Genomic DNA, 63,858 nt, shown 5'->3' with positions numbered 1-63,858 from the left:
CTCAGATCCCAAAATTCCAGGTTCCCGCAATTCCAGGGTTCTGAATTCCGTGCCCCACAATTCCCGGATGCCGCAGTTCCCATGGCCCTCAATTCCCGGTTCCTGCAGCCCCCGTGTCCCGCAATTTCCAGATCCCTCAATTCCCGGGGCCCGCAATTTTCAGATCCTGAAATTCCAGGGTCCTGAATTCCCGTGCCCCGCAATTCCCGGATGGTGCAGTTCCCATGGCCCGAAATTTCCAGATCCCGTAATTCCAGGGTCCCACAGTTCCCAGATCCCCCAGTTCCCGGATCCCTCAATTCCCAGATCCCTCAATTCCCAAACCCTGCAATTCCCGAACCCCGCAATTCCCAGATCCCTCAATTCCCATGTCCCTCTGTCCCCGGATCCCGCAATTCCCGTGCCCCGCAATTCCCGGATGGCGCAGTTCCCATGGCCGGCAATTTCCAGATCCCAAAATTCCCAGATCCCGCAATTACCGTGCCCCACAATTCCCAGATCCCAAAATTCCCGGATCCCGCAATTCCCGGATCCCGCAATTCCCAGATCCCTCCATTCCTGGATCCCACAATTCCCGAACCCCACAATTCCCGTGCCCCGCAATTCCCGTGTCCCGCATTCCCGGACCCGCAGTGGCATCGCTGGCAGTGGCGATGTGGCCGCGTCCCGCAGATCCCACGGGCTCACCTGGCTCCTCTCCTGCCCTGCAGATTTCCATAATTAATTCTCCTGATTAATTAAATGCTCCAAAGTCACCCCAACTCCGAGCTCAGCCCCCGTCCCGCTTTGGAATTTCGGCTGCAGAGAGGGAGGGGAAAAGCAGAGAGAACATGGATGGAGAGGAATTAATTCTGTCTGACCCTAAAGCTTTAGTAACAAATGTTGTGGGACCCTGAACTCAGGGGTTTTGGGGAAAGCCCACCCGAGCCGGGAGGTTCTGCAGCTCCACTGCCACCTGGTGGCAAAAAATCCAGGAATTGAGGAAAATGCCTTGAACTGTCAGAATGAACAACTATTTTTGTCTCAATGAAAAATCAAATATTAAAATACATCTGGTAATTAATAAAGAGGAGACTGAGATCAGAGTGAAGGTGCAGCCAATAAACCAGGAGCATATTCCAGTTTAATTTAGGATTGGGGACACCAAAGTTGCTCCATGTGTGACCAGCAGGGACAACTGGTGGCCACTGCAGCTCCATGTTCCTGCTGCAAGGAATGAGGGAAAGGGCCATGGGAGGAGAAAAACAGGAGAAAAAAGTGTTTTCTACTAGCAGTTATTTTAGTGGGGAAGGAAGGACAAGAAATGTGAAAATTTTCAGACTTTACCCACTATTTCATTTTTGTTTTTTGGTTATTTCTTGCTGGAAATCTGGAATAATCTTGGACTGTGTAGAATTTTTTTCACTAGAAAAAGCTCATTTGACTTTTTTTGAAGGAAGAATTCTCCCTAACCTCAATCTTCCCTGGCAGTCTCCTCTCTTCTGTTAAATGTGAAATTTTCGATTATAAACCCTTTACTTCTTTCTTCTGAAGGTTTTGGGTTTGGTCAGAATTCAGGGGAATTTGAAGTGAATTTGGAGGAGTCACCCAGCAGGTCCCAGCCCCTCAAGGATGGACAGAGCAGGAGAGCCCATTTTGGGAGGGCCAAATCCTTGGAATGGCACCTGGGAATAAGACACCCCATCAGGTCAAAGACCATGGGTTAATTAACCTGAATTTAACGTTTTGTTAATCATTTAACAGTTGCAAACCCATTGCAACCAACCCCCCCAAGGCCTTCCTTCCCATAATAGTAATAAATGGCTCACTGTGATCTGAACTATAAACAGATTTCATGAATTCTGCCAGAAATTGAATATTGAATTATTTCTTTATGCCCACATGTCTTTCCTGGTTTGCTTAATTCTGCCAAATATTTAGCTCAGCCTTCTCTTCTCTCAGCAACCCACACTCTCCTGGCTACATCATCCCATTTTTGGACCATTATTTAGAATTTCAGGCTTTTTACAGAGCCTGGCCAAGGAATCCAAATTAAACTGTGAAGGTGCTCAGCTCCTGTGTGGGGATCAGACCGTGGGGTCCCCACCAAACACTTGCCCAGCCAAGCAGCAGGGTTTGGACACAGTGATGCTGGCACAGGCTGCCTGGTTTAGCCTTTTAGGGGAAAATCCCACTGAAATGTGTGTTTTGCTTAATCTGGGCCATGGGAAGAGGATGGACACATTTCTGCATGTTCTACAACAACACTTCAGAAATAGATGATTTTCTGAGTTTCTGTTCTTTAAAATATTAATTAATGTAATTTTTTTCATACCAAACCCCGGAGTGTGTGGCTGAAAATGCCATTTCATGCTGCCATGGGGGGCTGTGAGCTGCTGTGATCTGTGTCCTCTGCAAGAACCAGGACCCACAATTTCACAGTAAGTGCTGCTGATGGCCTGAAAACAGGTAGAAATTATTGACAAAACGTCAGCAATTAGCAGCAAAACCCTTTTAATTTGTGCAAACATTCCCAGATAAGGACTCCTATCACCTCTGCAGATGGTTTGCAATTGGTTTTGCCCTCTGTAATTCAGCTGAAGGAGCTGAGATAAGAGCTGACCCATTCAGTGCCCTGCCCTGGGGGAGCAGGAGCAGCTGGGGCTCCCAGAGCCGTTCCCTGCCGTGCTCCCAGCCCAGGGACAGGTTTGGGGACAGGTTTGGGGACAGGGATGGGGACAGGGACGGGTGGCAGCAGCAGCTGCTCGCTGCTCCCACGCCAGAGCCATGTGTTGATTCACTCTGTAATTGATTTGGGCAACTCGAGGCAATCGGTTTCCAAGATACCACATCCTTCAGATATTTCAAACCCCTCTCCCTGGCAGTGCATTATATTTAAATGTCGATGGATGATCCGGGTGTGTATTTATAGCTCGGATGGGCTCTGGGAATGGGCTGTGGATGGCTGGGCAGGGAGTGTGAGTGCCTGGAATTCCGAGGGGGTTGGGGCACTGGGGGCCCCTCTGAGTCACCCCAAAATCAATATCAGTGCAGCTGAGGTTCTGTGGGCTCCACCACGCTGGGGTTCAGTGCAGCTCCAATTAACAGCCAGGCCATGAGCAGTAATTAGAACTGATTGCAGATTTTACCCCACAACACTGATTCCAAATTTCCCACCCAGGCAGTGACCGGTCCAGCCAGGTGAGGGACATTTTATTTGCTGTTCTGTAATCCATCACCTCCACACCACTGCATGGCTCACACAGGGATCACTCCCTTTTAGCAGTGAATGTTGGCTTCCTGGAAAAAGGAAATTTCCAAAGAAGTGAGAGGAAACTGCTTTGATCTCACTCTAGATGTCCAGGAAAAAAAAAAAAAAAAAAAAAAAAGTGGAAATACTGTTTAAATCAGTGGAGTATTATGAGACCTGGAGCTGCACACATGTCTTGTGAGCTCAAGGGTTTCAATGTGTGGAAAGAAAACTTGTGCACAGAGAAGAGGGGCCAGCTCAGCAGGCAGGAGAGGCAGAGATAAGCTGGGAGGTGGATGGGGACAGGGACACACAGGTCACCCCATCTCAGAGTGGCTGTGCAGAGCAGGAATCACAGGAGGGCCCCAAACTCCTGCTTTGGGCTTCTCCAGCAAGAGAAGCACTCACCCAAATCCTGAGGCCTGCCATGAGCCCAGCTTGGGCAATGAAGAGCTTTCATTGTTTTAGCCAAAAACGAGCTGTAAAATACACTAAGAATGGGGATAAAACAAAGGCTTGGATTTGTTTGGATACCACCTTTGCCACCATCATGATCTGGGCTTAAAGGGATCCATGATCCAGGATCACACATCAGCCAAAGGCTGGACTCGATGAGCTCAGAGCTCTTTTCCAACCTAGAGGATTCTATGAAATCTTCCTTTCATCCATCCCTTGGGTGTGTATATCCAGCAGGAAGAGAACAGCACCAATCCAGCTTGGAAGTGCAGGAAACAAAGGTTAAACTGAGACATGATGGAGACATGGAAACTGTAAAACAAGAAAAGGGGGAATGCTCAGAGTTCCAGCCATGGACACCTGGGTCCTGGGGGGGAGAGGAGGAGCAGCAGGGGATGGGAGCAGAACAACAAAGCACTGGGGGGTGAGGGCTGGTCCTGGCTAAGCCTTCAGGAGGCTCAGAGCAGTCACATGAAGAGAACAGTGTCACCTAAAGGGTATGGTGTCACCTGAAGAGGATGGTGTCACCTGAACAGGACAGTGTCACCTGAAGAGGATGATATCCCCTGAAGAGTACAGTGTCATCTGAATAGGACAGTGTCACCTGAAGAGGATGGTGTCACTTGGATAAGATGGTACAGTGTCACCTGAACAGGACGCTGTCACCCGGTGTCACCTGAAAAGGACAGTGTCACCTGGCTAGGACAGTGTCACCTGGCTAGGACGGTGTCACCTGAACAGGACAGTGTCACCCGGCTAGGACGGTGTCACCTGGCTAGGACAGTGTCACCTGAAGAGGACGGTGTCACCTGAACAGGACAGTGTCACCCGGCTAGGACGATGTCACCTGGCTAGGACAGTGTCACCTGAAGAGGACGGTGTCACCTGAACAGGACAGTGTCACCCGGCTAGGACGGTGTCACCTGAAAAGGACAGTGTCACCTGGCTAGGACAGTGTCACCTGAAGAGAACAGTGTCACCCAGCTAGGACAGTGTCACCCAGCTAGGACAGTGTCACCGGAACAGGACAGTGTCACCTGAACAGGACAGTGTCACCCGGCCTGGACGGTGTCACCTGAAGAGGACAGTGTCGCCTGAAGAGGATGGTGTCACTCGGCTAGGACAGTGTCACCTGAACAGGACAGTGTCACCTGAACAGGACAGTGTCACCCGGCCAGGACGGTGTCAGCTGAACAGGACGGTGTCACCCAGCCAGGACGGTGTGACCTGGTGTGACCCAGGGCCGTGGCGGTGTGACCCGGTGTGACCCAGGGCCGTGGCGGTGTCCCCTGGTGTGACCCAGGGCCGTGGCGGTGTCCCCTGGTGTGACCCAGGGCCGTGGCGGTGTCACCCGGTGTGACCCGGTGTGACCCAGGGCCGTGGCGGTGTGACCCAGGGCCGTGGCGGTGTCACCCGGTGTGACCCAGGGCCGTGGCGGTCTCTGGCCCCGGCTCAGCGAGCGGCTGCGGGAGCGGCGCGGGGCGGGATGTGCGAGCGCTGACGGCGCTGCCCGTGGGAGTTGCTGTGGGCTGGCATGACGGGGGATTTTTGGCTCGATAAGGAAAAAATAAAACCCAGCCTTTTTTATTTTTTTGTTTGCTTCACTATGAGCTCCATACTGTGGACTTTTCACTGGAATGTTTTAGGACTGGAATACATGCAAGGAAAGGAAAATCTGTGTACGAAATAATGGTTTGTATTAAAAGCAATGTAGTAATAAACAAAAATTGAAATACAATCCATTAGAAAATCCCCTGCTTTAGAGGTTTTAAAAGCTGTTTTTACATTTATCTACTAATAATGTTGGGTTATTTATATTTTTTCGTATCCTAAAGGTTTTACAATGACAAGTATTATTGCTGGAAGCATTTCTTAGTTCAATGTATGAGAGCTTGAACAGATCCCACTCATGCTCTGGATAAACTGAGTCATTCCAGCTTTCTCATGCCAAGATCTGACCTTTGATAGCTTTAATTTACTCTTTTTGGGTGACTCCTTGAACTGCTTTGCCATTTACAGTGTAACCATCGAGGCTTATAAATGTGTTTAGGGCTGCTCAGGCTGGTCACTGAGGGGTTAAGGACACCTGTAAAAGTTCAGACCATGATTTCCACCAAAAACGTCTTGAGGGAGGAGGGAATTGGGTTCTTGGGAGGTGCCAATAGGATATAGATTGGGTTGGGGTTGAAGGAACCTTAAAACCCATCCAGTGCCACCCCTGCCATGGCAGGGACATCTCCCACTGTCCCAGGCTGCTCCAAGCCCTGTCCAGCCTGGCCTTGGACACTGCCAGGGATCCAGGGGCACCCACAGCTGCTCTGGGCACCCTGTGCCAGGGCCTCACCACCTTCACAGGAAATAATTTTTTGCTGCTACCCCATGGAACCCGACTCTCTGGCAGTTTGAAGCCATTGGAAATCGTCTCTCTCCGCCTTCCCTGTGGTTCCCTTCAGGCATGAAAAGCCACAATGAGATCTCTTCTCCAGGCTGGACAATCTCAACTCTCCCAGCCTTTCCAGAACTGATCATCCTGGTGCCTCCTCTGCAATATTTCAGTCCTGTTGAGCTGCAGTGCCACCACAGTGCTTCTGGCAGGTGCTTTTCCCAACGAGCCCCCAGCCTGTGTGAATTCCTCACTGTTCCATGGGCAGGGATGGGAGCAGCAGCCGAGGTGTCTGCAGGGGAGCTCTCCCTGTTTTGCAGCTGCACGGAGCAGAATGAAGCAGAGGTGTCACAGTGACAAGCCAAAAGCACTCCCAGAGTCTCCAAGCCAATGTGGAGGAAGGCAGAACGGCGGGGTTGGAGTTAAACAAACAAGCAGACAAACAGGGAATGACAATTCTGGGCTCCCCTGAGCTCCCCGCAGCTCTCGGCGGGCTCAGCAGATCCATCAGTGACACGAGGGGAGTCACAGGGAAATGCTGAGCAATCACAGTGCCATTCTATGGAGGAAAAATCCTTTGTGGAGAAAATATTTATGGCAAAAGGTTCTGTACAGAAAACTGATACCATGTGTTTATCCCATTAAAATCGTATCAAAGGGGTCTTGGGGGCTCCTGCTGGTTCTGTGCTCAGGTAATCATCTCTCTCACTCAAAAAATGCCATTAATTGAGTCCATTGGGTGCAAAAAAATGCCATTAATTGGATCCACTGGGTCCACTGGGTCCAAAAAATGCCAATAATTGATATAAAATATGTTCATAGTTTTATTTGTAGCACTCATACAGATGGAATCATCTCTGAGTGAAAACATCTTCCACCTAGAGTGCTAAATAGCCAATATTAATAGCTAGGTGCAACATAAAATACTTTATAAGTGTCTTATTAAAATGCATGAAGCAATGAGGACTTTGTCATAACGGAAGAAATACATTACTTCTGTTGCTGCAAGCTTAATGATTGTTCTTAATCACCCATTGTTTGGTGATTGAAAATTTGGAAAGGTGTTCTAATTTAAATTTTGAAGCGTTCTCAGAGTTCATGTGCTGCTGAAAGGCGTTGTCGGGAGGCAGCTGTGGCACTCACAAAGGCACAATTTCACACTAAATCCAAGTTGCTGCTCGCCCAGCCAAACACTGCCTCAAGCCCTCGCTGCTGAGCTCAGGGACAATTTTAGATATCATTTAACAAGGCTGCCTTCTTTCTTTGAGTTAATTTGAACTCCAGCCCTTGATCATCTGCCTCTGTTTATGCGCAGTTATCCACCCTTGAAAATTTTCAAATTAATACTTCGCTGGGAATATTGGAAGTATTTTAATTCTGACTATCTCTTTCAATGGTTCCTGTAATTACAAGGTATGTCATTCATTTGAGATTTAAATCTGCTTCCTTCCCACACAAACCCAGCATTATTTCTTTTTTCCTCAAGATGACTGTTAGCAGATTTTAAAAGTGAGGCTTATTAATTTTTTGTATTAAAAAAGCAGATCCTCCTCTTTGGAAGAGTCCTGCTCTGGTGCTTTTTGCTGGCCTTCCAGAGGTGGAACCAGAAACATCAGTACAACACTGTATTTGTGTGTAGGAAGAAAAACCAAAGGTTGTTCCTCCTCCTTTTGAGAGATAAATATTAACGCTCAGAATTACATTTTTAAACTTGCTTCAAAACATCAAAACTGGTGAAACGTAAACTGAACCTAGGCTGAGCTGAGGTTTTGTATCTTTGCTAGGGAGGTTGAGGTACCTCACCAGAATTGTTCTTGCTGTTCACAGGTGATTTATTGCTGTGGCTCTGCTGCTGGGCTGGGCTGAGGGTGAGAGCCATTCTTTGCAAGTCTGACCTCATCCTGTGAGATGTTTCCTCCATTGAGTGCTCCTGTGAAGCCAATTCACAACATCTGCTAAAAATCCCTCCCATGAGGGGCGGTGAGAATCCGCCTCTCGCGTGGCTGGACTGGATTTTTTCCTTTTCACTGGGAGTCTGCTCCTCTGTCAATTTGTTGGCACTTTCAGCTGTTCTGCCACAGCTCCATCGATGCCTGTGACAGCTCCTCCGTGAGAGGACAAGGAGCTCTTCCAATGTCAGAGTCAACTTGTTGAAGACTCTTCACAATTGCTTGTCCCTGTAGATTTACAGCAAAGGAGGGAATGTGACAAAGAGCTTGGAGTGGTGCTGAGCCCTCTCCTTACTCAGCACTGCCTGCCCCGTGGCTGCTGCTGGTTATTAACAACAAGGTAATGACTTGCAAAGTGTTTTGTGGCATTTCTCTGTAGGAAAGACGCTGATTAAAGATCCACTGCCTGGCAATTGCTGCTTCAGGTTTTTCCTGGAAAAGCACAATGTGACAGGGACAGGGATGACTTTGCTGCTGTGCTGGTGGGTGGTGTTGGAGGATGGGCAGTGAACTCCGGTAGGGAAACGCAGGATCCTGAATCCCTGAGGCTGGGAAAGACCTCTGGGACCACTGGGAGTCCAGCCTGGGACCGATCCCCACCTTGTCACCAGCACTGAGTGCCACCTCCAGTCCTTCCTTGGATACCCTCAGGGATGGGGAGTCCGAACCTCCCTGGGCATCCCTTCCCAATTCCTGACCTCCCTTTCCATGGGGAAATTCCTGCTGATATCCATCCTGAACCATCCCAGCCCTGCCTGGGGCCGTTCCCTCTCCTCCTGATTGTTGTGCAGAGCCACAGGGTACCCCCTGATCCCCCTTTTCTCCAGGCTGAGCCCCTTCCCAGCTCCCTCAGCCCCTCCTGGTGCTCCAGCTCCATTCCCAGCTCTGTTCCCTTCCCTGGGCTCTCTCCAGCCCCTCAGTGTGTTTCTGGCAGTGAAATCAGGAGCAGGTTGGAGCTCTGGCACGTTGGCATTCTCTATTTTATACACCTGTGTAAGCCCAGCTGAGGGAAACATGAGTTAGAGGCAACTTGCATCGTTCCTTGTCTTTTTAACACTCTGTTGGGGCTCGGGAGGCTTCTCAGCCTAGGAAAGAGTTTCAAGTAAGTTCTAGTCACTTCCCTGCTCATCTCCATATAATACTGTTATTTGTCTAATTGTTTCTATTCTTGTATGTTTGCTATGTAAAAATGCAGCAAAGCCATTATGCAGGAAAAGAAAAGTGGTTGGGATGATTATTCTGTTATCAGTCATGACTAAGATGAAGAGAGATACACTAGCAAGACATTGTTCCTAAAATAGATATCTTGCAAACAAGAAATGTCAGTCAAATGAGGTTTAAATTAAATTTCTGATAGCAATTACTTACAGAATTATCATGCTCCCGTTGAAATTATTATGAATATTGTCACCAGAGTTAATGGGAAAAGAAGTTGGGCTTAAGAGACTGGTTCTGAAATGTTTTCCAGAATGTGCTCAGCTTGTGTCCTGCTGAACCCAAAGTCACAGGGCTACAAAGAGCATCCTTGGCTGAAGAGTGGCTCCAGGCTCAGGGCAGTGGGAAAAGGTGAAACTCAGAGCTGGGCACTTGCAGGAAGTATTGAATGGCCACAAATGGGTGACCTCAGTGGGAGCAGAACTGATGAAGTGCAGAAATGTGATGTGTGTTCCAAATAAAGAACTGATGAGTCAAGTTGTGCCCCAATTGGAACAGGAGCAAAGTCAAGATGTCTGGAAAATAACCTTGATTGTGGTGGAGAAGAAACAGCAGAGGAGCTGTGGTGACCCCCCAGGGCAGAGGGGGCTGGGAGGGTTTGGGTCTCTGTCCCTCCAGCACTCAGGACTCTCAGCACTCACTGCAGCAATTATCTGAAGACCCAAACTGATGTCCCTGAAGTGGCATTCACGACCTCCTCTCTGCTCCTTATGCAGCTATTACTCATCCAGTCGAGTCCTTTTGTTACACAATATAAAGAAAACAACTTCTAAATATGTAGTTTTAAATCAGTATCTTTGTACTGCAAGACACAAACAGCTAGTGCTGAATTATTTCTGACAGATACTAAGTTCCTATTTAATCTTTCAGGTTGAGGCATTTTTCTAAGCATGGCTCAGTAGGAAGTTAATTATAATCTTCCAAAATGGGAAGAATTTTCACCTGGGATGATTAGGATATGGTTTGAGGCATGGTATGTGGGCTCCTAGCTAAAGTTAGGAACTGGCAACATCTTTGGCTCTCTCTCAGTGCAGAAGTAACACCTTCTGCTGTCACAAGAACTACCCTGAAGATGGAGATCACGATGATTTTGGATGCAATCAATCCCTTAAGTATTCAACATTGTTGATACATTTGCATGTTGGAACATCTTGGTGGTTTATTCTGCGCTCTGAGGCAAAATTCGCTCTGAATTCCAGTTGGATTTTTTAGGCTTGGTTTCAGCTTCAAGGATAAATCAGGTTTGAAGAACTATAACGAGGCAAGTTCTGGAACAAGACAAAAGTGTGTGAGATTCAGGTTTCTTTAAAAAAAGGATCAATTGCTTGTGGTAGATTTGCCATCTGTTGGTGTGTGCACACTGCTGCAGTGACTTATTTCAGTATTTAATTACGTTTTCTGACTGCACTTGGCTCAGCTAACCTTGGGAGTTTCTATCAGAAATACAGTTGGGCATGTTTTCATCACTAGCTTTTGGAAAGAGACGAATTACCAAAGAAATTCTTGTTGATGAGTCCTTAGGAGGAGCTTGGACACAGCTGGGCCTTGAGGTTTTCACAGAGTCATTACGTGGAGGCTGCAGGATCCCTGTGGTCTGTTCTGAGCTTTCCTGAGCTCAGACTCCAGAAGTGGCCACAAATCCTGAGTGTCCATCCCTGCAGTGTCACCCAGGGGTGTAAAACCAGCCCCTCCTCACTCCATCCCTGCTGTGCCCTCGTGGTGACTCTGATGGGCTCTGAGTCCCCTGTCACTTCCCACAGCACTTGGGGAGCTGGTTTTACACCCATTACACTCATTACCTTCCTTCTCTTTGTAATTTGTGCACATTATTGACAACTATTTTATGTTTATTCCAAATCAGCAGTGAAAATATGTGCAGAAAAACAGGAATGTCCCCACTCTTCAGCCCTGAGTGACCAGCCCAGGAATCCACAGTGCTCTGTGGGGTGGTGGAGGTGGGATTTACACTGTGAAAATGAGCAGAGGAGAATCAATCCCTCTCCCTTGCAATAAAAAGCCAGGGAACACCAGATCCAACTCAGCAGCAGGCTCAGAGTGAGGTGCTTTGGTAATAAGGGTGGAATTTGTGGTGTTACCATCACTGTAAATGTAGATATTCCAGAAAATTGGACAAACTGATGGAAGAAATATCCCACAAGACTGTTCTGTTCACCCTTGTTTTATGAAACCTGAATTGCTTGAGCCTGAACACAAATCTGGAGCTGTATTTTTAGCTATTGCTAACCCTGTTGTAGGTTCTGCTTTCCTGCCCAGTGTGGAGACAGGATACTGCATCTTTAATTTGTATTTTTTTTTGAGGCTGGAGAAGAACTGAGATGTGTCAGTTGGCTGGTTTGTAGCATTCACTCAGTTTTAGGGGGAAAATATAAACTATAGGATGTTTGATTTCAAAATACATTTCAAAATGAAGGAAAACGAAAAGATTTTAAGTGAAAACAAGTACACACAAGCCTTGTAGGATCTTCATTCACTGTGCCAATCTGCAGTTTTCATCCCCTACTGTCAAAGCACTGTGATCAGCAGAGATAAATTCATTGTATTTTCCATATGGCTGAGATATTTCTTGAGCTCATTTTGGACAAATTTGGCAAAATTTGCTACTAAGTCTGTCCTGTGGTTCCAAAATATCCCCCCCAAATATGTTTGCTTTGACGGTGAGAATGAAATAGTAGATCTTCCTTAAGGTGTTGATCTGGGAGCATCATCTCCCAATTGGCTTCCTTTTTTTATCCCTAAGTGAGCTTCTAAAACCTTGCTATTGGAGCACAAAGATGAGATGGGGAAATAGAATGAAGCTGAGATGGGGATTCACCACTTTGTACTCTGACACAACCACAGCAGAGTGAAGAGAGGTTCTGGCTGTTCCCTCCTGTGAGTGGCTCCTCTTGCCTTCACAGAGCGGGGCAAAGCACACAATAAACTCTTTAACAAGTTCACACTGCTTGCATTTGGTACCAGATCTCTGTGAATGCACAGATGAGCTTGGCTAAGGTGAATATTTTAAATGTCAGGGTGGGATATGGACTCCCCCACTTCTGTTCCACTTTCACACCAACATAGCATTGACCAAAGACTTTGTCATGATGCTGTTCCATAATTTAATCTGTGTACAGATGTTTGGTATTGGGATATCAAATTTTGCTGTATTTACCTCCCTAGAACCTGTGTGTGCAGAGGATTTCCACATTTTGATGGCCACAGCTGTCCCACTGAGCCCATGTGGGAGCTCCCCAGGCTCTGTGTGAAGCAGTCCCTCCTCTGGAGCAGCCCTGGCAGGGACCCAAGGGTCCAAGGACACATTTTGTTGCGTCAGGACAGTTGTTTTTCCTCCTTGTAGGAGAGCGAGTGGCACGAACAGGACGTGCTTTGTACCCACGAGCATTCATCCACACAACAGGGAAGGGCTGTGCTGCTCTGACTCTGAAAATGGGCTGCAATCGTATTGTACAACAGAGCAGGGCTGAAATGATGATGAACTTGAATAAACTCACCCTGAGGAATTAACTGTATCCCCCCCAACCAGCTTCACAAGCAGTCCTGGAGTTCAGCTTGCCTTGAGCTGAATCCCCAAAGTCAAATTTGTGCCTGTTTCCTTATCAGAGCTGTAAAAGGAGAATGAAACAAGGGCAGCTTCCTCAAAATTTGCTTTTTGCAGTTCCCTGAGCTCTTGCTAAAGGAGGCACCATCCAGATATTCCTCTGTTCCCACTGCTTGGCTTTCCAGGGCAAAGCACTGCTGTCCTTGCCATGGTTTGGGCTCAGTGTCACTAAGCTGGGGAAGGAGGGGGTCACAAGACACCAGCCTGATGATAATATTCTTATTTTTCTTTTCCTGGAAAACTTGCTGTTTATATATAAGAAAGTTGTATAAAATAAATAAAGTAAGATAACTTTTCAGCCACTGCCACCCACACCCGAAGCCACGGACAAAGGCCTTGATTAGCATCTCAACAAACCGAGCTCAACGATCCTGAGACAACCAGAGGGACAGATCGTCGGTAATGAGCTGTCAAGTACCGATATCAGAGCCCATCACCTCCACCCATGAGCGAGAAACCAGCACTGCCAAGGAAATCACACATGAATAGGGAGCACACACAGCCCTCATCACACGCAAGAAGGACTTTTGTCCCGGGTACCACCAAGAAAAGGTTTAATCTGATATGAGAATGCTCAGCAGAAACAAAGGGAATTCTCGCCTCAGGCCAGAAAAATCTGTATAAAAGCTGGGCTGCCCGGGATGGCAGTGAGAACACAGGGTGATCTGATGCCAGCGTGTGTGACCAGCCCGCACCGAATTCCCTACCTGTTTAGTTTGAGGCTTCCCAAGACCGTATTTTTGGTTGCTGTTTACTATTTAATTCGGCTTGATTTGGTTATTATCTATAACAGTAGTTTGGTTTTAGTTTTGTTGTTTTTTTGTTTTTTTGGTTTTTTTTTTTAAGAAATAAGACAGAAAAAGAACAAACCCCAGGAAAACCCCGGAGAAACCGAAAAAGATTTTTAAAAAAAGGTAAGTTGCCCGAAATAACAAGGGACAGCCCGCTGGGTTAAATGATAGAACACGGGGAGGGGAGTCTCGATAAGAGAAATATCTAAAGAAAAATTAATCCATTATTGTATAGAGATTTGGAGAAGAGGGTTGGACAGCTGCGGGTCCTCTGTGTCCTTCCAGAGCGGGGAGGGGCGGGCAGTAAAGGAAATTTATTTAATTCGGCTTGATTTGGTTATTATCTGTAACAGCTAATGAATGAGAAAGTAAAAGCTAGATTTTTTTTTCAGTTTTTTTTTTGTGTGTGTGTGTTAGCCTATATAGTTGAGAGAGTTTATTGTAGGATGCTAGAGGATATTATATTATAATATCCTTCAAGTACACTTTATTATTTTATATAATCAGGTATATGCCGAAGGTAATGTATTTTAATTGTATATATACATTTAGTTTTAGTTCCAGTAAAGTATAGATGGTGACTGTGCTCTTTAATAAATAGTGGTATTTATATTTGGTTTTAATTCAGTATTTTTATTTTTTGGTGGTATATAGTGTGTTGTTTTATTTTTTGGTGTTATTGACTATGTGCAATTTTGGATTTGAATGAGGTCACTTTATGGATGGCTTTGTATTTGAGGTAGGATGAATTGAAGTAGGTTTTTTAAATAGACTTTTGATATGTATTATTGGGATTTTGGGTAGGACTGGCTCTGCTGGTGGAGTTTTGGCTGTGAATTTATTAGACCGCTTTTGTTAGATGCAGTTTTTAATATTTGAAAGTTTTTTTAATGTAGTGCTTTTAAGATGGTTTTCCATAATATAATGTATAGTTTTGTTTTGTTTATACATGATGTATGGTAAGGTCTTAGTTTTGGTGTCGATAAGGTTTTCTTTGAATTGTGTTTTACTGTTGGGTTTTTTTTGGTGGGGTGTTGTTTTTAAAGGATGTGTTTATAAGGTTTACGATGGTGTTATGGGCTGTAGCATAAGGTGGAGGATGGGTTTTTAATTATTTTGTGACAGCTTTTATTATTGTGAGTATGTAGCGGTTGTTTTGGTGGGTTTGAGGTCATGCAATAGCTGATTTATTAGGCTTTTTTTAATAATATAATTGGAACATTATGTATGGGATGTTACTGTATGTTTATGTTGGTTATTATTATATCATAGGGGTTTTATTTATTTGGTTTGTTTGATTGTAATATATGTTTTATAGTTCTGGATAATTTGGGAGATACTCTTTATGGTTAAATTTATCTTTTGATTTTGTGTTTATTTATCAGTGGTATTTTTGTTTTGATGGTTTGAGGGGTAACGAGTTCATTGAGTTAGGAATAATTTTAGTTTTGTGTTGTTAAGTTTATTTGGGCTATTTTTATTTTTGTAGTTTGATTGATTGGCTGTTTCGGTGTCTTATCAGTTTTATTTTAGGGAACATGGATACTTATAGGGTGGATTTTTAAAGTAGGGTTTTGGTTTGTTTTTTGGTCTTGTTTTTTTTTTTCCGTGGTAGTGTTTTTTTTTTTTTTAATTTTCTAGTACTTTTAGATTCTTTTAATGATGTAAATTATTTCATTTATTATATGAGGGGCATGTGATTTATGACTTTTTCCACGGGGGACATGTGATATTTCACTTATTACATAGGGGGGCGTGTTTTATATCACCTAGTATATATAGCGTGAGCCGTATATCACTTTTTATATTTATTCTGTCCATGTGTGTTGTTTCTGAGTATCTGAGTGTTCATGAGTGTCTCTGAGCGTTTCTGAGCGTGCACTGTCCGGCTGTGTCCGTGTGTGCCGAGGTGTTCCCGAGTGTGTGTGAGAACACAGCTGCAGAACACAGCACTGCCAGCACAGTACATTGATTTTTACCATAATGGGAAATACACCTTTGTGTCTGGGCTGTGAAGAGGTTCCTATGTTACCTGAATAATTGATTTTATAACAAACCTTGAACAGAAGCTCCTGCTCATATTCCACAGACTTATTTCTGCAACTGCTTATTAGCCTGAATCTGAAAACTTTCAGTCCTTTAAAAAGGCTGCAAAAAGCAATCACTGCCACGGCCATATTTTAATGTTCTACAGGCTGCTTTAAGAAGCTGTACCACACGGCTGCTAAAGGCTTGGTTCAGTTCTCTTGAAGCTACAAGGTATTTTCATACTGTGTTAGAAACTCTCAGCTGTAAAGTGCCTGTAGGATAAAAGACGTTGCATTTTTGCTCGTTTATAGTTATGGATATAACTCAATTCTTTTGCTTAAAGCTGATTTTAATTGTCAGAAAATCTGATTTTCAGGTGATGAATCTGGGGATGCTTTTATAACTACTCTGCCTCAGCCTGGATGGGTGTGAGGATATCCAGCTGTTCCTTAGAGCCTGGAGCAGGGCAGGGTGCAGAGCTCACGGTAAGGCTTGTTTAAACACTTTAATATCAAAATAAGTTCAAACAGACTTTGCAGTAATAACATACAAAAGTCCATTGCAAGCCTAGATACAAGCTGTCCTTATTAAAGATCCACAGTGATGGATGTTTTGTCTAACTACTCTAAAGACAGAATGTGTCCAAAGCTTTGTTAACCCCTTGTCTTCTGCTTGGTAGGGACAGCGTCTTAGCCCAGGTCTGTGTGCTGGAGCAGGGAACCCCCGTGAGCACGAGCCAGAGATGGGGGCATCGAACCAGGTAAGGATCTGTTTCTATTTAGTCACTGCCTTTGGTGGCTTTAATGTCACAGCTGCAGCGTTCCTTCAGACACTGTGTCCTGCGAGAGCAGTTCCAGCTCCTGAGCTGGGCAGGGTACGGTACAGAGCCTTTAGGAAATACATCCAAAAAAGAGACTCTGCTTTTGCTGTAGTTTTCCTTCCTGTTTTCACCTGGGCTGGAAGGACGGGCATCGCCTGTATTTATCACATGAAAGTGATGTCCCTAAATTTCTCCAGAAGTTCTGATTAATATTATTACTCATTTTCTGGCAGAAAACACGGTCACTTTGCCTTTCCCAAGTTGTTTTCTGGTGCTGCCCTGGTTTTGGGGGTTGGGGGGCTTTGTTCCCCCCTGCTCTTTCTCGCTGTCTCATTTCTTCCCTTTATCATGGTAAAGAAAGCTCCTCGGGCCGCACCCAGCTCGTAATGGGCCATGGACAAGGGTAATGGCCCAAGGACAAGGGGAATGGCCCAGGGACAAAGGGAATGGCTCAAGGACAAGGGGAATGGGCCAAGGACAAGGGGAATGGCCCATGGAAAAAGGTAATGGGCCATGGACAAGGGGAATGGTCCAGGGACAATGGAGGTGGCCGGGTGGGGCTCGCTCTGTGTCCCCCGTGTCTGTGGGGGTCGAGGGGAAGGCGACGATCCGGGAGTTTGGGAGAACAAGTTTAGATCCATTCAAGTTTCAGCCATGCCACATCACCTCCTCTCTTCTTAAGCCAGGCCTACCCTGCTAGGACAGTGCCAGCTCTGAGTGCAGCTGATGTGCCCTGAGGCTCCGGGCATTCTTGGGAGATGGTGAGTGGTGAAATTACCAGGGTTTGGCTTGGATGCTACTGAGAGAATGCACTGATGCCTGGTTTTCTTTATTGTAGCTGACTGAGACAACGACCCAGTGATGGCAGGGGTTTCCCAGATAATGGAACAGCTCTTCTCACCTGATCTGGATTCTAATCCCTTGATGTCTGACAGATAAGTGCAGGGGTTCAACCCACAGTGAGGATGGGAATGAGTCTCTGGGTCTGGAATTGTCAGGGGGGATTTTGGGAGTGCGGGGGATTGGTTGGGATCTCTGTGTGGTGATTGCTGGGCAGGCGGGGTCTCTGTGAGGGCCCCTCTGAGACCCCTCCTCAAATTCCCCATTGTCTCTCCCCAGCATCCGTGGGACGCTGCACTCGGTGGATCAGGTGAGTGGGGGGTCCCGGGGGGGTCCATGGGGGTTTTCAGACCCCTCTGACCCCCCCCTTGCTCTCTCCCCAGGACCTGAACATCAAACTGATGGACATCAGCGCCATGGACCCCGAGAATACCCGCACATGGAGCAGGGTGGGGGGCTCAGGGGGGTTTTGGGGGTCTCAGGGGGTTTCAGTGAGTTTTTGGGGGGGCTGTTCGGGGGTCTCAGTGTGTTTTTGGGAGTCCCACCTGGTTTTTTAGGGGTCTCAATGGGTTTTTTGGGGGCCGTTCAGGGGTCCCACCGGGATTTTAAGGATCCCAGCGGGTTTTGGGGGCCTCATTGAGTTTTTGGGGGCTGCTCGGGGGTCTCAGTTTGTTTTTGGGTATCTCAGTGGAGTTTTAGGGGTCTCAGCAGATTTTTGGGGGGTTCCACCTGGATTTTTGGGGTCTCGCCAGGTTTTTTGGGGGTCGCTTCAGGTCTCAGTGAGTTTATGGGGTCTTTCTGGGGTCTCAGAGGTTTTTGGGCTCTCACCGAATTTCAGGGCCTGCTCGGGGGTCTCACTGAGTTTTTGGGGGCCCTTTGGGGGTCTCAGTGGGATTTTGGGGGTCTCAGGGCGGTTTTTGGAGGGCCTCACCGAATTTTGGGGGCCCCTTGGGGAGTCTCAGTGGGATTTTGGGGGGAATTTGGGGATCTCAGTGTGTTTTTGGGGGTCCCACCTGTTTTTTTAGGGGTCTCAATGGGTTTTTTGGCAGCTGTTCAGGGGTCCCACCGGGATTTTGGGGATCCCAGCGGGTTTTGGGGGCCTCATTGAGTTTTTGGGGCTGCTTGGGGGTCTCATTGTGTTTTTGGGTATCCCAGTGGAGTTTTAGGGGTCTCAGCAGATTTTTGGGGGGGGTCTCACCCGGTTTTTTGGGGCCTCACTGAATTTTGAGGCCCCTTCAGGGGTCTCATCGAGTGTTTGGGGTCTCACTGAGTTTTTTGGGGCCCCCTTGGGGGGGGTCTCCCCCTGCCCAGCTGTCCATCAAGAACCGCTTCATCCACAGCTCTGTGGTTCGCTACGTGGAGCTCCTGGCTGACCCCTCCCCAAATTCCGGGAGCCCCCTCCCCAAATTGGGATTTCTCCCCTCCCCAAAGCCCCTCCCCACCCTGAGGGCGCACTGGGCACCGTGGCTGCAGCCCTGGGCGATGGTCTGGGGGTCAGCCATGCTCAGGGAGCCCTTGAGGTGCCCCCTGCCCCCCACGGGCACCGTGGACACCGTGAAGTCCTGGGGAGGGGGCGTGGGGGGGGGGTCAGGACCCCCAGAAACCCCCCTGGAACTGCTGCAGACACCGAGGAAACCCCTCCCCCCAAAAAAAAAATTCCCAAAAAACCAAAAAAGACTCCCGTACAAAGCCCCCCCAAAATTATTCCCCAAAGACCCCCCAAAATTATTCCCCAAAGCCCCCCCAAAATTCCCCAAATTTTTTCCCCAAAGCCCCTCCCAAAGTGCCCCCAAATTTCCCCACAAAGTGTCCCAAATTTTTCCCCCAAAGCCCCCCCATATTTCTCCCAAACCCCCCAGAGCTTTGAACCCCAAAATTTCTTGATGGTCTGAACCACCCAGAGCCCCCCCAAATGGCCCCCAAATTGCCCTCAAAATTCTCCAAAGCCCCCTGAATTTCCCCCAAGGTCCCCCCAAACCCTCTGCAGGTCTGAACCCCCAAATTCCCTCCGAAATTCCCTCCAAACCCCACCCAGAGCCCCCCCAACCCCCCCAGGGGATCTCACCCTAAACCTCCCCGGGGGTCTCACCCTGAAGGCGTCAGCCCCTCGCGGGTTGGTCCAGGGCGAGATTCTCACAAAAAATTCCCGGCCTGGGGAGGGCAGGGGGTGGTTGGGACCCCCTGGAGGGTTGGGGGGGTTCCCGGGGGTCCCAGACTCACCGGTGAACAGAACGTCCGCTGGTCCAGCGCCGCCTTCTCGTCCGTCACCGACAGCGCCCGGAGCTGGAGCTGCTCCAGCACCTCCCGGAACCCCCCGAGCTCAGGGGGAGCAGGGGGTGATGGGGAGGTCGGGGGGGGACATGGGGGGCTCACGGAGGGGGACAGCGGGCACGACCCCCCAGAACACACACAGAGACTCCTGAACACACAGAGATCCTCCAGAGCCCCCCGAGCTGGGGAGGGGGACAGGGGGGTCATGAGGGGGTCACGGGGTGGGAGGGCAGTGGGCACGACCCCCCCCCAGAACCCACAGAGACCCCCCAGAGCCCCCCAGTGCACCCCAACCCCCCCTGAAATGTGGGATCCAAAAAAAAGGGGGGCGGGGGGAAAGGGCGGGGCTCAGGGGATGTCAGAACTCCCCCCGCAGCACTCGGGACCCCCAAAACAACGTCCCCCAAATTCCACCGCCCCTCCCCATCCTCGGGGTCCAAAAGCTGCTCCAGGACCCGCCCCCAATATTCCAACCCCACCCGGTGTTTCCCCGGTGGTCCCATCCCCCCAAACCCCATCCCCTCGCCCCCCTGTTGATCCCCCCACCACCCCCAGATAACCCCACCGCCCGAACGCCCCCCAAGCCCCCTCCCCATTTCGGCCGGTACCTCCTCGCCGCGGGGGGGTCCCGGCAAGGTCAGCAGTGCCGTCCCCCCCGGGGTGGGCAGCGCCCGCACCAGGGTGAGCGTGAAGTGCCCGAGGGGCTCGGACAAGGCCGGGACCCCTCCCCAAAAATGGGGACTTTTCCCAAAAAAGCGGGACCTTTCAAATATGGGGCCCCCCTGGGCCGGGCGGGCAGTTTTGGGGTAAAACAAGGTGGTTTTGGGGCTGACCTTAGAGGGTCTCGCAGGGACAGGAGAAAAGGGAGGAGCGGGAGGGGGGGCCTGAAGAAGAAGAAAGGGCGGAGCCTTTGACCTCGGGCGCCCTGGGGGGTGGACTGGGGGCGGGGCAGCGCCTCTGATAAGCGTGAGCTCGTTAGCGATAATTACTGGCGTGCGGTGGCTCCTTGGAAACGTCCCTCGTGCACAAAACTGCACACAATTTGAGTGTGGACAACCCAAAAACCTCCCCGAAAATTCACAAACCCCCCCGAAATCCACGGCCCCCTACCCATAATGCATTGCGGCCCCGCCTAGCCATAATGCATTGCGGCGGCCCCTACCCATAATGCATTGCGGCCCCGCCTACCCATAATGCATTGCGGCGGCCCCCCTACCCATAATGCATTGCGGCCCCCGCCTACCCATAATGCATTGCGGCGGACACTACCCATAATGCATTGCGGCCCCGCCTACCCATAATGCATTGCGGCGGCCCCGCCTACCCATAATGCATTGCGGCGGCCCCCTACCCATAATGCATTGCGGCGGCCCCCTACCCATAATGCATTGCGGCGGCCCCCTACCCATAATGCATTGCGGCGGCCCCCTACCCATAATGCATTGCGGCCCCGCCTACCCATAATGCATTGCGGCGCCCCTACCCATAATGCATTGCGGCGGCCCCTACCCATAATGCATTGCGGCGGCCCCCTACCCATAATGCATTGCGGCGGCCCCCTACCCATAATGCATTGCGGCCCCGCCTACCCATAATGCATTGCGGCGGCCCCCTACCCATAATGCATTGCGGCCCCGCCTACCCATAATGCATTGCGGCGGCCCCCTACCCATAATGCATTGCGGCCCCGCCTACCCATAATGCATTGCGGCCCCGCCTACCCATAATGCATTGCGGCCCCGCCTACCCATAATGCATTGCGGCCCCGCCTACCCATAATGCATTGCGGCCCCGCCTACCCATAATGCATTGCGGCCCCGCCTACCCATAATGCATTGCGGCCCCGCCTACCCATAATGCATTGCGGCCCCGCCTACCCATAATGCATTGCGGCGGCCCCCTACCCATAATGCATTGCGGCCCCGCCTACCCATAATGCATTGCGGCGGCCCCCTACCCATAATGCATTGCGGCCCCGCCTACCCATAATGCATTGCGGCCCCGCCTACCCATAATGCATTGCGGCCCCGCCTACCCATAATGCATTGCGGCGCCCCTACCCATAATGCATTGCGGCCCCGCCTACCCATAATGCATTGCGGCGGCCCCTACCCATAATGCATTGCGGCGGCCCCTACCCATAATGCATTGCGGCGGCCCCTACCCATAATGCATTGCGGCCCCGCCTACCCATAATGCATTGCGGCGGCCCCTACCCATAATGCATTGCGGCCCCGCCTACCCATAATGCATTGCGGCGGCCCATACCCATAATGCATTGCGGCGGCCCCTACCCATAATGCATTGCGGCCCCGCCTACCCATAATGCATTGCGGCGGCCCCTACCCATAGTGCATTGCGGCCCCGCCTACCCATAATGCATTGCGGCCCCGCCTACCCATAATGCATTATAGACAATAATTAATTTTTTAAATTTTGAAATCAAGGGAATTTTAGGCAAAAATATGGGAATATAGGCAAATTTGAATAGAAATACAGCACTACAAAGAACAAACCCCAAACCCTGACACAGTCAGAGTACAGCCTGACACCCGTCAGGCAGGGTGTTGGCAGCAGTCCCATCCCATGGTGGCTGCATCCTCCTGCAGTGACAGATGTGGCTCAGTTGGAGCAGTGCTCCTGTACAAGGTGCAGTTTCCCTCCGGAGCTCCAGTGGGGATGTGGAGAAATCCGGTTTTCCTCTGGAGTCCAGTGGAGAAAGGGGCTCCCTTAGTGTCCCAAAACCTCTGTTTTATCTTGGTAAGAAATGCTGGGCTCTTCCCCCTGGCTGGAGCAACTCCCAATGGGATGCAGTAATTTTATCAGTGCCACAGTGGGACTCAATGGCCATGAGCAGAAAATGACTCTCTGGAGGAAGGATGGGCTGTGAAAAGATAAAGAACAATGCCCTGCCTGGTTTCAATGGATGCCCATTAGCAGAATATCTGCCATTGAGATAAGGATCACTGCCCCACCCTCAACAGATGGTGATAGAACAGACACCTTTTATCACAGTCTGTATTGTAATGTGCGGCTCATAATCAGGTGCGGTTTATGTAGGGACAAAGAACTAAAAGTTGCTGCACCCGGAAGTGCGGCTTATACTCAATGCGGCTTATAATCGTGAAATTACTGTAAAGTAAGTATGGATGCTGTCAGGTGCCTGCAGGTGCATAAAAGGGACAACTGAGTGCTTGGATTTCATGTTACTGATACTGAACAAGCTGAATTTTGGCTGCAGATCTCAATTATTCCCATATTGTTATTACTTCTATTTTTATTGTTTTTATTCATTTCCTATTAGACTCAGTAAAATACTACTCTCAGCAATTTTACCATACGGTAGAATTAATTTTGAAGTGAATCTATGTGAAGAAACGAAATATTTTGAACCCTTCCTGTAATCAAAGTCCCTCAGAGGTTCTCATGCTGCTCCTACAAGGGGTGGAATGGACAGAACCTGCTGAGCAGATGAAGGTGCTGAATATCAGAAATATTCAGCTCTAAATTGCACAGCAGGGATGTGATACCCCCAGCTGAAACCTGGGCACCAGATGAGATCTGACACCCCTACAGGCAGATTAGATGCTCTAGAAATAGGGGCATATAATATCCAGGTATATAATATCTAAATATTCATTTGAAACCCAAGACATGAGGCCCTGGTCCTCCTAAATCAGGGATTTGCTAATATGTTTTTGATTGTTTGTTTCCATGTGAAAGAGAATTTGAGGGGGATTTTGCTAATTTTTACCTTTCAGTGACATATTGTTGCCTTTTTATTTAATACCTTTTGCTTGTTTGGTTGTGAGACCTAGAGAAACATAAATTCTGAATTTCCTTTTTCTTGTATCTACATACATAATAATTTTCCTTTTCTAGCCTTTGACACAAATAACAATCCTAACTCCTTTAATTATTGCTTTCCTCTGAATTTCTCAAATCCCTGGGGATGCAGAACACTCATTTACAGCCTGTTATTTTTTAGAGCAATGGGAGAATTCAGATGCAGGAAAACAGCATCTGCCACAGGAGTTTTAGACATAAGTTCTTGTTGAGCACTCCAAGAACTTTCACAAATCACTTCTCACTTGATTTCCTTTATATTTAAATTAATGATGAAGTATGTACGGATTTAATCTCACAGATTTGGCCACACCAGTGTCACCAGTAGAGGCACTGGGATATGGCTGTGTGCACCAGCAGCCTGCAAAGTTGTCCCTTCATCTCCCGTCACTTAGCTGCTGTAAAATCTCCGTGTTCACACACTCCTACCAGTGACCCAGCCTGAACAATTCTATATTTAAAGCATAAATTCTCTGTCGACATTAACTACCTGTGACTTCGCTCCTCCATTTTCTCACCTGATGTTTTATTTTCTGAAGGACAAACTTTCCCAGCACACACTCCAAAACATTTGTCTTCCATGGTTGAGTTCCAGACCTTTAAAAATAGGCTTGCAATGGAAATGCTGACGTGCCAGCTGGCGGCTGCTGCAGTGACACATTCACAATAGGCAACTCTTCAGCCACGGGGAACTGGGAATGGGCAGCTTTGGGGGATTGGGAATTGGATTTAATCAAGGACTGGAGCAGCACAGCATCCTACACTTGTCTGTGCAGTGGTTTGACTTCTGAGCCAAAAAAAAAAAAAAAAAAATCAGCATGGAAAGTGTTTGAGTTATGGGGTGCAGCAGCTTGTTCCCTTGTTTGTGCTCACTTCATCAAAATTATTTGGCAATTAAGAACGGTTTGAGTCTTTGCTTTTTCTAAAGGGCAGGGCTTATTGATAAGTCATACAGCATGTTCACATACAAACTGTCACTGAGGCAGTTTTCTGCGCTTTAAAAACACACTTTTGACAGCATCATCTAGTGTCTTCCAGCTCCTAGCATCGAATGGCAAGGTGCAATATTGTTTTTTCATGTTTTTCACGCACTCTCTTTGTCCTGGCCCCGTTGGGCAGTGCTGCCGTGCTCCTGTCGAACCCACGCCTGCAAACAAAGCGCCGGGGCCGGGTTGCTGTGAGCAGGGCGAGGCGGCTCCGCTGCCGCCCCGGCTCCTCCTCGCCTCCCACCGAGACCGGGCTGAGCCTCCGCGCCGCCCGCGCTTCCTGTCCCCACACCTCCAATTCGAGCAAACAAACCCAACCAAACTTTCGGGTTTTTCTTTGTTTTTTTTCTTTTTCCTTCCCCTCTGTCAGTTCCGTGGGAGGAAGAGCCGGGCCCGCAGCCGGTCCCCTCAGCGCCGATCACTGACAGTGCGCGTCCCCTCAAGCCTGTCCCACCTCCATCCTCCATCCCCTCCATCCCCAATCCCCTCACCTCCAACCTATCCACCCCAATCCCTCCATCTCCATCCCCTCATCCCCATCCCCCTCAAACCTGTCCCTCAATCCCCAATCCCTCCATTCCCAACCCCTTTACCCTCAATCCTCCTCATCCTGTGTCCCTCACCCCTAATACTTCCATCCTCCATCACCAGCCCCTCCATCCCCAATCACTCCATTCCCAATCCCCCTCAGACCTGTACCTCACTCCCAATCCCCTCATCCCCAACCCCTGCATCCCCAGTCCCTCCATCCCTAATTCCTCATCTCCAACCCCTCCATTCCCATCCCCTTATCTCCATTCCCTCATTCCAAATCCCCTCATCCCCATCCCCTCATTCGCATCCCCTCACCCCCATTCCCCCTCAGCGCGGCGCCGCCCGCCCGCCCGCGGCCCCGGTGACGTCACCGCGCGTCATTCCCCCCCCTCCCCATGCAGGGGATTCTCCGTCCCGCCCTGACGTCACCGCGGTGCGGCGCAGGCCCCGCCCCCGCGGGCCGCCATGTTGGGGGCGTGCGCGGGGCAGCGCAGCGCGGCGCCGCCCCCGCCGGCCGGCAGCGCCCGCACCCCGCGCTCCGCTCCGCGCCCCGCGCCCGGCCCCGCGCCGCTCCGCACGGCCACCGCCAGCGGCCGAGCCGCCGCGGCCCCACAGCCGGGACATGGTGCCGTGCGCGCCGCTGGACGACGAGCCGCAGCCCTGCCACAAAATGGAGCTGTACGTGAGCGGCGCCGAGGTCAGTGCGGGGCGGAAGAGGTGGGGGGGGGACGGGGCGGGCCGGCTCCGCGCCCCGCCGGCACCTGCGCCCGGCTCGGCTTTTCCGCGGCCCTTCCGCGCCGGCCTCGCCCCGCTGCCCCCTCCGCCTGCCCGCCGCGCCCCCGCCTTCCCCCGGCCCCCCGGCCTGCGCTCGGCCGCGACCCGCGCCCGCCCTGCCCTGCCCTGCCCGGCCCCTCCGCGCGGCCCCGGCCCCGGCCCGCAGCCGCCGGCCCCCGCCCGCCCCCGCCGTCCCGCGGGCCCGGCCGCCGCCGCCGCGCAGCCCCGGGCCCGGCCGTGCCCCCCGGCGCGGGCCGTGACACGTGTGGAGGTAGCGGGACCGGCGCCCGGGGGAGGCCGGTGCTTTGTGTCGCCTCCCGGCTGTTTTCGTGTCACAGGTGTCCGTTCCCCCGTAGCATCCAAGGGGTTGTAAACTCACTTTTATGGCCGTAGCTCCTGTGAAAAGTTACTTTAAGTTCCGCTGGAAATTTGCTCGCGGTAATGTGGCTGTGCATCCAGGTAGGTTGGCACTACGGAGGTCCCTTTGCCTTCTCCTGGAATAGCTGTACGATAATTATCGTACGCACAAGGAGCAGAGAGAACCAGGAGTGCTTGGCTGAGGTTTGGGTGCTTAAACGTTGAATAACTAACTCTGCATTGATTATCATCAACACCACGAGCAGAGAGAGCCAGGAGTGCCTGGCTGAGGTTTGGATGTTTAAACGTGTTAAAGAACGAGGAACGACTTCGAGGTATTGCTTAGTGCTTCATCAGCAAGGAGCAAATGCAATTTAAAAGAAAATAAAAGGTAAAACTGGTTCTGTTGCAATGATTCCCGTGTCTCAGCAGAACGTGGTGCTGGAGTATTAAAACTCTTGCACTTTGAAATCAGAAGTGAAGGGTTGCGTATCAGGTATCGTCAGCTATGACAAATAAAAGATTACACCTAGGTCTGTTAGACACACAAAAGATGTTATCTAAATAAAGCTGCTTAAAACTGGTCAGACTTGCTTTCTGTAGTGCACCAGACTCTTCTTGTTGGAAGTGAAAAGGGTCTGTAGCAAAATCATCTCAAAGTACAAAGAGTGCAAGAGTGAAAGAACGTCATTTAAAGGGTCTTAAAAGGGAATAACCCCCAAATTTCTTACTGCTTTTAATATTTGAGGATTTTAGTACTCTGATTTATGGATATTCATTTTTATACCGTGGCTGCTACTCTCTTAACACTTTCAAATGTTCTAATGATTAATAATATTTGCTGCAGTCCCTCTACCTTAATATTAGGGAAATCCTAATTGTTTTAATGAAGCTACAGGATCAGAAAGTCAGCAGAAGTATTAAGGCTTATTTGTTCATATTATCTGTAAAAGGAGCTTGTTGTGATTGAGGTATGAAACTTACTGAAGATCTGAGAACTTTCTTGGTTCTGTTGATCAGTTCTTTAGGAAATATTCGGAAATTATGATGTATCAGTGGTAAGATAATCAAGTGTGGAGTGTTGCAGCTGAACTGGGATGTGCATCCCTGGGTGTTTTTTGGCTGGACAAGCCCCCCCAGCAAGGGGAGGCAGCAGAGCACAGCACAGGGGTGTCAAGCTGAAAGGGCTCTGTGTGTGTGTGACATCTGAAGGCAACTGTTTGCAACAATCACTCTTTAAGTTGTATTTTCCTCAGGCCTGAGCTGTTTCACAAGGTCTGTGTGAAGCTCCTCCAGTTGTGCTCTGATTAACAGGAGACCTGGTGTTTGTTGTGTCCTTGTTAGGTTTGGCCAGCAGCACTTAAAGCCCATTTGTGCCAAACCAGTTTCTTCAAGTTGAGTGTGAAGTTCCCAAATTACAGGAACAAATACTTGTGCTGTCATAACCCTTTCTATAAGTGATCTCAGGGGTGTGCTGCACTTCTCACTTGCTGGATTTCTACATCCACGTGGCTTGGGGATTCAACAAAGCTGTATTTTGTCTCAAAATGAATTTTAGTTTGGACTTTCACTTAAATTTTGTGGAATTAAGCCTTGTACTGGCAGTCTGAGAGTTCTCTGACCTTGGCCTTGCTGGAACTAGAGTCAACAGAGCCACTGTGAAATAGGTTTTTATTTTGAAGATTAACTTGTGCCTTCTGGTGCTCTTGTCCATCAGCTGTGGCACAGGAGGAAAAATCCGAGGAATGGTTTTCTCTGAGGACTTTGCTTGTTGGCTAAATTTAGGATTATGTTATTAGCAGTAAGTGCATTTCCAGTAGCACTTGTGTTGACTTGGAGCAAAAACACCTGGCAAGGAGAGGAGGTGATCTTGAAAGTAGGAAACAAATTTTCATGCTTCGAGTCACAAGAACAGCATGAGCTTTTGGAAGAAATTATTGAAGGTCAGGATTTAATTATTTTGCCCTTTTTTTTTTTTTTTTTGGGAGTGGGGTGTCTTTGAAGTGCTCAGGATTTGGGGCTGTGCACTGTGCTGTTCCTGTGTTTATATTCCTGTGACAGTGTCACTTGTGAAGCTGTTTTGTGACTCTGGGAATTCCTTAAGCCTGGGTAGGAAGGATCAGTGTTGTGCTGTTAAAGCTTCAAATATTCAATGAACTTCTTTCCTCCTAGATATTGGACTAATAAGTATTTCCACAGTAATAAAAATATGTATGAGGTGTTGATCATAATCAACTGTTGTAGATTATTAAAATGTAATTACTGTCTACAAAGAAACAGGAAAGTAAACATCAACATTTTACTGACTAAGCTGAATGAAATGCAAAATTAGTTGGAATTGGCAGAATAGAGGAATTTGGGCACTTTCTGCCCCTTGAACTGGGAGGATTGCATTTACAACGAGCTGTGTAATTGCTGTAAGCACATGCTGTTTGCAAGACAAGAATATTGTGAATTGCATAAATGCAACCTCCTTCTCAAATACTTATTTTTGCAATAAATACTTCAGGAACCGGTTGCTTAATTGCCTGATTGTGACAAACAAGACAAGGCTGAAACAAAAAAGTGACTGAAAACCAAAGTATTCTGCTGGAAACCGGGGCTGCACTGAAAGTTGCTGCTCTCCAAAAGGCGTTTTCTGAGCTGAGCTCTGCTGCTGTTGTGCATAAGCTGCTGCCTTTGCCAGTTGAAATAAATACATCTTTGATTTTGGCCAGTGTTTTCAGTCCATCCTCTGGAGCACGTTCTGAGCCCGGTCTGTCAAAGGCCACTGAATTTTGTCAGTGTTAGGAGTTGCATAACTCCTTTGTGAGTAATTACTGGCAGTGACGTGGATGACTCAGCTCTACCTAGTTTTGTGCATCTCTCAGAATCTCCACAATCGCCTGGTGTTCTGTTCAGGAGAGGAAGTAAAGCACTGCCCCTAATATGAGTGCCCTCAGCCATTTCAACAATGTACAGATTCTGTAAAGATCTTAGGGAACAAGTTGCCTTAAAAAAAAAAAAAGTATGCACATTAATGCTCTTAAAGGGAAAACAATGAGTGGCTTTATGCATTGAAAAGTGCTGCAGCACAGTAATAATGATGGTGGGTTTGTATCCCACTTCTGAAATTAATTTTGGAAATCTGCTACAGTGTTCTGAGTCTCTGACAGGAGCCAGGAGTGTTGCAGGTAGCTCACCTTGCTTCCTGCAGGATGCCTTTGGAGACACTTCACAATAACCCTAAATCCAGAGAATGGTATGGTTTGTTTACTCATCACAGGTAGAATTCTGCTATTTATGTAGTACTTCACTACATTAGGAATGGAATAGTTGCTTTCCTCAGGTTTAAATGTTATCCTTTTCCAGAATTACCTGCCATTAAACATGAATTGGAGGCTGGCTGCTTTATGCCCTTTGATTCTGCAGTTAAAATCATGTACACAGGCAGGAATGAAAAGATCTCAAGTCCTTTGGTAATTCAGTGATCCCTGTGCTTGGGGTCAGCTTTGTGTCTTGTCAGAGCTGTGACTTGTTGGAGGCACACGTAATTCTCCTTTGATCTGATAATGGGAAGGATCAAAATATTCTTTTAAAATCACTAATTATATGTTGCTGAAGGTTTGGTGTCCTGCCTGAATGTATGATTTATTTACCACAGGAAAAGAACTTTGTAGCTCTCCCTAGTAATTGATTATGGGTTTTAGGTGTTTTAAATTGGGGTAGTTTAGAGGCCTCTTCCCTTTGTGGGGGGAATTGAGGGACTGGGGCTGGCCCAGAGTTTGTGCAGGTGAGGTGTGGATGTGCCCAGAACCCTCAAATTCCTCTGACCTATCTCAGGAAATCCTCAGTAGGCCAATGTGTTGCTAATTAAATTAATGATGCAAGCCCTCTATAGATGTAATTAAGAATAAATGAGGAACAAATTTGGTCATCCTGCCAGGATATTTTTTTCCCAAGTCTTTTTGATATAATTGGGATTTCTGATGTCAGCTTCCACTCAAATATTTTGAAATAAGTATTTGAAGTGTTCCTTCTGTGTGTGGGGAAGGAAACTGCTTTTTCCTGTGCATGTGGGAGAGCTGAGGTGCAGCTCTGGGAACCCCACAGAAACTTCCCAAATGGAGCCCAGGGAAGAAGAAACTGGGGAGATACAGGAGCTCTTGGTGATCCTTGGGTAGAATTTTACCTGTCTGAGGCCAGCCAAGATTTTAGGTGAGTGGTGCTGAATACTGCTTTTTACTTCTAATTATATCATGATGATAAAATTCCCGGTCTGCTTTTTTCTAAAATTTTTAAAATTCTGTTTGAATGCCTCAGTCAAGACACATAAAACCAGGGCAGGATGAACCTGCTTCACATCTTCCACTGCTTTTCCTGCAATTAGGCAATTTTGCTGACCTTTTGCCTGACTTCTTTCAACCAAAACCTGTAGACCCACCAAGTCCTAAGGCATTTACCACGTAAACAGTGAAAACATCCTTGGTGTGGGGGGGTTCAAATCTCTGGTAATAGTGGGAATCCTCTGTTCTGCTGTACTGATCAGAGGGAGAACATGTGCAATAGTCATTAAGCCTTTTCCCAGCCCACAGAAGCCCTTTGGATATTCTCAAGGGAGCAGGGATGGTCCCAACCATGTTTAAATCCAGAGATGTGAGGGAGTTGGGACCCTCAGAAGTGAGTGGCTCTGACCTAAACTTTGAGCTCATCTATTTACATAGTTCCTTTTGTTATTTTGTACTAACCAACAACATGGGGTACTTTGTGTCATTTCCAGAATGTGTGTTTGGAAAGTGTTGTCAGTGTTTGCCTAAATGTCTGAGTTCCGTTTGAGTTTTCATGAGAGTTAATATTTGAAATGTTCAGTTGTAGGAATTCAGCAGCACTGAGCAGCAAAATGATTGAAAGATGCAGGAATCTCCTTGACAATCATAGTACTGGCTTCTTTCACCTGTTCTTTTTATATAAAGCTGTGCTTTTTAATTCTCAATAACAAATTAAATTTGTGCATTTGTAGATATTTAGCAAATAATGACTTAGAGGTTAAAATTGTTCTGTTCTATATATGTTTGTGCAGAAATATTCATGATTAAATCACTAAAAGGAGCCTCACTTGGCTGTGGAAGCTGCATTTTGTATCTGGTTTCCACAGAGGTGGGAAATAAGTATTAACTGTCACTTTTCTTTTTTTGCCAGCTTCTGGTTATTGAAACTTGGCCAATTAAATGACTGTACAAGACAGTAATGATTTGATTTTTGTCATTGACTTTTTTTAGCTGAATTACTTCACAAGGTACCAGACTTTGGGTTCTATTCCAACAAGTTTGCAGATTTTTGTTCCTTGGTTGTTGGTTTTTTTTTAATGGGCAGTGACCAGGCTTCACAAACAAATATGGCAAAAGTGTAGTTGTGTGTATCAAGCAATAAAAGCAGATTTGTGCCCTTGAACATCAAATTCTTTGGACTAGAAATTGGCAGGTGTCCCAGTCTGTATCAGTACAGAGAGACTGGACAGGAAAAAACAAACACAAACCAAGGAGCAACAGTGAAGAGGAAAAGTGTATGATAGGAAATTGTTAATTAGCATGATTACCTGTCATAAAAATCCAATAGCTTAGTGTACTTGATTTGCCAGCAAGTTGAAAGTACATTAAATGGTGTTCTCAGGAACAACCTAGATGAAATAACCCATTGATTTTTGGGATCAAAACCCCATTCCGGCCCCATTTTTATATCTGTAGTTTTCTGCAGTTCTTCTAGCTGATAACATTGGTTCCAGAGCTTAAATTTAAGTAACAAAACTTGGAAAATGTTGCCCATATTTATAGAAAGAAAAGGTGAAATGCACAATAAAATCACTTCAAATAAAAGTCCATGAAGGAACAATATTATTACATTTCTGAGCACTTGGAGGAGAAACCAGTTTATTTCTAGTTCCAGATAAGCTTTTTGGACAATTTTGGTGGGCTTTACATTGGTTCACACTTGAATGTAATCTTTTGGTGTTGTGAAAAGAAATTTTATGGAAAAAAGGTTGGAGGTCAGAGGTGGGCTGAACTTTGGTGTCATTTCTGGATTTATTCAGTTAATTTGTACAGTAACAAGCATAGTGAGTGTCTTGTCCCTCCCACTGTCTAATTTGGAAAAAAAATATTTATGCAAAAAAAGTTATGCAGTAAATGAGTAGCTTTGGTTTCTGGATTCAGGGCAATGCATGAGTGATTTTTGGGTGTTGAGTTGCAACACATGAGAGATGAATGATGGGCATGGCTTGGAGGTACCATTGATTAAACTGAGTTGTGATAAATAGAAACTTGCAGAGTGAAAATAAGTTATGCTATTTCCTTGATCTGTTTTTCTGGTTTTTTTGGCATTTTTTTCCCGGTGAGGATATAATCCAAAAATAAGTGCCAGTATCTTGCTACAAAAATTGGAGATTTAATTTCATCAAAAGCATTTATTTGTGAATTAACTCTTAAAAGCTCTCCTCAAAACCAGGAGTGTGTAGCAGCTGTGGGGGTGGTTGGGGGTTTGCCTGGTGTCACAGCCATGGTGCAAACCTGTCCCTGCAGCCCCAGCTGTCCCCCCAGAATCTGGGTTTGGTCCTGAACAGAGCAATCTGTGGGACATTTCTCTGTAGTCCTGTGTTTTACCAACTCCCATGCTGACCATGTTCCAGTATCTTAGGCAGGGATTTTAGAAAAATTCAGAAGTACAAGAAAAAAAGGCATTACCCAGCCTAAGAATTTAATTGGTCCAACTTCTGTTTTCAGAAAAAAGAGTTTGAGTTTTCTTATGTCATTTCTAGTTCGTATTTTAGTGTGAGACCTGTGCCACATAAAGGTAGAGATGATGAACAATTAATATATAAATAAATTAGCAGTTATTACTAGTAAAATCCATAAAGGCATTCACCCATTTTTGTCAGGTATTTCCAGTTTTTAATGATTGCTTTGCGTGTCTGAACAGAGCATGTTCTTCATATTTCTAGAGTTTGGTTTTTTTTTTGTTGTTTCAGCACTGAATTATTTGTGACTTAGGGAGTGCTTAAACTAAGTTTTGATTTTTTTTTTTTTTCTGCAGCTGTGGACTTGGTATTTTTGAAAAGGCTTGGAATCACTTTTGTATCTTTTCTCTTTAAACTGCAAATTAATTTTCATTAGAAGACTCCAGGTTTCTGAAAAGCATCTGCAACATAAGTTTTGTGCATAACTGAAGAATTCTGCATTAGTGTCATCCTGTAGGGGTGGTATCTGTAGCTTTTAAAGGGGTTTTAAATTAATCCCAATTAAATAACACTGGCATAATAATAATAATGATGGCATTTACAAAGGGAGATGCTAAATGATGCATAAGGGAGATGCTAAATATAACTACTGAGTAGTAGTGTTTGTTTGAAACTACAGCTTTAAATTAGAGCAACCCCACCACCAGTTTTCACTTGTGTGCTCTGAAATGTAAATTGGGCAAATTTTGAGCTCTTATTAATTTGAAATTGCTGGGTCTTAATGATGTTTTTTCTTTTTTTTTTTCTTTTTTTTTTCCCTGCATTCCCCTCTCCAGCTAAATGGCCTTAAAATGGCAGATGAGCCAATGGAAGAAGGTGAACCATATTCCTACCATGTAAGTGTTTGATTCCTGCTCACTTCAGCCACTTATTAGCATTGGCCTCCTGTTGAAGCAAAATTTATGCATTCCCTGCTCTTTAATAACTTCTGAACCCATCATTTTATTTAAACAGCTTCTGAAGAGACTCTTAAGTCTCAAAGATGGCTTTGGAAATTAGTACCTGGGTAGGGACTGTAAATGCCTTGTTTGGGAAAATCTTCTGTGTGAGGCAGAGCTTCATGGAAAGATTCCCTGTGCTGGGGGAAGCATTTGCTGATCCCTCAACCTCAGAAATGCTCAGGCCAGCCTGGAGCCTTCCATACAGAGTGCTAAATGCTGCTCTTGCTGCAATCATTTGTTCTGCCTTTGTAGTTTTTAGTGTAGCTGCTGTACCTTCAGCTCCAAGGTACTTAATTGTGCTTTTTTAGAACAGAATTAATATGTACTCCAGTATGTTAATTTTGCTTTTATGCAGAAATATCCCAGGTAAGCCCCTCTGGGTTTTGTCCAGTGCCTGTTTAGGAGATGCTGAAGATGAATGTTCTATGTGTTGGCTAAACCTTGGACTAAACTTCAGGCTCATCCTGTGAGGTGAAATGCCTGACTTCCCATGGAAATATTGGCCAGTGTTTCTCAACACACTCATCCTTGTATTTTTGAGCAGGGTCATGAAGATATTTGCTGCCCAGAGAGTCCCTGGAAGTGTCCAAGGCCAGGCTGGACAAGGCTTGGAGCAGCCTGGGATAGGGGAAGGTGTCCCTGTCTATGGCAGGGGGTGGCACTGAATGAGTTTTGAGTTCCCTCCAACCCAAGTAATTCTGGGCTTCTGGAATAAGTAGATCTTGTCACCAGCTGTAACCACTTTGTGTTAAAATAACATTTATAAGGCAGAGCTTGGAGAATGAAGTCTTGGGCATAGACCCAGGTGGTGCCTGGAAATTTCCTGGTGTGGAGTGGGTAGGTAAAGTGTCAGTGTCTCACCTGTAGCAGAGAGGGGAGCAGTGGATTGTCTGAGTTTTCCACTGCTCTTGGAGGAGGAGGAGGAGGCTGCTGAGCTCTCGATGCTTGGTGCCACATTCCAGGGAGCAGTGACAGAGCCATGACTGATCCCAGTGTTCCCTCTGGCTCCTGGTGAACCTGCTGGGAGCAGGGAAGAGTTCCCTCTTGGGCAAGGCCACTGGGTAGGAGCTGGTGCCTCAGCTTGGAAAGGAATTTGCTGCTCAAGCAGCAGAACACAAAATGAGATAACCAAATTTGCAGTTCGTGGAGGCCAAAGTAGAAATGAAAATGAAAGTGGCTGGGAGCTGCTCAGCTCTGTGTGCTCATTCCGTGGTGGTGGTGAAGAGGGCTCTTTATTACCTCAGTCATGCCAGTTTTTAGTACCTCAGTGATAGGTAAGTAAGTGAAATATAAACATCTTTTGTGAAGATAACACACTTTATAAAAAACGCCCCTCATTTCATCCATCTCCAGTTAGTCTTTATTTGCATGGAAAACATTTCTCTCCTGAGTTCACATTTAGAAATCCTCTCAGTCTCCTCAGCAACCAGGTGTGATGTCACAGGCTAATGGCTCGAGGTGGGTGATAAACACAGGAGAGGCTGAACTCTTAAAGAGCTTTTCTCATGCAAAGTTTCACGGTGTTAAGGAATACAAATTAGGATGGTGAAGAAAAAAGGCTTCTAAATAGAGTATTTACATATTTCTTAGGAAGAAGCAGCCATTAAGTCTGTTGTACAACTTGGTGTGTAATTAGACAACTTGCTGCTTTCATCTGTCATCAGATGACTTGGAAATGCTGCTGTTCTTACCTGCCTTAAATTAGGCATGTGTTTAAAAAGTGCAGGAAAATGAAAAGATAGGTGTATCATTCCTCTGAGTGCATAAATGCACAGTCACCAGGGGGAATGGAATAGGGGAGGTTGGGATGTTTGCAGTGTGTCATCAGTGATGGGGTTTGTGACCAGAGAGGGAAATAAAGTAGCTTGGTTGTGAATGATAGAATTAACTTTGTTTTCCAGCAGTGTCTGGTGTTAATACCCACCTTTGTGTGGGAAGCAGGCAGAACAAACAGGCCTTTCCCAGAAGGAGGATGAAATAAGAGAGGGGAGGAGAAAGGACTCCAGTGCAGTAACAGCTGGACTACAGTTTGGGGATGTACCAAGATGTTTGTTTGAACTCTTTCTTTCTCCCTCTGGACAAGCAAAGCAATTAAGGCAGAAGCAATTAATGCAGTGTGATGATTGCTGCTTTTTTTTTCTTTAATTACTGCAGTATGTACAAATTCAGTGAGCACATTTTTACCCTGAATTTCTGTGTAAAACCAGAATTTCATCCAGGTACTTCTGTATGAATTGTGATAAAGCCAATTAGAAGTTTTAATGCACAGTAAGTTCAGCTGACTATAGAATGATGTTATTTCCAAACCCAGCTGTTTCATCCAGTGCTCAGCTCCTTTCCTGGTGCTGTTTGTGCCTCTCCTGGAGGGGCTGTAACTCACAGGAGGTTGGTGGAGTGTTTTTCTGGTCTCTAAGAGAAGCTTTCAAAATGAAGGCCTGAAGAGAGGGTAGGAGGCAGCTGATAATCATTTGATCCCCCAAAAGTGAAGTACTGCAAATCAGATGGGATTTTCACTTGTGATTTTGTTGTGTACAAGAACTTTATTGATATTCTTGGTAGGGCTGAGGGTGCTGCTCCTTTTCCCCTGCAAGCTGAGGTTGCTGTTATGGGCCTCAGTTTTTAATTTCAAGGGTGCTTATTTTGACACCTTGGTTGTTTTGGCTTTCAGAAACTTCTCTTACACCATAAAAGCTGCAATCCATCATGGGATTTGCTGTCATCAGGAACATTTGTCTTTGCACAACTGGGGCTGCTGTGCCCTGCTTTGCTGAAGATGAGAGGGACATGAGAACATTAAATCACTCACCTAGCTCAGAATTATACCCTCAGCTGTCTGAAGGAGGTCCCCACACAGGATAATCTTCCCAGGAGCTCTGCACCCCAGAGCTGTTTCTTCTCTTGGATGCAAGAATTCTCAGAGTCCTTAAGATGACTCATCTCTTATTTATGGTCTTCAAATGCTGCCTGTTCCTCCAGCTACAAATGGATGACCAGAGTTATTATTTGCTGCTCTGAAAAGCAATAATTACCCCAAATGATGAAATTCAATTTGGCTTTCATTAAGACTTATTTCAGGAAGGGGGAAAGATGAGAAGAGTAATCACTGGGAAAACTAAAGCTGCTAAGCAGAGGTGAAGCACAGAAGTCTTGGTTTAAAAATCTGTGCATTTCTTCCTTTCATGTAAAATAATCCAGCTTTTCTGTAGTTGAGAGGAAATGACCATTCTTTGAGAATTTTCAGTTCAGAAATTTTAGATGCATCTATTTAAGAGAAGACAGATGGGAAAACTTCATTTGAGCAGTTTAGTTCTTAGTTTTCCTAAATCTTACTAGAATTTCAAATATTTTACTAAAATAAAACTCAAAATAAAATCAGGTATTTACATGCATTTTTAGCAGGCCTGTTCACTGTTGTATTTTGTTTGCTTTGAAATCACAGGATGAAGGAAGTGTGAAAGAAATTCCTATTACACATCATGTGAAAGAAGGATGTGAGAAAGCAGATCCAGCACAATTTGAGCTACTTAAGGTTCTTGGACAGGGATCATTTGGAAAGGTAAGATGATAAACTTGTTCCATAGACCTGTCCAGACATTCCAGGGAAATAGTGGTCAGCAGAGTTGCTGGGAATATTTGAAAATGTATTGAGTAATTGAATCCTTTCCCAGCCTTGCTGCAGTGCCATGGACAGAACTTCTGAAGGAAATTGTGGTTTGTGTTTTAGTGATGGGACTTGACATGCTGGGAAGGTTTGGCTTTTTTCAAGACACAAAATCTGTATCTGTGTAGCTACAGAAGAGTTCAGTGTGCCAGTTTGGAACTTAATGTAAATAACCTGAGAAATATATTTCAGGTTTTCTAGTTTGCTGTATTTATCAAGTGATCTGCAGCTAAAAGACACTAATTATTCAAATGGCACAGAGGAGAAATATGGCAGGGTTTTTGTTACAATATTTTCCTTTTGTAATGTGCCACTGGGTGTCACTTTGCAGAAATGAAGTTGAAAATCTGATCTCTGTCACTGTGTTGAAACACAGTAGTTAAAATATTAATCCTAGCTTAGGAAGGTAATTAATCTTTTAAAACCAGACTCAAACTACATCTTTTACAACCTCTGAAGTAGTGAGCTTTATGTTTATTCCCATTTTCCTGTTCTTCTGCTGATTCTGTGTGTGTGTCTAGGCAGGAGCAAACCTCTGCATAGAGTGCAATGAGAGAGGAGGAAGTGTGCACTAGGAAAGCAATCTGTGCATAAGTGGTAGTGTAGAGAACAGACTTTAAATATTTCTTAATATTTTGAGGTTTCAGAAACATTTCTTTACCAGGTAATGCTGGGTGCCAATTCCCTCACACACTTCTCACTGTCAGAGCCTGAAAGGCTCCATGTGTTTATTACTCCTGAGGTGTCTGAAGCTACCTCAGGGTTGAGCACAGCTGGCACAGGCAGCCCTGACTCAGATTTGGCTTCCCAGAGCTCAAGGTTCTGGCAGCCTGAGCAGAGCTCCTGTTTGGAACCAGCAGCTTGGCCTGATGTGCTCTGGAGCTCTGGAGCCCTGGCAGTGCCTCTGCAGGGTCCTGTTGCACACCTGAGCTCAGGGCTCTCTGTCTCTGCTCTCCCACTGAGAACAGACAGCAGACAAGGAGGAGCAGTGACTGGTGCCTTCATGGTGTTTTCTCTTCCCAGTTTCTATTCCCAGGGTTCTTCCTTTGGGCTTGGCAAACACAGGGGTGGTTTCCTGGAGCCTGGTTTTGACATCAGTGCAGGATTTAACTCTTCCACAGAAATAAAGGGTTAAACCTCCTGAATTACTGAATTTCTCTCTTCATTCTTTGAGGAATGATGTGCCTTCTAAAGCAGATGTGGTGTTATGGAGGATTTGCCTGCAAATTGAATAAATAATAAATTAAAACTATTTCTGTAGTTTTCAGCTATTTTATTAACTAGAATTTGTAACTTGTATATTCCTTATGTTCTCACAAGTTGTTTGTTATTAGGACTAAAATATTCCTATGTGCTAATTATTAATATTTTATAATTGTGATCATCTACAGCTGTTTTCTTAGTTACTGGTGTTCAAGTTACTCCCTTTGCTATTTTCTGTCACCTTGGCCTATAGGAGAGCACTGTTGTAGGTCAGTTATTGGGCAAAACTTATTAAAACAAAAGGCCAGACAACCTTGAAACATGACATTTTTCTTTTAACCAGAGCTTAAAATGAGAACAACTCCTTTCCCAACCTTGTACAACTCAGTCATGACAGTGCTTGAATTTCTGATTCTAGAATGAAACGTTTGACAAGATGATTGAAAAAATATATATAATTTCTAGATGTAAATAAATTAATTGCAAATGAAAGTCTGCATAAGATGAGATCAGAGGGGTAATTTTGGAGAGCTCTCGGCTTTCTCTTGTGACTTGTATGTTGTATTTTACAGCAAAACCAAATCACTCATAACTAGTAATTGCTATTACAAGAACAGCAATTTAGAAGTAGGAGCACAAATCAAACCATTTTGTAAATTGGAAGATCTGGTGGTTTAAAATTAGTGTAGCTCCATGTCTTTGTACTGCAATATTTTATCTAATATGCTTTTCTCAGTGTCAAGTTATATCCCATCTATCTTTAAAACTCTTCTGGAGAGAAAAAAGTAGAAAAACCTGTTGGAGTTGCTATTCCAGAGGGAAAGGGTGCTTTGATCTTAAATGGTGAGGTTTCCTTGCTTTCATCTCACCACTTGTACAGAATTCATTAATAAAAATGAATGTTTCATATTGAGACTCGGGTCTTAAACCTTAAAAACCTCTTGGGAGGTGGCAGACCAGGCAGAATTGTCATTCTCCAAGAAAGGGATAGAAAGAAACATCTTTCTGTAAGAATTTCTTTGATAAATCTGGAAAGAATCCAAATTTTATGGCCAGTGTCAGGCTTCAGAGAGCTTGGTGCTTTGCAGATCTGATGTGATCAAGGAATCCATTTTTGCCCTTCTTTAAAGGTGTGTGCTCAGCACAGAGCACTGGGAGCTGCCTGCCATTAATGGGAGATTTGCAAATGCTTTGTGAGAGTTTGGGTTTGATTACCAAGCTTGCAGTGATTTCAAAATGGGCTTTGTGTTGCCAGGTCTTCCTCGTGAGGAAGATAATTGGGCCTGATGCTGGGCAGCTTTATGCAATGAAAGTGTTGAAAAAAGCTTCTTTAAAAGGTAGGTTTGTCTTTCAACTGGCACTTTGGACCACGGGGTTTAGTGCACCTGTATTTAAAAGCATTTTGTAATCTTAAATATTTGTCAGTGAGTTCATAACTCTTCTCTGACAGGAGGTTTTTTTTAGACTAACTTGTAAGTTCATGTTTAAGTATTATTTTAAATCTGGCCAGGTAACTTTAATTATGTGGTCAGAAATGCTCTTTCAAAGTTTAAAATTGGATTATTTAATTCTGTTTAGACTTTTCATTATATGAAAACAAGTTAATTTCATAAACAGTTTTCCTTTTGTCTTTTGTTAAGTCAGAACTCTGCTGTGGTTAAAATTAAGTCATTCCCTTGTTCCAGGAGCCAGAACAATTTAATTCAGTGTTTTGGCTTCCAGGAGACACTTGAACGGGTGTGAGTCCACTGTGTTACTGTTAAAGGGGAAAAAGTAATCTTAAAAATATTTAATATTCAGCACAGAGAGATAATTCAGAAGTTGAAGTTGGGAATGTAGACAGGATTTTTTTTCTTGAAAGCATTATGGGGATGTGCTGGAGATAGGATGAAGCAAAGAAGAAAGTTGGGGCAGGCGAGAAAAAACAGTTTCACTGTCTGAAAGGAGATTTGTGGGAGACTTGAACATTTAAAAACAAATCAAACTATTTAGGCAGCAGAGCCTTTGTGCTGAGTCTGTGCTGTACATGCATTGGTTTGAGTGCTGCTGTTTTTGCTGTGTGCCCTCAGTTCGGGACAGAGTCCGTACCAAGATGGAGCGGGACATCCTGGTGGAAGTGAATCACCCGTTCATCGTCAAACTGCACTATGGTTGGTACAGCTCCCTTCTCTGCCTGCCCTTCCTGCCCTTGCTTCAGGGCACAGCTGCTCATGTTCTCTCTCACTTCTGGAGGGTTAAGTTCTAGCAACTTGGGGAAAAAAAATATCTATATAAAAGTTTTAGGTTGAGCCCTCTTATAAGAACTTTCCAAATCTTTATTTTCAAGTTCTGCAGAGATTTTGTACTTTTCATTGATTTCAGCCAAACCACAGTAATTGATGTTCTTGCTGTTTCTCTGTTTGACAAAGGAGAAATAAAAGAATATTATTTTAATCCTGTCTGATTTTCTTCTGTGAAGAAGTGAGGAATCATTCAATAAATTACCTCACCTGCTGCTGAATTATTTCAGTTCCACAACAAAAGTATTGCCTGTGACTGAAATTTCCTAGTTGTAAAAAGCATTCAGATCTCTTTTGTAGCTTTGTCATACAACTATTGATTTTTATTTACTTTTTTAAAGCCTTTCAGACTGAAGGGAAGCTCTATTTAATATTGGATTTTCTCAGGGGAGGAGATGTATTCACACGATTATCCAAAGAGGTAAGTACCTACAATTTTATCTGCACTCACTCTTAGACAGGGGTTGGGTTTTCTTGGTACAGAATTGGCTTCTAAACCTGTTTTCCCCCATTTTTCTTATCACAGTGAAGTTTTTAATAACTTTTGGGCTTTCCTTGCATATTCTAGATTCTGTTCTATCCTTAAGAAACCCAAGTGTGTATTGATGAGTAGCCCAAGTTTTAATTTGGCATCTGCAAAGTACAGTTCTTTTGTCTAAAAATGTTTTGTTGCTTGGAAACACAACTGAAGTAAATGAATATTTAGCACTGAAGGAAGGGGATGTGTAGTTCTCATGCTCTTAGTCAGCTTAGGTGCTCCTGGAATGCTGCAGCCCTGAGAGCTTTCTGCTGCACTGTAAAATTGCCTCGTGCTGCAATCCAAATGCTCAAACTCAATCCCACAGAGTGGGAACACAGAATGATTTGAGCCCACTCCCCTCCATCCAACCCTGGCACACAACTGGACCTTGAATTTTTCATTTCTATTTTTGTTTCCTGGAGGGAAAGCTCCAGAGGAGGGAATGGGATACAGCTACAGCCTGTTGTTAGTTTTTTTTTTAAAAAACATTTGCCATCAAATATTTATTACATGTTACCTTAAGTGTTATGAACACATTTAGAAGACTTTTATTTTCTTTTGGCAAACCTTTTATAAAGACCTAAATTTTTAATGGCAGTTTCTCAACAGCTTCACAGCAAAAGAGGTTTTTCAGTGTTTTCACCACTGTAAATCCATTTATATTGCCAAAGCACAGGAAAAGCCACTTTCTTAAATGACAAAACTGTGTTATCTGATTTTTTTCAGGGCATGGTGGAGGTTGTTTATTCCCAGTATGTAAGGCCAGGAGAGAGTTTTTTCCCTTTACACTTCTCATAAAAAGAAAGGTTTTATTTTAGGAACAGGCAAAAGAGAAACAATTTAAAGGCATTTTTGTGAAAAGCTTAGCTCAGTAACACGGTGATTATGTCTAAGAATTGAGCTCAAGATTAATTAATCTGGAAGCTAAAATGGTTGTTAAAAACTTAGTGACTGACTTGTCCTGGGTTATAGGAGCAGGAGTGGGAGAGAGGACAGGCTCTGCTTTGATATGGAATGTCTGATTGCAGAGGGAATTCTGGAGTAGCAGGAGGAGCTGTTCAGCTGTCCCAGCTGGGATTATCCCCTATGGAACTGAAAATCCAAATCCCCTCTGCTGAAATCAGGGCTGCAAGGCTGTCCCTGAGAGCTCCAGCAGGGTTGGAAGAGGGATGTGCTCCCTGTGGGAATCAAGAAGTTGTAATTCTGAAGTTTTCTTACTGCTGAGACTCCACCTGTTTTTGGAACACTTCAGTTACCTTTTACCCTGGATTTTATGTATATAGATACCAAAAAAACCCACCAGGTTTTTATTTTCTGGTGGGAATGTGAGGTAGTTTCAAAAGTCCATGGTCAAACACAGCCTATGGACAATGCACATGAGGATAAGTTCCCTGTGGCATTCCATACTTTGCACACAAGGATTTTTTAAAATTAATTTGGTTTAGTATGAAGTTATTAAAAGACTTTTGTTGGTCTTTAAATTCTAATGTGGGTTTGAGAGTTGCAGCTGTGGCAGGGAGATGAGTGTGTAATGAAGTTTTTATTGGTAATATTGAATGAAGCTGACTTGCATCATGTTTAACTTGACCCAGAGAACAGCTTTAGATGTCATTATGGGGAGATGGTAGATTTGCATTTAGCACCATTATATTCTGAGATCTGCATTTAGCATCATTATATTCTGAGATTTGCATTTTGGCTGCTCCAAGGAGTAATGAAATCCAAGGAGTAATGAAGTCCAAGGTTTGTCTTTACTCTTTGAAAGAGATGAAACCCAGCACGAGCATTGCTCTTTAAAGGTGTGAAGGTGGCACTGTGTGCATGTAACAGCTTCATTGTTCAGCCCAGGCCAGCCCCTGTCATTATGGAAATCTGGGAATATTGTGTGCCTGGAGAACAGATCACACCTGAGCAGGTCAGAGTACAGAGCAGATTTCAGCCATGCTGGGTGGCTGCACTCCCCATTCCTGCTGGATTCAGCAAAACAGGGAATAGCTCCCTTAAAGTCCAAATTCAGTCCAGCATTTAAAGATTCCAAGCTCCTGCAGTAATTTGTAGAACATGACAAGACCCAAAGCAGGCACAGTTTTTGTATATTAAATTAGAAGCAACCTGTGGAGTGCTCAGGACAGAAGAGCATCTCTGCTTTAGAAGTAACATCAATATTTCAGTGTCTCACCAGGGTTCTTGAATTTTATTTTTTTTTTTCTTAAGAGCAGAGTAGTTCTTCAACTCCCAAACTGTCATTGTCATTGCCACCATTGTTTTATTCTGCATACTTTTTTCCTAAGTGTCTTTGCTTTTTTCCCCTAAATCTTATTTATGTGGATTTACACTCACCCAATACAGCAGCTGTATATTAAATTTTATGATGCAGTAGAAAACTGTCTGGGATTGTGGGAGGAGTGCTGGGTGTCAATTACATCAAATATAACAATTAATTTATTATCTAAAAGTTAATTAATGCTCTGCAGTAATGCTGATGGTTTTATTTAAGTATTGCAGGTAGTTCTTTGTGTACTTTATAATTAACAGATAATATCAAATCATTTCTCTTGGCTGAACTCATGAATTACGAGTTCACCAAGGGACTTTTAAAACTAAGTTTGAAATTTAGGCAGCCAGGACTATATTTTTTTAGATTGCAGTTTTAAAAACTGAAGACAAGATCAGAAGGTAAATCTATACAGTTCTTATTAGGTTATGTTTACAGAGGAAGATGTGAAATTCTACCTCGCAGAACTGGCCCTTGCTTTGGATCACCTTCACAGCTTGGGAATTGTGTACAGGGACCTGAAGCCAGAAAAGTAAAGTAAAATGTATTTTACCACTATTATGTGTATTTTGCTTGTTGCTTTGCCTTTTGCACTGTAAAGAATTAAAACTTTTTCTGTTAAGACTTCGTAAACAAATGCAAAATGTAAAACACGTATCTGTGTTTTAAATGGAATAATATTTGTTTGTTAAAGTAATAACAGAATTTGGTATAATAATTTTTAACTTAAATTTTAAATGTTTTATGTAAACATTGCTCTTTATGTGTTTTGGTGAATGTGAATTTTAATTTTCAGCATTTTGCTTGATGAAGCAGGACATATCAAATTAACAGGTAGGCACCTCTCATTAATACCCTTTGTAAATAAGTTTTTTTTAATTTCTGTATGATCAATTTTAAATGCATATAAAATTGCAGAAAATAGTTCTGTGAGAAGCAATCCAAATACATGTATTCTAGAAAATGTTGTATATAAAAGACTGACTGTTTGGAAAACAAATTACTATAAATTTCTGAAAACTTCAAATTGCATTGAAGGTGAGGATTTTGTACTACAGATTTCATCATATATTTTAATCTAAGATTTTGCTGTTAGATTCCGAGGGAAAATGAAGTTTTTTAAACCCTCAAAGACTCGATAGAATAATGGTGATGGAAATCAGGTTTAGAAAATGCACATCTTTAAAATTCTGCTATATTTAAATACAATTCAATCCTAGATTTGTCACTTCCTTCTGAAAGTGGGAATAATGGATGGAGTCATTGATTAGCAATCATTTTTCCCTGTGAAAAAAAGGATGTTTGAGAACTGAGCCAGTGTCAAGGACTTGTGTATTCACTGTATTCAAAATAGGGGGAAAGTGTTCTGGGAATGAAATATTCTGGGAACGCAGGGCTGTTCTGTGCTGAACTTGAGGCAGGTTACACATCCATGTTGCCTTATGTAACAACAATATTTTTAGTGTGATTTTATTTATTAATCATTCAGTAAGACCAGACCATGCAGGCTGCATTCCCTTTGAAACTGATTTTTATTTTTATTCAGTTTTTTTGTGTGAATAAAGCAGGCAGTAAACAGAGAAAATGAGAACTTCTGAGTGTCTTAGAGCTCTAAACATGTAGGATTTAAAATGTCAGGTTATTTCAGTAATAATTTTAATGGCTAATCATGAATTTAATGACTTTTAGAATGGTTTTGGAGGTTGCAGTAAAAGCAATGTGCTGTCTCCAGATACCTGCAGTCTCTTTTTTTCATGGAGAGCTGTGCTAATCATATTTCTGAAAATAACCAACCCAAACCTCTCAGCGCTTGCATTTGGAATTACCATCTATTGATTTCTTTCTTTTCCCTGCCATTCTTTACTGGCTGTATTCTTGTGCTGCTGTTGTTGTAGACTTTGGACTCAGCAAGGAATCAGTAGACCAAGAGAAGAAGGCCTATTCTTTCTGTGGTACTGTAGAGTACATGGCTCCAGAAGTGGTAAACAGGCGAGGGCACAACCAGAGTGCAGACTGGTGGTCCTTTGGGGTCCTCATGGTACTGTATTTGCCTCTTGCTTCCCTTGCTAAGCTCACACAAATGCACTTAAAATAAGCTTGTCCAGTTCTGATTAGGGATGTTTGGGTAAGGGGTACAGTTCAATGATTCAGTTATTACTGGGTGGAATAAAATTGATTTTTCACCTCTAAGGAATATTTATCAAGCACCTGAAAAATCCTGTGTTGTCCATTAGTAGTTTAGAGCAGTTGTAGTGAGTGTGAGACTTCACTTTGTATATTTATTTTACATGTTACTTGATAGTTAAATTTAAAAACAGACTTGAAGATTTGGTTGGAAGGAATATTAATGGCATTTCTGTGAGAGTGAGCCTGTGGAAGGAATGCTGGAGTGGAGTGGTGAGATAAGTCAGTAACTGCTGCCACCTCTGCCCTTCCTGGGATGTGTTAGAGCATCAACCTGACACAGAAAAGTAAACTACTGCTCTAGAATTTACCATTCTTGCAGTTTTTGGAATATGGCAACATCTAAAACCTGGTTATGGAAGAGATTTTATTACTTTCAAGTAACTTCTTGATGTGTAATATTCCTCCATCATCATCATGCTACACTTGCCACTGTTATCATCATGTAAACTGCAAGTGAGAGCAGAATTTTAGATGTGGGAACACTTCCATAATCTTTTCAAGGTTCAGCCAGTGTGATGTAGAGGTAGGAAAGAGTGCAGTGCTTAACACTTTGTTTCAGCAGTTGGGGGAAGAAGTGTTGATTTAGATTAACATTTGTTCTTTCCAGTTTGAAATGCTTACTGGTACCCTGCCATTTCAAGGTAAAGATCGAAATGAGACTATGAATATGATTCTGAAGTAAGTACATCTCCTTCCTTTCTCAGAAGTAAGAGAATGTCATTTAAACATGTTTTAACAACTTCTTGTAACTCCTTGTGCAGCCTGGCCTTGTGGAAGGTGTCCCCATGGCAGGGGGTGGAACAGGATGAGCTCTAAGGTCCCTTCCAACCCAAACCATTTTATGATTCTAAGAGCATTGAGCTGCAACAGGAACACAAAGCAAAGCCCCTTGATAAGCTTTAGATCCCAGACTGTGAAGAACCACTAAGTATCCCCAGCAATTAAAATCTCAGGGATGAATGTGTACTTTGATTGTGGGCGTATAATAAAGATAAGAACAGTGCAGGGACTGAGAGCAGCTGGATTTTCACTGCTGTTGTTGTTGCACTCCCTTGCTACTGTTACAGCACACCTTGTTTTGTAAGCAGCAGGTAATCAGGTGTTGCTTTGTGTACAGATGTGTGGAGAGCCCTTACGTGCTCCAGTTCTCATCTGAAATTACTCCAGTTACAACAGAAGCTGTTGGACTGGACAAACTGGGTGAACTGGTGCTCAGTGAGTGGAGCTGTTGGGCACAAATGTTCTCATCTGTCTGTGCTCAGCTAACAAAGAGTTTCCAGAGCCTTGGGCCCTCTGAGGGGTGATGGGGAAGGGGAGGAGTGAGAAACTCTGTTCTTCCCAGCACAGGGCACTTGGAGCTGGCCCTGAGTGGGAGCTCATGGTGGTGCTGCCTGTGAAGGGATGGATTAGACCATGAGCTGCCTCCCTTGCAGCTCCCAGTGGTGCTGCAGTTCTGCACAAGAATTTCCTGCCTTGGCATTAGAGTTTCCATTAAATCAAATAAATGGTAAAATCAGTGAACTTCTATATGATGGCTCAATGACCCCTGGAGGAACAGTAGCAATCACTTCAAGGGCAGGTAATTGGGGATTTGGGAACTCTTCTGAGTTGCTGGTAGTTATTTTGGTAAAAACCTCCTGGTGGCATGAAGGTATCTTTGAAAATACTTACGTATTCCTGAGATAATTATTGTACTATGTTTGAGCATAAAGCTTGCTTTGGGGGCTTGGGTGGGGTTTGGTGGTTTTGGTCTGATGTGTTTGTTCTTTGTTGGGTTTTATTTTAAACCACTCCTATATATAATAGGAAACTTAAAAAGTTGATGAGTTAAGTGTGTGCACTCTGCAAGGCTTTGGTGTAGATCCTTGGTACATCAAACTGTGCAGTGAAATCTGTGTAGACAGTTTTTGCTAAGATAAGTTTCTTCCTTTGACTTGTTCTCTGTTTTCCTTTAGAGCAAAGCTGGGGATGCCTCAGTTCCTCAGCCCTGAAGCACAAAGTCTCTTGAGGATGTTGTTTAAAAGGAACCCATCAAATAGATTAGGTTGGTTCATTTATTTGGATCTTTAAATAACCAACTAAGCCTAACTTTTTATTTCAAAAAGAGTGGTTGCTAGAGACTCTCAAGCTCTGGGTGATCAGTAACAGTTGGGTACCATTTCCTGTTAGTTTAGATCATGGCTTCCTGGGTTTGGCCAAAGAATGGTCAAAATGTGGGATCAGTGATTTAGGAGTGAGCCAAAGCTCTGGCAGTGTCACAGCAAAGAATATTGACACTGTTCTTATGGGCTCCTTGTGCTCTCTTTGCCTCCCTGGGTATTTTACATTTTTGGAATATTTCTGTATTCACAGTTCCCTCAAATAACTTTGTGCAAACTTTTTAGAAATGAACTCATTTTTAGTGCAATCTTCAAAGACTTTACCCACAAGTGTGTTAAATACAGTATTTCTTTTGTTCAGGAGCTGGTTCAGATGGAGTTGAAGAAATCAAGAGACATCCTTTTTTTTCTACTGTTGACTGGAATGTGAGTACAAAAGGATCTGAATGATGAAGCTGTTAATTTTTCTGTGTGTTGTAGCATTTGTACAATGATTTACATGTGAATAGGGCACAGCAAACACTGCATTACTGCTGACTGGCACATCCTGGCTTCTGTATTCCTTGGCATCTGGAGCTGCAGTATTTACTGCAGACAGAGAGTCTTAATTATGAATTCTCTATTTATTTTTTAAATAATTAAGAGTTGCAGCATTCCCAAGCTGAAATGGTCCATTAGAACATTTGTAATTGGGAGAGGCTGCTGGTGTTCCCAGGAGTCCTTCAGGAAGTGTCTGTCCAGTGCTCCCCTGCAGGGCAGCAGCTCCCTGTGCCTGGAGCTGTCCTGGGCAGGAACTAACTCAAGTGCTCCAGGATGATCCAAAGTCTTCAAGATCACAACTCCTGGCTTTAATTCCTCATAAGCACCTTGTGATTCTGTGGTTCTCATCCTCTGAGCTGTTTGCCAGAAATGTTCTCAAAGCCAAGGTGCTGTGTGTGAAATAAATCCATAAATCCCCTCTGCTGTGATGCTGCAGTGGTTGATGGAATAAATAAGATGTGGCTGAGCTGTGCTCACCTGTTTCTTCAAAGCCCCTCATTACTATCTGTCTGTTTATCTCCTGGATTTATTTCTCAAAAGTGATTTTTCTAGCTGTGTTCATGCAGCAGCTACCTCAGAGTCTGTTCAGCAACAAGTTTTTAGTAACAGCAAAACTTCACTGCTTTATGTGAATACATTTCAGCAGTTGTAGTCTTGTTTGGCTTGATTATTTACTTTTTTCCTTTTGAAGGGACTGATGTTAAAATAGCAACAGGGAAGTTTGGAAGCTCAACAGTTCTAGCTCTTTTTTTTTTTTTTTTTTTTTTAAATTTGACCATAATTTGTATTTATTTCACTCTGCTGGTGTTGATGACACTTCTGTATTTTACCTCTTTATTTGTTTGGGATGAATTTAGGCCCCCTTTCCTTGGTGTTGGTTGTTTTGGTTTTTCTAACTCAAATATATTGTATGCTTTTGTGCAGGAAGGTTTAAATTTTAAAAAAACTTTCACAAAATAGGTCTGAAAGGAGGAGAGCAATGACAAGGAAATGCTTTTAGAACTTTCTGAATTTTACATGGGGATTCAACATCATATGACATGAAGTCTTCTGTTCCTAGCTGTAAATGGGATTTATTGCAGATTTGAGATCTTTTCCCTGATTTAGTTTGGTGGATTAGGAAAAGCCTGGAGTAGAGCTTTGAGAATGGGCAGTTCCTTGCTAAGAGGGATGTGCCTGACACTGGTTGAGGTCTTTTTCCTTTAGCCTTTATCTTGGCAAAATAACAGCACCCATGGAAGCCTCACTGACTCTTGAATCTTTGTCCTCTTTCAGAAACTGTTCAGAAGAGAAATTCAGCCTCCATTCAAACCTGCCTCTGGAAAACCAGAAGATACTTTCTGTTTTGATCCAGAATTTACAGCAAAAACACCAAAAGGTAACTGTGCATGACTGTAAATTGGTGAGGTTTGTGGGGCAGGATGGTCAAATTAGTGCTGAAACAACAAGCAGAAAAGCCAGGGACAGAGTTGAAAGGAAAGGATGCACCAGGCTTCCAGTGCTTTGAAGGAGGATGTTCCCCTCAGCAGGTTTCTGTTCTTTGAACAGTGTGCTAATATTTGACTCAGGAAGGAAAAAATAAATGGAATATTAAAAGCTGGACTATGTTTTCTAGTTGTGATTAAAGTCAGGCATGCAGTGTTTGAGGGGAAGTATTTAATATTAAAGTAAACTCAATTTGATTGCAGCAGTTCTTTTTAGGGTCAGTATTTCATTGAGAATGCCTTGATTTAAGAAGCATTACCTACTGTCATTATTATTGATAGATCTGCTTCAAGTTTCACTTCAGGTTCTCTTTTGTGAGTTGTTTTCTTTGCTGCTGCATCCAGCTTTTAAACCCATGCTTGTTTGGAGAAGGTCTGTGCTCTTAATAGGCTGCACAAAATTACTGAGCTGTGCTCACTGTGAGATTTCAGACAGTGAATTCACAGAATGTAACCTGAGGAAAACTTAATACTAATAATTCAGGGGTTTTTTTTCAGTGCAAATTTACTAATTGGATATTCTTGTGTTACCTCACATGTGCCTTGCCAGCAGCTTGAACCAGCACATTCTGGTGTTGCTCTTCTGTGTTACAAAGCTGTTGAGGACAACACAATGATCTTTATTTCTTTTCCATAAGTAGTTTTGTTTCAATAAACTTCTTAAAACGTGCTCATACATGAATTCCTGCAGTGCTTTGCACTTTTATCTAAAACCCTGGAATAAGAAATAGGAAATACTGAAATAAGAGAGCACAAATAACAAACTAGAAGTTTTATTCATTATTGAACATTGGTGTTCCTCTTGTTTTCTTCCCTTCCCTCAAGATGGTTTTTGTCACATACCTCTCCTGAGTGTTCTGAGTTGGCCTTGCTGGGGTGTAACCACTCTAACCCTGTGTGTCTGTGCCCCCAGATTCTCCAGGGGTCCCACCCAGTGCAAATGCCCACCAGCTCTTCAAGGGATTTAGTTTTGTTGCAACTACTACTGTAGAAGACCATAAAATATCACCCCTCACCAATATCCTGCCCATAGTCCAGGTAATGCTTTACTTTTGGGAAACTTCTGCAAAGACTGACCAATATTTAATGTTTACAGGTGTTCTTGCTTTGTTATAAAATGTGTTTTATTAAATACTTTCATGGGATATTTTTAATTTTCAAAAGTGAGTTATTGTTGCTCTAGAGGCAGAATTTCAAAGAAAAATCAGGGGTAAGCAGTTCTGCTGTTGGTGCCAGTGTGCCTGTTGCTTTAGATAATCCTTGCCTGTGTTTTTTTTTTTTAAAGCAGCTTCATGGAAACAGTGCACAGTTCACTGATGTCTATGAGCTGAAGGAAGATATTGGTGTGGGCTCTTACTCAGTTTGCAAGAGATGTATCCACATAGCTACAAACATGGAGTTTGCTGTGAAGGTATTGGCATGAATTCTACTCTGACATTCTAAAAGTACTGGCTAGTAGGTTTGAAAACTTGTATTTGTGAAGTTTCCAGTTACTCTGCTTTTATGTGTTTATAAGTTACAATCTTGAAAGCTGAAAATTCTAGACAATGATGGGAGCACATAAAATAAAATGAGATTCACAGGGGTGGAACTGGGCTGCAGGGAATTAGTGATGCTTCAGTCCAGTGCATTTCCCTGCTCAGTGGAGCAGGATAGGCTGCATTAATGATAGAATCTTACAAGGATAGAGCAAGAAATGGATAAATAGAATTAGAAACTGGAGGATGATGATTAGTAAGAAGTAATGAACTCCAGATTTTTTAAATTCTGCTGTTGAAATGAGAATATAAATGCAAAAAATGTCTTTATTTAATAGACTCTGTTTATGCAAGTTGTTTTTCCTTTTATATTTTGCAGATAATTGATAAAAGCAAAAGGGATCCCTCAGAAGAAATTGAGATTCTCATGCGTTATGGGCAACATCCAAATATTATTACTTTAAAGGATGTATGTACCTCCTTTTCTGCTGCCTCTTGCTAGACAGAGCTGTAAAAATAAAATAAACTAACTGTAAAAATAACTGCAGATGTAGGCAGTTTATTTGGATTCATTAAATTTCTTTTACATAGAAAAATCTACTGGGAGAGCAGTATAATAGTAGAGTATTTCAAAATACAGCGTTGTCCTGATACTAATTTTTCCTAAAGGCTGCTTAACCAACCTGAAGTGAGAAATGATGTAAAGGTTAGAAATGCCATTTTTCTTCTTGTTTCAAAGGAGCAGCCAATGTGGTGGTAACTGAGGAAGCAGTGACCTGCATGTTGTCCTGTGTAGGCCAGAATAGCCCTGGAAGGGAAGAGCAGTAGGGAGTTGTAGGGCTGCTCTCCTCTTCCAGCACAAGTTCTTACACTGAAAAATGTAACTCAGAGTGATGAATTAACAGCTTGAATGGGGAGTGATGAATTAACAGCCTGAGTCATGAACTCCCAGGCTGACACATGAGCTGCCTTGCACTCCCTGCCTTGGCAGTCCCCGCTGTTTGCGCTGCCCGCTGCTGTGGGAGGAGGGCATTTATGGCCATGTGGAACTCCAGATGTTGCTTTTACTAGCTCTGAGTGTATTCTGTGTTAAACCTCTCCCCAGGTGTATGATGATGGCAGATTCATCTACCTGGTCACAGAGCTGATGAAGGGAGGGGAGCTGCTGGACCGGATCCTGCGGCAGAAATTCTTCTCGGAGCGGGAGGCCAGCGCTGTGCTCTTCACCATCGCCAAGACCGTGGACTACCTGCACTGCCAGGGGGTGAGTGAGCCCTCCCACCCCACACCCCAGTGTAAAAGGGCTAACTGCACCACTTCATGAGTGGCTTGTCTTTATTTTTCTGTCTTCACTCAGAGTCAGGATTAAAAAGGAAGGAGATGAATTTTCTCGTGTCTGGACTTGGTTGTTTATTAAATCTGAAGTGCAGAGAGTTCTGTAACACTTGCAGCTACCTGCTAAAAGTGGGCAAAATGGAGGTGAACCTAGCTAGTTACAAGGTCTTTTAAAGCTAAACAGTCCAATAAAGAGCTAACACCACCTATATTATTTATACTTTTGACCAATAACCAAACTCCTGTGACCTGCAGTGCAGCACTAAGTGTCCAACCAGGAACTACTGCTGAAACTCATGAAGAAGGAACAAGAAAAGGAAGATGGGACCATGCCCAAGAACCTCCATCTTGTCCCATACCTATTACTATATATTAAACACCCCATATTCCAAACCCTTCACCAGATTCTAACTACACACCCATGATTTTAACTCCATCACCCAAATTTGGAAACCTTCCCCAAGGCCTCAAGTGAAAAGCAGTGTTCTGCTGGGAGTCAGTGTCAGAAAACAAAGAAAGTTCCAAAGTCTCAGGTTTCTGGGTTCCTGGCAGAGCTCTGAGATTACCACTCCCCTTACCCTGTGTGCTTTGCTTGTCTTGTTTCATGCTACAGGGTTTTGTATTTTATCACAAAGGTGAATAATAGAAACAGTTTCTCCTCTTATCCTGGTAAATCCTTTGGACTCTACTTATGAAACAGCAAATTTTTGTCCTGTTCTTCTTGTTGCCAAATCATGTTGGTTCCAGTTGCATTATGAGCCAGGAGTTTTTTCTTACATTACTTAAACTAGAATTTTTTGGGTACTTTAAAGTTATATAATTGTTTAGAACTCCCATATGTATATTAATCTAGATAACAACTTTCATAAAATGTAAATTACAAACAAATCTACCTGCTCCCCTCAATGATGGCTTTTCAAATGTCTTTGTTTAAAGGTGGTGCACAGAGACCTTAAACCCAGTAATATTTTATACACTGATGATTCAAACAATGCTGATTCCATCAGGATTTGTGATTTTGGATTTGCAAAACAACTTCGAGGAGAAAATGGACTGCTTCTAACTCCCTGCTACACTGCAAACTTTGTGGCACCAGAGGTATTTCAACTGCTCTGTTCTTTATTCTGTTTTGGGTGCATCAAATGCTAAAACTTTTCAGCAATGCTTGGGAAAAAAAACTCAACAATTCTGCTACTTTTCTTTAAATATAATCACACATGCTTTTTAAACACTGGTGCATGTGTTTATTATAAACCTACTTTAAAAACAGCAGAGTCCACCCTCAAAAATAAGATGTGAGCCTGGTGGAAATCTTAAAGAGATGATCTGGGAACAAGAAATGTTGTTGGTATTTACTGCAACCTCTATAAAAAAATCAGTAATCAAATCTCTGACATGATCCAGGGATTGACTTACCCTTCCTTAGGCTGTGGTGTTGTTGGGGATGGTTTTTAATATTTGACAAGTCTTTAACACTCTTTGTTTCATAGGTTCTCATGAGACAGGGATATGATGCTGCTTGTGACATATGGAGCTTGGGAGTTCTCCTTTACACAATGCTGGCAGGGTGAGAATATTTCTGAGCTGTTTTGTTTACCTAAAATCCCAGAATGTTGCCTGAATCCTTGCTTCCATAGAAATGGTGAGGTGTTGGCTCGTGGAATGACACACACTCACAGGTGGGCCAGGCAGCTCTGAGTCAAAGCCAAATAAACCACATTCAACCCACAAATAGCATCAAGGTTTCTCTTCCCATAGGTGTCAAAGACTTCCCCCAGTTTTCAGGAGGGAATTGAGTCTGTGAAAATATGTGGTGGGTTTCTTTTTACCTCCAGCCTCTTGTCCTCCCACCCCATCCCCTTTCCTCACCTGGTGTCTCCTGTCCCTGCTGCATTCCTGTGTACAACACTCTGGGTTGTGATCTCTGGAGTTTCCTGAACATCCCAACCTGAGGAAGCTCTAGGAAGCATCTAGTGGCCAAATGAGAGATGTGTGCTGAATTCTGCTCTAACAGAAGAAAAGCAGGTTTTTAGTCTTATGGCAAAATTCTGTCTATTGGAAATTATTCTCTTGATAAATCTGTACTTCCCATTTAATATAAGAAATATAAATTGTTAATAGTATGTGTATATATTCTGTGATATGTTTGTAGTGGTATATGGCCTCTGCTTCATTTTACCAATTTCTTGCAGTTTTATCTGTAACAAGGTGTTTTTGTTGTTTTTTTTCTTTCACCAGCTATACTCCATTTGCTAATGGTCCCAATGATACTCCTGAGGAGATCCTAGTGCGGATAGGCAGTGGAAAATTCTCTCTAAGTGGAGGCAACTGGGACACTGTTTCAGATGCAGCAAAGGTGTGAATGTGTTCTGGTTTTTTATTTTTGTGGAATTTCAATGAAATGTGCTGAGCTTTTATCAGCTAGACTGCTCTATAAGTGTAGTTTGTTATTATTATCTGCAGACTTTATCTGCTCTAGCATTTTATTTAAAGACTCCATCTGTAATCAATATGGATTCCCTGGGATGGTGTTGACCCACTCTGTGGGTCTCTTAATCACCAGTGTTACCTTTTAAAAAGATCAACATTAATATTAAATATTAATGTTTAAATATTTTTCCAGTCCTTTGGAACTGCACTATTTGTTCATTTCAGTAGGAGTGATTCAGAATGCTTGTTGGGTGCTGCTGTCTTAGCATGAGAAATTCACTTCTGTGTATTTAAGAATGCTTCACATTTTGTACCTAAAACAAAGGGAACATTCTGTCAGCTTGCTCATATTTTGGTTTTATTTCAAACTGTTGCTGTCTCTGTTCTGTGCCCTTCCCACCCACCTTTCCTTTGGACCAACGTTGTAATTAATCAGTAGCTTATTGCTAATGCTTCTAACAGGCAAAAACAAGTGTCCATTTTGTTGGCTTTATGCTTTCTGTGACTTCTTGAAGGAAAAATTCCTGCTGGTGTCTCACTGTCTCTGAATTCAGTTGTAGTGAGGAGTCAGCCGAGCCCAAAGTGCAAAATGAACAAGGAGAGAGATTTGCAAATAATGGCTTTCCTCCATAAAATCTGCCTGCTACATTTTAATAGGATTTCTAGTCTTTTAAAGATTATATTCATAATAAACATGAAAGGCACAACAGTGAGTTGCTTTGCCATCAAGGCTGGCTCTGTTGAGCTGCTCCAATAGTGCCACACATTGTTCTCAGCCTTCTGCAGTGTCAGGGCACAGAACGGCCCCGTTTGTCTGCTGCTCTCTGTGTTGGCATTGTGCTCATCCCTCCACACTGGGTGCTTCTCCCCCTGCTGCCATCCCTGCTGCTGTAAAGGCCACCTAGGGTGATTTGGAGTGAGCAGTGTTTGTGTTTCCCTCCCCTGCAGGACTTGTTGTCACACATGCTGCACGTGGATCCCCACCAGCGGTACACGGCCGAGCAGGTGCTGAAGCATTCCTGGATTGCCTGTAGGGACCAGCTGCCTCATTATCAGCTCAACAGGCAAGATGCCCCACATCTAGTAAAGGTAAAGCCACCTGGGATGCTGCTTCTGTTGGTTTAGTTGGTTTACAGACAGAAGTCTCATTTTTTCTCTTTGTTTTCTGTAGCACCAATGCATTTAAGTTACTTAGTGAGACAGAGTCATGGAATGGTGGAATGGTTTGGGTTGGGAGGGACCTTAAAGCTGGGCAGGGACACCTCCCACTGTCCCAGGCTGCTCCAAGCCCCAGTGTCCAGCCTTGGACATTTCCAGGGATCCAGGGGCAGCCACAGCTTCTTTGGACACCCTGTGCCAGGGCCTGCCCACCCTCCCAGGCAGGAATTCCTTCCCAATATCCCACCTACCCCTGCCCTCTGGCAGTGGGAAACCACTCCCCTTGTCCTGGCCCTACATCTCCTTGTGTAAAGTCCTTCTCCATATTATTGGTAAATAATTATTTTCAACCTCTCTGTAAAAGGAGATTTTTCTGGGTGTTTTCTTTAAGGCAGTTTCTGAACTGTCTCTGAAGTGAGGACCTGAGTGGCACTGATGTGGCTTTATTTAAGAAATACAAATACAAATTCTGACCTACATTAACAGGTGACTCCTGCATCTAAGGGATACAAAAGAAAGGGAAAAATGTCAACCATGCTTTTAGACATTGAAAGGATTCAGCACCAGATGTTGAATGATTTGTTCCTAACAAACTTCAGAGAATTCACGTGACCTGCCCTAAGTCTTGTTTAGTTTTAATGGAGTTGAGTATTTAATGTTTAATTGCTTTATTTTCTGATTAAAACTTCTATATATACAAATTAGGATGATGTATTTCCTTTTTCTCTAGGGAGCCATGGCTGCTACATATTCTGCACTGAATCACAAGACATTTCAGCCAGTGCTGGAGCCCGTGGCAGCCTCCAGTTTAGCTCAGCGAAGGAGCATGAAAAAGCTCACATCCACAGACTTATAGATCCACTGGGACACCTGAGCAGACACAAGCAAGGGGGAAACCCAACAAGTGGCTCTATTTTGCCTGACCTGTGATCAAAAGGCATCTATGGTTTCCTGCTACACTACTTGAATTCTGTAAAAGTCCTTTTTTTAAAAAGAAAAAAAAAATCCACAGGTTCATACTGTGTTTGTTTTACAGGCCGTATCTGTTAAGTTAATTTAAACATCAGGTACACCATAATGAATTTCTCTACACTGTCCTTTGAGATCTGTTGCAAATATTCTTTCACATTCTGTATAGTTTTGCTGGGTTCAGTTAAAAAAAATGGTTTAGGGGACCGTTGCCAATGACCAAGTTGTACATAAAGTGTCAGTGTGAGTTTTCTTTGCTTCACACCTTTAGACCCTGCTGTGAAGGGCAAATCCTTCATTTTGTAATTGGGCACTTCATTGATTCAACTCAATTCCTTTCCCTTGTCCATGACTATTATGCAGAGTTGAGCAGTGTAATGTGCCAGAGTTAATTCATCATTGTTGATTTGTTTGCACAGTGCCAGTAACTGAGGAGTTTGTGTGGAAATACAAACCAAAGGGATGTGCAAGATCCTGCACTTAAATCTGATCTCTTGTGACCCAAAAGAAATGCTGGTTGTGGTCTCTAACAGGAAAATGAACATTCCTGGTTGTTACCACAAATTGTGTCCTGTTCTGAGCTGGAGAAAGTCAATATTCAGGCTCTCAAACACTGGTGCCACTTCAAACGGCACCATGCAGCTCCATCCTTTGTTATTTATATTTCACATCCATTAGTACAACTACTGGGTTATTTTCCTCAGCAGTCTTTCCACTAAATACACCCAATATTATGTTTGTTTGGTATATGAGACAAACTGACACTTTATTATAACCAACTTGGCACTTGGGGTTTATTTTTTATTTATTTGATTTTTTTTTTAATAGAAGGTTGCTTCTCTGATTCTCTTGCCGCATGTACAAATATTACAGAACAGAAATGCAAAATTCTCTTTGCCTAACTGTAGGGGTAGCTTGGGAAAATAAATAAGCCTTGCTGTGTGCCCAGATAAGGGAATTCTGACCAAGAAATTTCACAGTTATGGACAAATTCCTTTCAGCATCCTGTGGCCAGCACTCACTCGCCCTCTCTGTCTGCTGTTAGGATTTCAGCTGTTCCTAAATGCTCAGATGGAGAGGAAATTCATTTCAGGGCCAGAATTACCTTGGGGTTTCCTGACTCAAAACCAATGCTAACTGCTGGTAGTTCATTCAGAGATACACTTAGAAGTGTTTTTAATTGTAGACACTGAGTAGTGACATAGCAGGATGATTTTAAATATTAAATATATTAGTGACATTAGACTGTGAAGTGAGCAAAGCTCAAACATAGTTCAGACTCATTTGTCATCGTGGAATTTTCAAATGCAAGACCCTAGGGCTGACAGAAATCAGTGTTTTGAGACAGCAGAAAAAAAACTTCCAGGAGAATTCTGGCCCAAGCACCAGGAGTGGTGGTGATAACTCAGATCTCACAAGAGGTCTTGGCTGGTTTTTGCTTATACCTGTGAAGGACTTGGTGGTGTTGGAAGTACTTTTAGATAAGCTGCTTTCTTCTGTTGTGGTGGGGGAAGATGGACATTATCTGACCAAATAGTTAGGTATGAATATATGTAGATTTGAGACTTAATGATATAGCAAACATAGATGTGCTCTTTGTATCACGCAGAACATCCCCCAGATGGAATTTCTTGAGTGTTTGATAGATGTTGGAAGCTTTAGGGGCCATTTGTGCCTAGTTTTGAGGTGCCTGTTTGAAATGCTTGAAAGCTTATCAAAGAACACAACTGCTTCCTGGAAAGCTCCTTGTTTAGTACAAAATCTGCCCCTTTTGCAGCTGCTTCATCCTCTTTTTCCAGCAATAATGCCTGGAAACTTCTTGCTACACTCTGTCAGGGTCATTTTAATGTAAATTTAGAGATGACTGCCAGAAGAATTTGAATTTACTCAAAAAAATAAAAGGCAAAAGTGGTGGGAATTAAATCCCCTGAGCCCAGGTCAAGGTGTAATGTGGGTTGAAATGTCCTAAAAGCTGTGTTGGTGATAAGAAGTAATGCAAGGCCTGGGCTACAATGAAAATGTCAAACTTGAATTGTCTTCAGCTTTCCTGTAAGGCAGCAGCTGGTCTTTAATGGCTTTACCCATGAATCATTGAACAGTGTTTCTGTTGGTATTTTCTTTTAGCTTGCTTAGAAGCACCACAGTGTAAGCACCTTAAAAGCATTTTGCACAAGAGCAGTTGGAAGCAGGTGAAGGGACTCAAGTTGTTCTTGATGTGCAGCACAAAGGTGGCAAGAGAAAAAGAACACAAACAAGGTGGATGTTCTGATTCATTGCTGAGTATTTAAAACATCTCCTGTAAAGCTATCCCTGTTTTATAGCACTGCTGGCCTTTAGTGCAAGTGGTACTCCAGGGGTAAAAGCAAAGTTTCAGTGACTGCAACATTACAAAGTTGTCATAGTGTGGGGAAAACATATGGATGTGTTTTATCTGACAGGCCAGTGTACCCTGGTATGCCATTTATAATCCTTATTTTGGGGGAAAAGTTCCCTTGCTCTGACTATTTCAGCATATCAGTCTTGCAAATATTTGGGATATGCAGGAACATGAAAGAGTTCACTTGCAGTTTACTTTTACTGTATTTAATGGTCATCTTTGTGAGGTTCCTTTGGGAATTCCTTGCCTGGTTCTCATCCCTTTCTTTCCCAGCTTAGGTTTTGATATCTAAAAGTAGCATGGTCTGCTCATGAGCTGTCAGTTAAAGGTTTGAGAGGGAAGAGCAGGTACTGGGAAAGTGCTCTGGCTGCAGGGAAAGGTTAGTGGAAATTATTTCATATCCTCTGGGCACAGTTTACAAACTGCTCTTACTGCCTTACTGAGTTAGAAAAAAAAGTCAGGTTTTCACTAAGGCTCATAATTACACAAAAGTAAGCATTCAGATTAAAGGAATTTCCACAGAACTAAACCTTAAATGATAGAATATTTTGGCCATGGCTTCCTGCCAAAGAAGCTCCTGCTCTGGTGTTTGGTGATGATCATTATCAGTGAGTTCCAGCTCTGGTGCACACCAAAAGCAGATTCCTGCTGGAGCTGGAGTGAGTCAGGACCTCCTTTGCTGTTCTTTCACCCCAGGATATCTCAATTTGTACCTTCAGTCATCCTTTGGATATAAAGTGAGGAACTCTGTTGTATCCAGTGGCACCACAGTGAGCTCCTGAGAGCTTTCCTGGGTGGGTCCAGTCCAGCCACTGATCTGTGGCTTGTGTTGTTTTCTGCTTTTTCCCATTGTGCCCAAAATCAGTGAACTCCCCTTGCCCACACCAGGAGGTGCAGGGAGCTGAGCCTGCTGTTCATTTGAGGCCTCTGTTGTTTGAATGTTCTTGCATCCAGAGCCTCACCCAACTCAGTCATGTTGAGCTTGAATTCTGTCTTCCATGTTTTAATTCCTTTTCCAGAGCTGATCTTCAGCTGTCCAATAGTTACAATAACCTCGAGCAGACTGCAGCAGGTGGGAGTTCCTTGCAATGTTCTGTACAGCTGTGTTAAATATGTAAGGTTATAATAATGCTCCTGGTTTCTATCAGTGAAATTAGGTTAAAACATCAATGCAAACACAGGGTTTTATTTATTTCTGTAGCACTTAAGTTTTTCAGTCCTGTCCAGAACTAAAAGATAGCAAATATTTGTGGGAGGAGAGGGAGCAGCAGGTTTTTCTTTCTCAAAGTTTCCAGAAAGCTTCTGAAGCTGTGATCATAGTAGTCCTAATGTGATCCTACAGGAGCTCTGTAGGGTTAAAAACAAAATTCTCCTTAAAAGTTTGTTCCAAAACTCTTTTAGGTGTGCCCTGATAGCTGTTGGTAACAACCCTGCACTTCATTCACACCACACCAGCTTTCTGCATCAACACCTCTGTCCCTGCTCCAGTTATTTTTTAAATATTTGCTCCTCCAGATTTGACTGTTCCTTGGGAATAGAAGAATGGATGCAAATTTGAAAACCCCCACCCTTAATGTATGGCTGAAGCTGATCAAGTATTGTAATAATTTGCATAATTAGAAAGTTCCCCCCCAAATCATCAGCAACTGGTTTTCTTGAGATTTTTCCTATGTAATGAAAGCAAACTTTCTCTGAAAGCTTTAAAAGATGCTTAATTGATTATGTCTCTTAATTATTAATTTTTGGGCAATAGCTTATTACCAATAGTGAGTTTGAATAACCCTGAATCCTCTTGTGGGGTTTTTCACACGAGGACCGAGGATGCTGGAGGTGGATCTGCTCTGCAGGACCAAGTGTTCAGGTTTGGGTGTTTTGCATTAGGCTTTTGAGCAGTGTTTGCTAATTAATTAACTAATTGCATTGTCATACTGTCCCAAGCACTTTGGCATCTTGCACTGATGCTCTGGTTAGAGCTGAAACTCTCCTGGCACGTGGCTAAATCTCCATAAAGGGCATTAATTGAGAACAGTGTGCAATGAATTCCATGCTCTGAGGTACTTCAAAGATGAAACTCTACACAAGGTCCCCGTTATCAGATATTGTAACTGTCATTTCTTTCTCTTAAGCATATTGTGGATTTTGTATCATACTGTATTTATTTCATTTAATTTTAAAAGAAATGTTTTCTTTAAAGCTCTGTATATATTGACATTAAAGTTTGCATTGTACTACGTTCTCCTCTTCTTGCAAGGCTGGGTCTGGCAGTGCAGTGGTGTTCTGGGCACTGCTGCCTTCACTTAAAACACACCAAGGACAACCTCAAAACTGTATTTATTTTTGTCAAACTCCCTGAATAATCATAAAGGTACAGTTTTAATTAGCTGGCAGTTCCTTGAGTACTGGAATAAAAGGGTTTGCAAATTCCTAACATTTGGTAATTGCCAGAAATCCATCACTTCTGCTTTGGAAGCTTGCTTCTGTTTTTCAAATGGATACAAAAAACAATGAGCAAACATTCCTAAATTAAATGTATATGAATTATTTCAGAAACCTTGCCAAAAATCTCCCATACATCAAGAGCTATTTATAAATTTATATTCAGGCAAGTGTTTCATGCCATCCTTGCAGCAATTCCATGGTAGGATTGATGTGTTACCTCAGGGTGGGATCACCTACCTCTGTTTTTTTGGTACCTATTAAATTTACCTCCATATATTAAGAGGAAATAATTTTCCTACAAAGATCTGATCCTTTGAAAATAGACACTTGTATTACAAGTGGCAGGAATGACATTAAAAACTGGGTTTAAAATCCTCCTGAGGTATCTGATAACTGCTGCTGCTGTTGGTATTCACAATGGTTTATAGATACTTTATTTTTTTGAATGCACAGGAAGGTTTTCCCACCTTTGCCTCAGGTCCCTCTCCCAGGTGCTGTTTGCTTACACTGCTTTTACCTGCACTGGTGGCAGAAGAAGGTGGGGTTCTGGAGCCACAGAGGAGGCAGCAGGTACAAGTTTCTCAGATTGTGATGATTTGTTTGATTTCATTCATGGTAGGCAGGAAAAATGAACCAAATTGGACAAAACCATTAAAATTCAAGTCTCAGGTGTTGAGATCTGCAGGCTTGGTGAAGGTGATGCTGGGTGGGAGGAGACAGGGCATGGATTAAAAGCCAACCTTACTGAATGTTTGGAGAAACCAAGGACAGATGATGAGCCAAGTGTTAAAAAAGAGACTCCAAGATGTGCCTTAATTGCATCCTGCTCTTTGTTTTCCTGCAAATTTTGATTCTCAGGAGCTGTTTTCCCCATGATTCGTCTCTGAAGCTTTATGACTGTAAGAGGCTCCTTCCCACATCTCTTTTGTGTTTTTATGGGTTGCAAAATGTGTCAAGGTGAAGATGTTCCCACCTTTGTTCCAGCCATAGCAGGAAGAGGGAGCAGGCTCTGCTGGCAGTTTTGCCAAAATATGGATTTCACTTTTGTTTAACAATTTCCTTCCAGAACCTCTGGGGAACTTCTCTCAGAGGCTGGAGCTTCCTGTGGGCCTCTTGAAAGACACAGAAAGCTTTTGGCAGAGCTGAGCTTAGTTCTGCAGCCCCTTCAGGCACTGTTTGGGTGGGAGCTCCCTTGCACCTTGGGGTTGTTCACATTTCCAGCCTTGGAGCAAATTTTGAATTCTCCAGAGCTGGTTTGGAGCCTTCTCTTTGATTTTTGGCGTGCACAGTGTTCTAACCCAGAGCAATCCTGTACCAGTCTGTGTTTAAACAAGAATTGTAATGCCCTAGTGCTGGCTGTGTGCAGATTCCTTTATTCCTGAGCAGGTGCATTTTGGGCTCCAGCACCCAGGTGTGTGTGCTGGTCTCTGTGGGGGTGACTGGAATTACAGAGGGAGGGATAGCTCTTAATTTAAGGGAGTTTATTGCTTGTAAGGCTTTTGTGGGGAAATCACAGTATAATTTTGATGGGCTTGTGCCTGTCCCATCCCTGCAAGTGTCCAAGGCTGGGTTGGACAGGGCTGGGAGTGACCTGATATAGAAGTGTCCCTGCCCAT

General features: G+C 44.0%; 1 protein-coding gene across 3 annotated transcripts; it reads left to right on the top strand.

The window, feature by feature from the left end:
• The first annotated feature begins 25,560 nt into the window (after window positions 1-25,560).
• Window positions 25,561-62,034, top strand: RPS6KA6 (ribosomal protein S6 kinase A6). Of its 3 annotated transcripts, none has more exons than XM_033072246.2 (22): window positions 25,561-25,664; window positions 33,644-33,703; window positions 37,248-37,364; window positions 39,928-40,009; window positions 40,742-40,822; window positions 41,293-41,372; window positions 44,172-44,278; window positions 44,543-44,580; window positions 45,642-45,784; window positions 46,541-46,611; window positions 47,889-47,977; window positions 48,394-48,458; window positions 49,848-49,950; window positions 50,970-51,094; window positions 51,345-51,467; window positions 51,914-52,003; window positions 52,640-52,798; window positions 53,806-53,967; window positions 54,360-54,436; window positions 55,108-55,225; window positions 56,248-56,388; window positions 57,188-62,034. In XM_033072246.2, exons 1-22 carry the CDS (start codon window positions 25,590-25,592, stop codon window positions 57,311-57,313), a joined length of 2,232 nt encoding a protein of 743 aa, XP_032928137.1. In that variant the 5' UTR covers window positions 25,561-25,589; the 3' UTR covers window positions 57,314-62,034. The 3 variants fall into 3 exon arrangements, with proteins under 3 accessions (XP_032928137.1, XP_032928136.1, XP_032928138.1); XM_033072245.1 differs by having other exon boundaries at window positions 51,342-51,467; XM_033072247.2 differs by having other exon boundaries at window positions 25,627-25,645; window positions 51,342-51,467.
• The last annotated feature ends 1,824 nt before the right edge of the window (window positions 62,035-63,858 follow it).

This window comes from Catharus ustulatus, chromosome 14 (assembly GCF_009819885.2).
Source record: "Catharus ustulatus isolate bCatUst1 chromosome 14, bCatUst1.pri.v2, whole genome shotgun sequence".
Taxonomy (NCBI): Eukaryota; Metazoa; Chordata; class Aves; order Passeriformes; family Turdidae; genus Catharus; species Catharus ustulatus.
The sequence above is the reverse complement of the archived record's forward strand: the minus strand, read 5'-3'. Positions and strand labels throughout refer to the sequence as shown.

Excerpts from the sequence above, each read along its gene's own strand:
- RPS6KA6 (XM_033072245.1), top strand. The coding sequence starts at position 25,590 with ATGGTGCCGTGCGCGCCGCTGGACGACGAGCCGCAGCCCTGCCACAAA. Across the intron at positions 25,665-33,643 it reads TGTACGTGAGCGGCGCCGAG|CTAAATGGCCTTAAAATGGC; the intron begins GTCAGTGCGGGG and ends TCCCCTCTCCAG. Across the intron at positions 37,365-39,927 it reads GACAGGGATCATTTGGAAAG|GTCTTCCTCGTGAGGAAGAT; the intron begins GTAAGATGATAA and ends TTGTGTTGCCAG.